Here is a 72,089-nt window from a genome sequence, read left to right as displayed (position 1 = left end):
GCATGTAGTTGTAAGGGATGACTCGTAATTTCTCCTAAACAAAGTAGCCTGAAGAGACTTTTAATGTCTCAAACACTCACAGTACCAGGCCTTCTGCTCAAGGAACTGATAAGGCTAACACCTGGTTCTCTCTTGTGTGAAAGAAAACTGGCACCTGAACAACCAGTTTTAAGGAAACAGAACATCTCTGTTTTTTCTCCCATGAAGGACAATCTGTTTCTCTGAAAAAGATGCTATGCCCAGTGTTGACTTTTGCCTCATTATCCATGAAATGCATATTAAAGTTGACACCCCTGCATATGCTAAAGAAGATTTTAGAGATCATGCTAAACATATATGACTATAGCTCTCGTCTTCCCACATAAATCATGCTACATATCACCTGGGGGGGGAGAAACCTGAAACAAAACTGCCCCTAGGAATGGGTGAATATAAAAGGAGGAAGACTTTCCCTGAAGAAAAGATTTTTGCCTGGTAAGATTTTTTCCCTGAAGAGACCCTGAAGAGTGCTTTTGTGACCCGTGCTGACCGGAGTAGCACTGGAACCGAGACTGGTGATCTCTTTACCTCTCCCTCTCGATCTCTTTTTTCTTCTTCTTTCTTTTCTTTTCCTTTTCTCTTTTTCCTTTCAAAGAAGTAATGCAAGGCATACCGTACTGCTTGCCATAATTCATTGTATATCTGTTATTAATACCTAACCAATTATTGTGGACCTAGTTAAGACCTGGTTACTAACCTAATAAATGTTTGTATACAGACCTTGAGATTTGTCTCACCTTAGTTCGCACTGCTGGGGATTTGCGAATCTGAGTCACTTACCCCCCCCCCTCTTTTCTGAGTGGGACGCGACAGTAGTCGTGATGGCTGCACTTTGTTCAATGTGGTTTTGGGGAGACAGATAACAATGCAATAGCCAAGGGCTAACTTGAGCAATACTGGTACTGTGGTCAATATGCAAATATGACTATAGGTCAATCATCTTACCTCCATAAATAGTGAACAGCCCAAGAGTCCTTTGAGCTCATCTGCATGGCAGCAGGCTGCACACCAGGATCTTCCCTTGAGTTGGGACACTGATCAAAGTTTACTTCTTGAGATTTAGAGATTCCTTGCTGCAACAGAGCCTTGGTAAGTGACTAAGAGCATGCTAAACTCTGAAATCTTAGCTAAGTGATATAAAGGACTGATTGCGCATATATAATCCTTTAGGCATAAACCGTTGACCAAATCTGGGACTAGGATTGCATCCAGACGCACCTAGATTCCTCTCTGAGAAGGAGTTTAGAAAGCAAGGGGGTCCTTTCTGAACCTCATGACCCAGTGGGAGGGTCTCCCTGACAGTTCTGTCTGACCCTGGCCTCTGTGCAGTAAATAACCAATTGTGCCTTGCCATCTCGAATCTTGTTAAAACACTGTTGCATTTACCATCAAACTTTGTTAAATCCCTGTTTTATATCAATAAATGTATTGCTGCTTCTCTCTACGAGTGAAGTGCATTGCTCCATCCACGACACAACCTCAACCATTCTGTCATTCTGTGAAAATACTTATGGACAAATAATGCAGCTGTGACTTTATTCACAAAAAATATTTACAAATCACTTTTTCTGATTTGGGCTATCACAACTGGGTGTGTCTCGCTGCCAAAAATGCAAATTATCTGAGCTCATTTGCCACCAATTATTTACAGATAAATATAGATCAGTACAACTGGGTTTAGGGTTATCATGATCCAAAGACAAGACTGCCATCAGGGACCAATATGTTTCGTAGAAGGCAACTTGTGTTTTCCTGTAAAAGGCAATATATGGAGCAGCTTTTTGAGCTTGTCTGAGGAAGACCCCATCAATAGCATGTAACATTAACATCACTGCACTATCTGGGACTGATAGCATCAGTGAAAATTCATAAGCATGGAGAAGCAAAACATGCCTTTCTGCTTTGTGCAAGAGTGGAAAGAGAAAGAAAGGTGGAGTCAGGGAGTTGCCAAAGCTCTGTGTTTGTGTTTGTAGGAGATCTGCCAAGTAAAACGGATCCTGGAGCAGGACAAGCACTGACAGGCATCAGGGTCCGTTTGAATCTCTCAAATTTACAGGACAACATACTATCCTGGTTTGAGGTAAAACAAAACCAATTTTCTTTTCAGTAATTTTCCTTTTCAGTTAAGCCTCTTCTGACTCTCTGAAATTAACGGCATATTCTTCAGACAGTGTCTGCTACCAGAGTGATAAGGCCTGATGTTTATAGTTAATGCCAAGGAATGGTGTGCAGAGAGGCTCCTGCTTATACTTATTGCTATAACAACCAAGGTCAGATAACTTTGTTGTGTACCACGTTGGAGGGTCGGAAGTGGAAAAGCGTATAGGGGGTCACACCTGTGGGGAGGAGTGTACAGGACAGGTGACCCAAAACTGACCAATGGGGTATTCCATCCCATCTGCCTCACGCTCCGTATAAAAGCTGAAGGACCAAAGGGGCCAGCCTCTTTCTTCAATGGCTGGCGTCTGAGGAGTATTCTGTCTGTTCATCTGTCTTTGATCTCGATCCATGTGTTCCTAGATCCAGATCCAGAATCCAGTTCCTGTCTGTCGCTGAGTCCAGTCTGGGACTTTTCCAGTGCCTGACAGTGATATGATCGATATGGATTGTATATATTGTATATATTTCATTATTTTCTTATTAATATTATCTTTTATTTTTATTATTTTATTATTAATATTTCATTAATGTACTTTAGTTTCTTTTCAACTCATAAGTCTCTCTCTCTCTTATTTTCTCTCTCTCCTTCTCTGAAGGGAGAGAGGTTAAAGAGAGCATCTGTCATTCATTCAGTGGCCAGTACAGCCCAAACCACGACACATACTCTGTGAATTAAACTTTATTTTATGAGCTCATTAAGAAATACAACAAACATGACAAACAAGGGCTCAATCTCCTTTGGCCAGACTAGTCTATCATGTGAATTCACTTATTCACCAATCAAGTCATGAGGTTTCATAACTTATAACCCATAACTCTTAATCCATGCACCTATAAGCAAAAATCAGTTACCTAGCTGATGGCTCATTTTTCCTCCTCCATCACGGTGCAGGCATCCCCTGTATCACACCAGGAAGCTTGAAAGCCTCAGCAGTCCAGCTGCTGTTGGATCCACTTCAAAAGCTTTTTGGGGTAAGCTGATGTTTTATACCCTCCAGCTTGGATGTTTTGTCTATATCATTTCCATGAGCTAGAAGATTCTGATGAAACTGACAGATAATCAATATGCAAAGATGATGCCTGCAGGAGACAGCAAACTGCAGGTGATAATGTCTTGTCATGGTTTTGGCTGGGATGGAGTTGACTTTCTTGCTAGCAGCTGGTGTGGGGCTGTGTTCTGGATTTGGGGTGGGAGTGGTGTCACTGTCACACTGATGGTTTGGGTTGTTGCTAAGCAGTCAAGACCTTTTCTGCTCCTCATACCGCCCTGCCAGCAAATAGGCTGGGAGTGCACAAAAAGTTGGGAGGAGACACAGCCGGGACAGCTGACCCCAACTGACCAAAGGAATATTCCATACCATGTGACATTATGCTCAGTATATAAAGCTGGAAGAAGAAGAAGGAAGGGGGAGGCGTTGGGAGTTATGGTGTTTTGTCTTCCCAAGTCACCATTATGTGTGATGGAGCCCTGCTTTCCTGGAGATGGCTGAACACCTGCCTGCCGATGGGAAGTAGGGAATGAATGCCTTGTTTTGCTTTGCTTGCCTGCATGGCTTTTGCTTTACTTATTAAACTGTCTTTATCTCAACCCACAAGTTTTCCTTATTTTTTCTGATTTTTCTCTCCATCTCACTGGCAGGGGAAGGGGGGGTGGGGGAAGAAGTGAGCAAGCGGCTGCATGGTCCTAGTTGCCAGCTGGGGTTAAACCACGATATGTCTGCATATCCCTTTAGCTCTTTCTGGCCACCTGTCCTGTCTACATGGTGCTCTTGCTTTGATCTAATGGTGCTGCTCCCAGCATACATCAGGCCTTAGCCTGAGCTGTGTTAGCCAAAATCTGAGTGGGAGTTGAGTGAACAGTCACAGCAGGAGCCAGCATCAGGGGAAAATGGCAAGACAGGGAAGAGAAAGCCCTGACCAAAACAGTGTCAAGTGAATATGGATTTCATGTGAAGTCAAGATGTCTTTAATCAGATAGGAATGTTCAGGGTGCAAAAGATTTTAGTTTTCCACTCAGTTTTAATGGCTTTTGCACAGACACTCTCACATGCTGTTTCCAGCAGGAGACAGGTATAAAGTGCTCTCCAATCAGTAATTGGACAAGAGTGGCAGATCCTGTATAATGGGCAGGAGAAGCATATCCTTCATAAGGGGAAGCTATTTCTATCACCAGGCTCATTATAGAAATTGAGGGCTGATTTCTGTTTCTCTGGCATTAAATCTGTCCTTATAAACCAGCCAGGAACTATGATGTGAAGATTCTTAGAATTAACTCAAGAGAGAATTAACTCGTGGCAACCCCAGGACATCAAGAAAGGAAAATGTTATTTAAAAACATTTTCCTCCTCTGTTCATTCTAAATGGCGGTCAGGCAGCTTAGTCTCCCTTGAAAATAAATGCCTAGTAATAAACATGGTGTGAGAGTATCTATAGAATAGAAAGGAATTGCAGGTTGGAAAAGATGGTTGGAAGTCATCCAGTCCACCCTCCTGCTCAAAACAAGGCTAAATTCAAGGTTAGACTAGGGCTGTGTCTAGTTGAGTTTTTAGTATCTCCAAGGATAGGGATTCCCAACATGCTCTAGTGTTTGACCACCCTCAGGGAAAAAAAGTTTTTTGTTATATCTAGTTGCAATTTCCCTTGCTGCAATTTGTGACAGTTGCCTCTTGTCCTTTGTGCAGTGCCAAGAAGAGTTTGGCTTCACCTTTCTTACAACTCCTATTTGGGAGTTGATAACACCAATAAATCAAGTGCTCCAACCCTCTCACTATCTGCACTCACTCCAGTTTATCAGTATATTTTTTACACTGGACACAGGACTCCAGCTGCAGCCTCACCAGTGCTGAGGAGAAAGAAATAATCTTGTCCCCTAATGTGCAGTCTGTCTTGCTAATGCAGCCCAGAGCACATTTTGCATCCTTGCTGCCAGGACACACTGCTGGCTACTGTAAATTTATAAAACAACTTGCTTTATAAATTGACTTCATATTCTCTGAGGATTTTTGCTGCACACAGAAAAAAGTCTTCCTTAAAAATTTCTCCCTAGTAAAATGCAAATTAATTGTTCACCATTCTTTTTTCCTTCAAGGCAGAGCATTCTGAGGGCATAAGTGGGTTTTTGTTGGCTTATTTTCTTCAGTGTTGCATAGCTAGTTTTACCATCTCTCATTTTTTAGCAATTTTTTTCTCTTTAGCTGTGCCCTCATAGAATCACAGAATCATAGAATTGCCTAGGTTGGAAGGGACCTTTCAGATCATCTAGTACAACCATCAACCTAACACTGACTAAAACCATCACTAACCCATGTACCTAACCACCATGTCTACTCATCTTTTAAATACCTTCAGGGATGATGATTCCACCACTTCCCTGGGCAGACTGTTCCAATGCTTGATAACCCTTTTGATGTAGAAATTTTTACTAATATCCAGTCTAAACCTCCCCTGTCACAACTTGAGGCCATTTCCTCTTGTCCTATCACCTGTTACTTGGGAGAAGAGACCGACCCCCACCTCCCTACAACCTCCTTTCAGGTAGATGTAGAGAGAGATAAGGTCTCCCCTCAGCCTCCTTTTCTCCAGGCTAAACAACCCCAGCTCCCTCAGCCACTCCTCATAAGACTTATTCTCCAGACCCCTCACCAGTTTTGTTGCCCTTCTCTGGACTCGCTCCAGAATCTCAATGTCTTTCCTGTAGTGAGAGGCCTCATGATTTTGATTTATTTTTACACTGATATTTGAAAGAATTTTTATAGATATTATGGGCCTGCAGTGTTAGGCACAGGCATTCTGGATCTAAATTTGGCTTTCTTTCTAAAGTGAAGTGTATCTGAAGACAAAATAAATCTCTACACCAAAGAGTTTTGTTTTATTGTTTCACAAACTAGTTTAAAAGCTCAAGGTCTCATGCACCTCAACATGTCAAAAGACAGAACGTGAAGAAGTTATTTTCCTCATTTCTTCTTCCGTTCGATGAAATATTGGATCAGGCCCATTCTTTAAGTAACTGCAGACCCTCCACTCTTCTTTAAGAGAAATGTTTTAATTCTTTTCAAAGATTTCCCACAGCTTAATTATTTAGGGGTATCAGGCTCTACAAGCTTGCTTTTGCTCTGAAATCTTGTCTCCAGTTTAGCTGATTCCAGGCTCCAGACTCAGAGATGAAAAAAGTACAATGAGCTCCAGACCTTGACCTGCAGGCAACATTCATTAAGCAGCTGGTTTTGTAAGAAAGGTCACCTTGCCTTTACTTTTAGTTTAGTCTGAAGAGAGTATTGCCTATGTTTTTGGCATACAAAACTCCATTTCTACAGAAAAGGTTGTAGTGACCCAGGGATTTGTCAGGAATGTTCACAAAACCAAAGTCAACCTGTGTGCAGGAGAGCTCTCATTGTATCTGATGTCTTTGGGCAAGCCGGATACAAGCATTGTTCACTACAGTTCTCTTGAGACACTATAGAAACACATCATATCCAGTCTTTTACAGGGAAAAAAATTACAAAAATATCCTCAGGAAAATCCAGCACTGTAATTAAAATTATCTACATTTTATTTATACTTGCCAAGTCATTGCTCCCTTGCCAGGTCCTGTAAAACTTCTGGAGAATGGAATCCTTTCTATGTGGGAAAAATATCCTTCTATACTAAGCTAATAAGTGAAACCAGGGCCAGATCCTGGGAAAAAAAGCAAATAATAATCAACTGTGAAAGCTCTTCCAGCTTGCCCCAATTGTGCCATCATCTGAAAATCCCCATTGCAGCTGTACTTCTATTAGTACTAAATTGTTTCTGACAGCACCACTTAAGTCTGCCTTGTATACATATGGATCCAGATTTGTGAGACTTAATTCTCAGAGTGACCAAGTAAAGTCAGTGTTATTTGCAGATTGTCTTTGCCTTCAGGAACCAGGCTCCAAGTCTAAATTCTGCTTCCTGTGTGTGCAGAGCTGGTAGTGAGGATAGGAGACAGTCTGAATTTGGAGAATTAATTTAAGAATGTCTAGGGGATAATCCAGTACATTTTTTCTAAAAGGAAATGACTGCAAAGTGCAGAATGCAAATGCAAAGTTTAGTTCTACTATGTTAATCAAGTTGTTTTCATTTCTTTTGCACATTAAGGATACTATCGCTATATATTACATGTTTTCCATTTGCCACAATTACACAGCATTCCCAGGAGAGAAAATAAGAAATACATGAGACTGACACTCTGGGTCATACTTTTGGAAATCTTTACTTGGTCTTGAATAGATAAAACAGATCCAGTAACTCAAAGAGCCATGTATACATGAGCTAAACATCCATGTGTCCTGGTTTGGGGTGGAGCTGTGGAATCTGGATAATAAGGTGAAGTCTCTGTGCTCAAAGAGCAATTAAGACTGGCTTTGCTATCTCTTGTGCAGCCCAGGGGAGTGAAGACTTGTCTGGCTATCGCAGGATACATAAATAACGGGGTAGTCTTGGGGAGCCAGGACAGCCCTGCTTTTCCTCAGCAGAGACAGTAAAATCAAGATAACAGAGACTTTGTGTAGCTCTTTGTTTCCTTGAGAGGCTCCCATGCCCGGTAATTGACCTTTGCCTCATTACCTGTGAAATGCATATTAAAGTTGACACCCCTGCATATGCTAAGGAAGATTTTAGAGATCATGCTAAACATATATGACTATAGCACTCGTCTCTCCACCCAAATCATACTACATGTCACCTAGGGGAGGGAAACCTCATAATTTTGGAGATAAAAGGATGGAGAAAATGACTGTTAAATTGGGAGAGAAGAAACTTGATACCTGATGGACCAGTCCATGGGCTGCGTTCTCTTCCTCCACCCCAGGCAGGGATGCCTTTCTGGGTAAGCGCTGCGCCTGTCACCCTCTGGGGAATGTTACCCCGGGTTGTTGTACTATCGTTATTTTTGCTAGCAATATTAGCCTTAATTAATTAGCGCAATTGTAGTTAGTGAATTTATCAATGACAATCTCGAATCTGCTTCTGTCGCTCTCAATAAAATAACCAATTTCGATTATTTGTGAATCTGATTCAGTGAAAGTCCTTTGGTGGGACTCTGACAGACAAATATCGGAACTGTTATTATTTGTGCTAGACTAATTTTGATTATTTGTGAATCTGACTCAGTGAAAGTCCTTTGCTGGGACTCTGGTAGTAAATCAGTGAAAGTCCTGGGACTCTGACAGACAAATATCGAAACTACAGTCCTTTTAACAGACGAGAGCAGAGCCAACTTTCTGTTCAGGGAGAGAGGCTCTTGCTTACACTTGTTGCTGTGGCAACCAGGGTCTGCTGACTGGGTTGTTTACCCTGTGGAGGGGTCGCACCTGTGGGGAGGAGTGGACAGATCAGGTGACCCAAACTGACCAATTGGGTATTCAATCCTATCTGCCATGCTCAGTATAAAAGCTGAGGGAGCAAAGGGGGATTAGGTTGGTTGTTTTTTTGAGGTTTTGGCTTCTTTAGTATCTCTTGCCAATGACTGTTATCTGGGGAGAACTCTGTCAGTTTGTCTATCTTTGATCCTGACCCCTGGGTTCCTTGTCCTAGGTGGAGTGATTAACTTCACTTGTAAGAGAGAAGTAGCGAAATGTTTATTAATATAAAACAGTGATTTAACAAAGCTGTTAGTGAATGCAGCAGTGTTTTACAAGATTTGATGCCAGGGTACACTTGATTATTTAACTGCACAGAGGCCAGGGTCAGACAAGCTCTCAGAGAGACCCTCCCATTGAGTCATGAGGTTCAGAAAGGACCCCTTGGCTTTCTAAACTCCTTCTCAGAGAGGAGTCAAGGTGCGGCTGGATCCAATCCTAGTCCCAGACTTGGTCAATGGTTTATGTCTAAAGGATTATATATGCGCAATCAATCCTTATATCACTTAGCTAAGATTTCAAAGTTTAGCATGCTCTCAGTCACTTACCAAGAATCTGTTGCAGCAAGGAATCTCTCAGCCTCGAGGAGCAGAACCTTAAGCGAGCGTCCCCACTCAAGGGGAGATCCTGGCGTGCAGCCCGCTGCCGTGCAGGAGAGCTCAAAGGGCTCTTGGGCTGTCCGCTATTTATGGAGTAAGATAATTGACCTATAGCCATATTCTCATGGGAACAAGATACCTAGGTTCCCGCTCCAGACAGTGTTTTGACTATGTTGCCAACCATCTCCCACAGTTCAAGTGCAACTCATAACAACTCCCACTGATGGCCATGGCATGAGCAGGAGCTGGGGGGAAAGGGGAGAGCACACTGCCACAGTTCCTGAAGCAAGTTACAGAATCTGGTTCCCATTTGTCACTGAGTCCAGCCTGGAGTTTCCCCAGTGCCTGCTGGTGACATCTCCCTGGGAGCTTGATATGGGTTTGTATATATTGTATCTATTTCATTATTTCCCTTTTTATTGTATTATTAATATTTTTTTAAAGTAGTTTAGTTTTTTTTTAAACTTATAACTGTCTTTATCTCTCTTCTTCCTTCCCTTAGAGTGGGAGATGGGGGAGACCATCTGTTGTCTTGCCATTGGCCAACCTGGCCCAAACTGCAACACTCTATCAATGTTGTTGTTGTTTGCCTGTTCCCTTTGCTGTTCTGTTAAACTGTCTTTGTCTCAACCCATGAGTTTTTCCTTTTTCTTCCGATTTTCCCCCATGGCTGGAGGGGGTGGCAAGAGAGCAGCCGTGTGGTTCTTTGTTGCCAGCTGAGGCTAAACCATGACAGATGTTTATCAACATCTTTTCTCTGACCTTCCCTAGAATGTCTGGAGAATTACTTTGTCAAATCCAAACAGGTTTCTCCATCCAGCTGTGGCTGTGCCACATCTGGGGAAAGAGCAGCTGTCAGCCAGTCAGCAGCTCTGTTTGCCACAATTGTTACTTCATAAGTTCTGAAGATCAGAATAATGACAAAATTGGAAGAATAAAATGTTATTTTCATCAACTTGGTTCATAAAAAAAATAATTGCTCTCTGCTTTCCAAAATTCAAGCTTTATTTTAGGTGGTGTTCTTGTCTAGGCTGCCCTCCTTTTCCCCAGGAAGAGACAAAGCTGAGGTGCAGCCTTTGTTAGAGGGCCAAAAGGCAGGGGTGGTCAGGGAGCAGCAGAGATCAGTTTGCTGGGGAGAGCTCATGCCATAGTGTTGGAGAAACAGTAGAAGTAAAGGGTACAATTGACCACTGTAAACAGTTAGCAAGATGTGGCCCTGGAGAAAGAACAGGAGGATACCATAAATTAGCTGAAATAAGGGAATACTAAGTAAAGCACAAAAGGAACAGAATTGCTAACAAGGCCAAAGAAGTTGTCACTTGAACTATGAGTGAACTATCCTAATTAACATAGTAAAAAACCTGCCCTCAGGTAGGGAAAGCCCCCTCCTCACAGAGCATGCTAGTAAAAAGAGAGGATGCTGTGCTTTTAAGTAGAGATGAGGCACAGCAAGAACCAATGGGAATGAGGATGGCTAAGCATAACTGGAAAGTACTGATAACTGTTGCTCAAAAACATATAAATGCTTAACCGTGTGCTAGCCTTGTGGGTGAACCACCTAGCACCCATCTCTGCACAGAAATGAAATAAATATCTCGCCTCTGTGTGTATATCGGCTTCTTGCACACCGGGTTAAAAGAACCCAGATTTGGGACAACAGCAGTGTTTGGAGCAGAGCGGCTCCAGCTGATGGCAAGGCTGTACTTTCACCTGTTTCTTTGTCATTCATCTCAGGCATGATGTATTTGCAAGTTTAAGCATATAAAGGAAAAAAAAAAAGCTGTTTGACATAAGGTAGATAATTTCCTTTGAAGCCTGTAAAGCTGGGCGCTTTTAAGAACCCAATGAGGCATAAGGTAGATAGATAGCTCAGGTACTTAACTGTGTTTAATAAGCTGACTCCAAAATACTCTCTCCTGCATAGCCACCAGGCTTCTGCAATTATTTGTCCCTGAGAAAGATGCAACAACTGTGTAGACGGACATGTCAAAGAATAGAAAAAGGGAGCAGGCTTTTCACACTGTCCTATCTCCCGCCCCTCATGACACGTTGGCTTTTTTGCTCAGCCATATTCAGGGGTGCCAGAGAAGCTGCAATTGAGAGGATGAGGTGAAGCATGCGCTCTGTGGGGCATCTGGGGGCCAAATAAGGAAACTTACTTTTGTTCTTAGGGGCAATTGTCTCAATTAACTTGTTATTTTTACTGCTTTCCTTGTGGACCAAAGGAACGCAGCACTGCCATAGGAGGAGATACATGGGCCTTTGCAGGGCTGGCAGTACCTGAGGAGCACCTGCCAGGCTGGACTCTGCCAGCAACCAGGCCACCCTCCATCTGCTGCCTCTCATATTGAGCAGAGCCCTTCTCTGGCCCAAGCCAACTTTCATTCTTCTATTCACCGGCATTCCCCTTTCAGCTTCCTATTGTTATTTGCTAATGGTCTTACAATAGGCCTGCCTGTTGCCTGTACAGTTGCAGTGAGGCTAACTGGGGAAAGCCTTAATCTCTGCTTCAAATTAAAGGGACTCCTCTGAATTAATAATGCTGCCAGAAATGCACTGCCTGATACATGCGGATGTATAACACTCTTCAGGCCTCAGCAGCTGTGATTACCTGAGGCTTGAAGTGTCCTGTCACAATATTTCATTCTGCTCCCCTGCCACCCCCTCTCCATCTGCAGGATTGACACATGGCCCATCTTGTGCTGCCTTTACAAGTCCTTGTGCCAATGATGTGGCAAAGATGCGGCAAAGATGCCCTAGATAGGGTGACAGATTGGACTGGGGTATTTTAAGACTAGACTGGGGCCTAGGGGTACTCACTAATAGCTCAATTCACCACGGATTACCATACTAAGGAGCAAGGGGAAAAAATGATGTCTCTCAGCTCTTAGTGGAGCTACCTTCTCACAGGGTAGAAGAATCAGCCTGTATCTGAACCCCACACAAGAAGGGATGCTGGCAGCTTCAAAGCTGTATATGTTTTATTTCCCACAACTTGAAAGGTTGGCAAAAAGCCATTCAAAGAGAATCTATTTTGTGGCATGAAAAGAACCCCCTGACAGCTAGCTGTCTTGAAACTTGCTTCAGCAGTGCTGTAAGCAAACAGCCTTTCTGATGCGACTGCACTTCAGTTCTGATGTGTTCATTATGTCTGCAGCTACATCAGGAAAAAACAGTCCATGTTATAGGATCATTGGAGTCCTCCAGGCCTAAGCAATCATAGGATCATTATAGCAAATAAGATAAAGGCACTGCCAGCTTGACAACCACCTTCCAGCCAAAGAATTTTTTTCTTTCTAATAACAGGAGAGAGAATGATAAATGAAAGAAGTGAATAACTTTATGTTTCACTTGGTAACATTCCCCTGTTTTGTTTTCACTGGTTGATGTATCTCTTGCTGAAAAGTCCCTTATAAATATCAACATGAGAACAGAAAAATAATTGCAAAATTTATCTTATATAAGTTATTCAGGACATACTATTGAGAGGAAGCATCATCAAAAAATGGAAAACTTTTAAATTGGGCAATTCCAAAATCAATGTCAGAATCTCTCTAAAAAGAGACTTTGCATTCTCCCTTTCTGTGGTGGTGGTATTGCACCTAGCGTTAACCCTGCACAAAATCCAGTTTTAGCTTTTGTAATAAGTAACTAAAGGTGATTTGCTGATCGAACAAGTTAAGCAAGAGGAACGAACCCATTGTGGCAGTCTTGAGAACTCCCTGTTTAACCAGAAGAGACATGTCCACAATGTTATCTTGCTACACCAACATGGGAACTCCTGTTTGACAAAAAGCTTAACCACAATGTTATCAGAATGTATTGTTTTGAGCTGATTCTGTGACCAACATTTTATCTAAACTACCTCAAGCAAGAAGCTACAGAGGGGCATACCGAAGATGTCGAAACCCGACCTCCGTGAAGATAAAAAGAGCTGCTCAGCTTGCTTGAATTTGCGAGCCTTTGGTGGAGCTGCGACTCCCCGGCCGCCCAGCGCTGCTTTTGCCTTCCTACCTCAATAAATATTTATTGAATCTAATTTGGACTCGATTTATTTTAAATTCAACTATAACAAATTTGGTGCCGTGACTCGGATCCAGACAGCCGACTCGGAATTCAACTCTGGGAGGGCGCCCCATCTTCGGATGGTCCCGGAGGAGATTCCGACTTAGCTCACCTGGATTTTCTGAACTGAGATAGGAAAGCAAAAAGAAAAGAGAAAGGAGATACTGCAGTTCCCCATAATTTTTGTGCACGAAGATCCGGACGAAGACTCGGGAGTGAGTAAGTATATTGCGGTTCCGTTCGGTCGGGGATTGGGTACCCGGGTGCGAGTGACTGAGACGTCCACTGGGCTTAGTAGCCCACCAGACGAAGTGAGTGTGGACCTCCTAATAGTGCGGTTCCCATTGTCCGCGAGGGCGTGGGCCACGAACGGAGGGAAGTGAGTGAATTTTGAGTGAAAGAAGGCACTTTCGGAAGATGGGACAGAAGAAAAGTAGGACTTCTGGTTCCATGCAGGAGATACGGGGTGGGGGTGGGCTCCCCGATATACCCCAAGATAGCCCGTTAGGCCTAATGATTAGATATTGGGATAGTTCCCCTTCTCGAAAAGGGAAGTCCAAGGAGAAATTGGTCTATTATTGTATGGAGGTATGGGGAAGAAAACAGATAAGAAAAGATTTATATTGGCCAATTCATGGATCCTTAGAGGATTGGATATGCCAACAATTAAACATATATGTTAACAACAAACGACCATTTAATAAGGAGGAGAGTGAATACGCCTTTTTATGGATCCTGGGCACGGCTCAGGCCGCTAATTTGTTTCCATTAAAAGAAAAGAAAAATGATAGAAAGAAAAGGTGGGATGTAGACGAACCTCCAGCGTCTCCCCCACCCTATGTCCCCCCTCCGCAAGGTCCTGAGCAAGATCTCCCTCCAACAGCCCCCACAGAAGCTGGGGAAGAGGCTCCTCCTTCTAATCGAAGAATAACTAGAAGTCAAACTAGAGAAAGGAGGGAGGAAAACTTGTTGTATCCCTTAAGGGAGACTGCTATGGGGGGACCACAACCCGGAGTTGGATTTGTATCTGTACCCCTCAGCTCCGGGGATGTGAGGGAATTTAAGAAAGAAATGGGACACTTGTTAGAGGACCCATCAGGGGTAGCAGAACGTTTTGATCAATTCCTCGGGCCTAACATTTATACTTGGGACGAGATGGAATCTATTTTAAAGATCTTGTTCACAAACGAAGAACGAGGAATGATCAGAATGGCAGGCATGAGGCATTGGGATCAGAGGCATCAGCATGGTCCCGCCGGAGATGTAAAATGGCCCTTACAGTGGCCCAATTGGGACAATCAAGACCCCGCACATAGAAATAACATGATTGATCTCCGGGATATAATAATTCAGGGGATTAGAGATTCTGTACCCAGAGGGCAAAATATTAATAAGGCCTTTAATGAACAACAAAAGAAAGATGAAACCCCCACCGAATGGCTGGAAAGATTGAGAAAAAGTTTACAGCTATATTCCGGGTTAGACCCCGATAGCCAAGTGGGTCAAGCCCTGCTGAAAACTCAATTTGTAGCTAAATCTTGGACAGATATAAGGGAAAAGTTAGAGAAAGTAGAAGACTGGCAGGGAAGGGGGTTAGATGAATTATTACGAGAAGCTCAGAAGGTGTATGTGAGAAGGGAGGAAGAAAATCAGAAGAAACAAGCCAGAATCCTGATGGCAGCTGTAAGGGAAGGACAAAATCAGGGCAGGAGAGGAGAAAGTCCCCGGAAGGGCCCAGTAGAACCGAGAAGAAGAAGATTTAGTTCGCAGGACATAGAATGTTTTTATTGTCGCAAGAAGGGACATCTACAGAGAAATTGTCGGAAAAGAAGGCAGGATGAGGAGATTTTTAAGGAAGATTAGGGGGGTCAGGGGCTCTATTTGCTGGGGACCCCTAAGGTTACCGAGCCCGTGATAAAATTGAAATTGGGTCCTCAGCACGAAGTGTTCGAGTTCCTTGTGGACTCGGGTGCCAAAAGATCAACAGTCCAAAAGTTACCATCTGGATGTGTTGAATCAAAGGATAAACTCCAAGTAATTGGTGCAAAGGGGGAACCTTTTAAGGTGCCCCTGATAAGGAATGTAACAATAGAAGCCCCAAATAAATATGGAGTGGGAACATTTTTATTGGTCCCAGAAGCTGAGTATAACCTCTTGGGACGAGACCTGATGGTGGAATTAGGAATCAATTTGGAAGTAGAGCAAGAGAAATTAAAAGTAAGATTATGCTTATTAACTGCGGAAGATGAAGCCAAGATTAATCCAGAAACTTGGTATAGCCCAGGGTCGGTGGGAAAATTAAATATCAAACCGATCACGGTCTCCATAAAAGACCCAGACCAGCCAATTAGGATAAAACAGTATCCCATCTCTAGGGAGGGGAGAGAAGGGTTGCAGCCAGTAATTGAGAGACTTTTGGCCCAAGGGCTTTTGGAACCCTGTATGTCTCCCCACAATACTCCCATATTGCCCGTAAAGAAGCCGGATGGGTCCTATCGTTTAGTACAAGATCTGAGAGCCGTAAATGAACGAACCATTACCCGGTTCCCTGTGGTGGCTAACCCGCACACTATACTTAATCAGTTAAATCCAGATTATAAATGGTATAGTGTTATAGATTTAAAAGATGCTTTTTGGGCTTGTCCCTTAGAAGGAAAATGTAGGGACTATTTTGCTTTCGAGTGGGAGAACCCCAAGACCCATAGAAAACAACAATTACGGTGGACCGTTTTGCCCCAGGGATTTACAGAGTCTCCGAACTTGTTTGGACAAGCTCTGGAACAGTTACTGGAATCTTATGAATTAAGTCAGGGACTAATTCTAATACAATACGTGGATGATTTATTGATCGCTGGAAGAACTCAAGAAGAAGTCAGAAATGAGAGCATCAAATTATTGAACTTTTTAGGCCTCAAGGGATTAAAGGTTTCTAAGTCCAAATTACAGTTTACTGAAGAAGAGGTAAAATATTTGGGGCATTGGCTCATAAAGGGACACAAGAAATTAGATCCCGAAAGAGTAAAAGGAATTTTGTCTCTAACAGCGCCCACTAATAAAAGACAGATAAGACAGTTATTGGGATTATTAGGGTATTGTCGACAGTGGATAGAAAATTACAGCAGTAAAGTAAAATTCTTGTACGAAAAATTAACTAAAAACGGGTTGGTAAAATGGTCCCCTGAAGATGACAATTGTTGGGAAAATATAAAAAGAGATCTGGTAGAAGCACCTGTCCTCAGTTTACCCGATATCCGTAAACCCTTTCAACTCTTTATCAATGTAGATAACGGGACAGCTTATGGGGTTCTGACCCAAGGATGGGCAGGGCAGAGAAAGCCTGTAGGATATTATTCTAAAATACTGGATCCTGTAAGCCGCGGGTGGCCCACCTGCTTGCAAGCAATAGTGGCCACTGCATTAGTAGTGGAAGAAGTTGGAAAAGTCACCTTGGGAGGTGAACTAAAAGTATACACCCCCCATAACATTCGAGGAGTATTGCAACAACGGGCTGATAAGTGGCTTACAGATAGTCGACTGCTAAAATATGAGGGAATTTTAATTAACTCCCCTCGACTAGAAATGGAAACCACTTCTATTCAGAATCCTGCCCAATTTTTATACGGAGAACCTAAAGAAGATTTGACACATGACTGCCTTCAACTAATAAATTTGCAGACTAAAATAAGGGAGGACTTAGAAGATGATGAATTAGACGAAGGAGAAAAATTATTTGTGGACGGCTCCTCACGAGTGGTTGAAGGACAACGGAAATCAGGTTATGCTATTGTGGATGGGTATACTTTTAAGATAAAAGAATCAGGACCATTAAGTAAAGCCTGGTCCGCACAAGCGTGTGAGTTATATGCTATGCTAAGGGCATTAAAGCTCTTAGAAAATAAAGTTGGAACTATTTATACAGATTCAAAGTATACCTTTGGGGTGGTACATACTTTTGGAAAAATTTGGGAAGAGAGAGGCTTAATTAACACCCAGGGAAAAGGATTAGTCCATGAAAAGCTAATCTTAGAAGTTTCAAAGGCATTAAGAGGTCCACTAAAGATAGCCATAGTCCATGTAAAAGGACATCAGAAGGGACTAACCCATACTGTAAGAGGAAACAATCTAGCCGACGCGGAGGCAAAACGGGCTGCATTATTAATGGTTCAGACCTTGAGAGAGGAACCTGAAAGGCTAAAATTAGATAAAACTTTCACTCTCCAAGAATTGGATAAGCTAAAACAAATTGGAGCAAAAAGAGATGGTGATAAATGGCTGCTACCAAACGGCAGGGAAATTCTTCCAAAAGGATTAGCTCGGGGAATACTGAATAAATTACACCATAAAACTCATTGGGGAATTCAAGCTTTAGTGGATCAGTTTGAGACAAACTATGCCTGTGTCGGAATATACGGTCTAGCTAAGAGGATTTTAGAGGGATGTTTAACCTGTCACAAAGTGAATAAACGACAACTTAGGGAAAAGGTTCAAGGAGGTCGTGAATTGGCTAAAGGACCCTTTGAGAAAATACAGGTGGATTTTACCGAATTGCCAAAGGTGGGGAGATATCAGTATTTATTGGTCTTGGTTGATCACCTTACGCACTTTGTAAAAGCCTTTCCAGTGGTAAGAGCTACTGCAAAGACAGTTATTAAGATTCTCTTGGAAGAAATTATTCCAAGATATGGGACTGTTGTGGTAATTGACTCAGACCGAGGTCCACATTTCACATCCAAAGTAATTAAAGAGACAACTGAATTGTTTGGTACAAAATGGGAATACCATACTCCCTGGCACCCACAGAGTTCTGGGAAAGTAGAAAGAATGAATGGGGAGATAAAGAAACACCTAACCAAACTTATGGTGGAAACAAAAATGAATTGGGTTAAATGTTTACCATTGGCTTTGCTTTACATTAGAACTCAGCCAAGAACAGATACTGGTATATCCCCCTTTGAAATGTTGTATGGAATGCCTTATGACTTTGGGTTATTAGTGGAACACCCAAAAGTCGAGGATAAACTTTTAACAGAATATATTTTAGAACTTACAAAAAGAAGACAGGAACTAAGAAAGAAGGGCTTGGTAGTACAAAGACCTCCCTTGGACATTTCCATACACCGAATCCAGCCCGGAGACCAGGTACTAATCAAAACCTGGAAAGAAACCTCCCTAACACCCCGTTGGGAAGGACCCTTTGTTGTTTTACTTACCACAGATACGGCTGTACGGACAGCAGAAAAAGGATGGACTCACGCTAGTAGGATTAAGGGACCTATCTTCCCAGAGAAGTGGACTGTGACGTCGGAACCAGGAGATCTTCGAGTAAAGATAAGGAAAAGCGAGACCGGTAAATGAACCACTCCAGAAGGGAACTAAGAGATAGTTTATATCGATGGTTCCAAATACCACCAGGAAATACTCTACGAAAGGTATATTTTGCACCTTGGAGTGAAGAAAGGATACCGGACCAAACAGGGGGGGGGTGGATTATACAAACTAACAGGAACTCCCCAGGTTTTTCCATTTTGTTGCGAAACAGAGACGGAGATACCCGAATCGCCCAGAATAGGAGATCTCTGGGGAATACCCTGCTTAAAACACCCTACTTCCGGACATTTATGTTGGGTTGTTTGCCGATGTCTAAATTGTAATAGAGATTGGTCCTGTGTTTCATTTAAGAGACAACCCTACTGTATGAAATGTCGCAATGATTTGATACGTGCCAGGGGACCAGAGGATCCAGTGGAAATTCGTAAATTATTTTGTGGGTGGGAACTGTCAGTACCTGAACTTTGGGAAGTACATGAAACAGACTGGTATAGAGTTTTAAGACAGTGTGCTATAAGATTCGCCTGGAAACGGGCACAACAACCACATAGGTGGAAATATATTTGAGAGATAACTAACTCTTTAGACCTTGGAAATTATTGACAGGATAACAGCAAAATTCCCCTGAAGACTATCTGCTGCTGCCGAGAAGATCTTGATATCCCGTTGCTCTCTGCAAAGGAGTAGACGAGGAAGGCAGAGAGGTACTAAACAGTGGGGAAATGAAAGCTGGTATCCTATTAATGGTATTGATTACCATGACTTTAGAAAATGAACATCAACCCTTCAATTGGACCTTAGGTCGATGGGAAGATTCAATGGAAGTTCGGTATAATGTGACAGCCGGACCCCCAGAATTCCAAGTTAAATTGGAAGATTTAGTCTTTTATGAACTAGACCCACCTGGCCGACGAGAAAGAGCAATAAAACCTTTTTATCTCTGCCCCAGTTCGAATCCAGGGAAAAGCTATTGCAATTTCCCTAATCACTATTACTGTGCATATTGGGGATGTGAAACCATAGCTTCAAACTGGGACGTAGCCATTAAAGATAGATTTTTAACTATAACATGGGGACCCAGAGGATGCAACCCGCCAGCTCCTAGCTGGGATGGACACATAGAGGGCCCCCACCTTGGCAACTGTAAGCATGTTATACTAGACATCCTGCAGCCTAATGACCACGGATGGTTATTGGGACGAACCTGGGGAATGCGATATTGGGAATCTGGAACTGATAGAGGAGGACTAATATTCATTCAAAAACGGGAAGTTAAAATGCCACAAGCAGTAGGGCCCAATCGAGTCATCACAAAGCAAAAAGGGAAAAAGAAGAAGCCAAAGGTAGGAAACTCCACAGCCTCAGTCACCCCAGGGACATACCTAACCTCTACAAATAAAGTGGAGAAAATACCCAAAGACAATGAACCCTTATGGGCTGTAATGCAGGCAGCCTATCAAGCTTTAAATACAACAAATCCAAATTTTACCATTTCCTGTTGGTTATGTTATGACATAAAGCCCCCTTTTTATGAGGGGATAGCTGTGTCATCTCCTTTTAATACCTCTACCGAGGACAATCCCTCCAGATGTAATTGGAAGGAACGGAAGGCGGAGATTACTCTCCAACAGGTCAGAGGGAGTGGTTGGTGTATAGGGAAGGTAACGAACGAGAGAAGAACTCTATGTACCAACCAGACTCAAAACTTTACATCTAATACTAAATGGGTTCTGCCCAGTCCTGGGGCATGGTGGGTCTGCTCCATAACCGGATTAACACCGTGTTTGTCCACTGCTGTTCTCAAGGAAAGTATCTCAGAATTTTGTGTACAGGTTACTGTGGTACCTAGAATCCTCTTACATGGGGAAGAAACTATGTATTTACACTGGAGCAATTTAGGACATAAAATCAACAAACAAGAGCCAATATCTACAATTACTATAGCTACTCTACTTGGTTTAGGGGTCGCTGGGACCGCCACTGGCATAACCTCCTTGGTGCAACAACAGCAGAGTCTAACATCTCTAAGAGCTGCAGTAGACGAAGATTTGGCCCGAATAGAAAAATCTATTTCCTATTTAGAGAAATCATTGACCTCATTGTCGGAAGTAGTTTTACAGAATCGAAGAGGATTGGACCTTTTGTTCTTGCAAAACGGAGGATTATGTGCTGCCCTAGGTGAAGAATGTTGCTTTTATGCTGACCATACAGGGGTAGTAAGAGATTCGTTAGCTAAACTGAGAGAGGGATTAGAGAAAAGAAAACGAGAGCGAGAGGCTCAGTCCTCCCGGTATGAATCTTGGTTTAATCAGTCACCATGGCTGAGTACCTTAATTTCTACTTTGGCGGGACCCCTCATGATGTTGCTATTGGCTCTGACTCTTGGACCCTGTGTCATTAACAAATTTGTAACCTTTGTTGAAAGCAGGTTAGAAAAAGTGCAGCTAATGGTGATGAAGCAATCAGAACTGGAAATGAAACTTATACCGAACGAAAATCCTGAATTAGATGCAGCTTGTGAGGTATTGTCTAGGTTTGATCAGCAAATCACTTATAAATAAAAGAAGGGGGGGATTGTAATAAGTAACCAAAGGTGATTTGCTGATCGAACAAGTTAAGCAAGAGGAACGAACCCATTGTGGCAGTCTTGAGAACTCCCTGTTTAACCAGAAGAGACATGTCCACAATGTTATCTTGCTACACCAACATGGGAACTCCTGTTTGACAAAAAGCTTAACCACAATGTTATCAGAATGTATTGTTTTGAGCTGATTCTGTGACCAACATTTTATCTAAACTACCTCAAGCAAGAAGCTACAGAGGGGCATACCGAAGATGTCGAAACCCGACCTCCGTGAAGATAAAAAGAGCTGCTCAGCTTGCTTGAATTTGCGAGCCTTTGGTGGAGCTGCGACTCCCCGGCCGCCCAGCGCTGCTTTTGCCTTCCTACCTCAATAAATATTTATTGAATCTAATTTGGACTCGATTTATTTTAAATTCAACTATAACACTTTGGTTCAAAACTGAGCTCCTTCACAGTTTGTCAGTTGTTGCTCAGGGCACAAAATAAGGCCATGCCACCCTGTCTGTCCTGAGCTTCCCTTTGCCAGTCACACACACCATAATTTTTCCTCTTTGAACAGCATGAGAGGCACAGATCCTTTAGGCTGCACTATTTTGGGCATTTGGGCTGCCAGCGTTAGAGACCATAGCTTCAACATGTGCTTCTAAGATTTTTCTTGCCTTTCCTGGATAGATGAACTATTTCAACTTCTGCTGATGCTGCTGCCAGTAAGAATAACAAATCACCTAATGATAGTATCTCTTAATACTTCTGATGTATTTCGTTTATGTGGCAAGGTTGTTTTTTTTGGGGGAGGGGGGGCAGCTGTGGGGTTGGCCTCTGTGAGAAGAGGCCAGGGTCTGCCTCGTGCCAGACACAACTAGTCCTGTCTCAGCAACAGACCCACCACAAGTCAAAGCTGAGCCAATCAGCAAAGCTGGTGGTGCCTCTGTGATAACATACTTAAGGAAGGGCAAAACGTTGCATGGAAGTGTGAGAAACAACCCTGCAGAAACCAAGGTCAGAGAGGAAGAAGGGGGAGGAAGTGCAGAGCAGAGATTCCTGTGGAAGGGTCTACTACCATGAAGTAGAGACCATGCCAGAGCAAGTGGATATTCCCTGAAGGAACTGTGGCCCATGGAAGGGGAATGAAAGAACAGCCAGCCAAAGTCAACACACTACAGTCTTTTTCAGTGCCCAACATGGGGCTCAAACCCACAACCCTGAGATTAAGGGTCTGATAGCTCTACTGTCTGAGCTAGCTAGGCTTCACTGTGACCCCTCCCACAGGCTACAGCCTAATACCTGCTTTAGGGTGGTCTCTTCCATGGGCTGCGGGGGAATATATGCTCCAGTGCCTGGAGCAGCTCCTTCCCCTCCTCCCTCCTTCTTCTCTGACTGACTTTGATGTTCACAGGATTGTTTCTCACACTTCTTTTTTTTTTTCTCACTCATCACTGCTGTGCAGTGTTTTTTTACCCCTTTCTTAAATATGTTTTCACAGAGGTGCCACCAGCTTTGATGATTGGCTCAGCTTTGGCCTGCGGTGAGTCTATTGCTGAGCTGGCTAGAAACATCTGCGTCCAGCACAGGGCAGCCTCTGGCCTCTTCTCACAGAGACCACCCCTTCAGCCCCTCCCTGCTACCAAACCTTGCCACATAAAGCAAATACATTTGGATACTACTCATCCTCCATAAATCTCACAGAACTTTACACCAAAAATTCAGGGTTACTGGCCCAATTTGGCAGACAGGGAAAGTGAGACATGGGACAGCAGAACCAGCGATGAAAGTCAGGTCTTGTGAGCCACTCTTAAGCAACATAGTTGTTAAAATCTGATGAATCTTAAGGTGTTATCCATTTTATTTTTATTTAATGTCTAGCATTTTTATTTTGAGTCACCTTTTTTTGACTGCATATTGCTTCCTGCCTGTGCTTTTGGTGGCTCTGCATGGGAGTAAGTCAAGATTGCATTTGTATTTGCTTAACTGAAAGCAAAATGCATCCCTTTGTGATTTCTCTGAGTACTATAGGAAAACTGATTGCACCCAGATGACTAATGCTGACCTTCCCCACCCAAAGCAACTTACTCTTTATTGAAGATTCTGGTTCATCCCTACAAGGTTATTAAAACCCCTGAGGTGTCTGTATGTGGGTAGGTCTCTGTGATGTGGCATCTCCTTTGTCAGTGTGTTGGTCTTGGCTGGGGTAGAGCTTATTTTCTTCACAGTCGCTAGTATGGGGCAATGTTTTGGATTTGTGCTGAAAACAGTGTTGATAATACAGGGATGTTTTAGTTATTGCTGAGCAGTGCTTACACGGCATCAAGGCCTTTTCTGCTTCTCAAACTGTCCTGCCAGTAAGTAGACTGAGGATGCACAAGAAGTCAGGAGGGGACACAGCTGGGACAACTGACCCCAACTAACCAAAGGGATATTCCATACCATATGACATCATGCTCAACAATAAAAAGCTGGGGGAAGAAGAAGGAAGGGGGGATGTTTGGAGTGATGATGTTTTTCTTCCCAAGTAACTGTTATGTGTGATGGAGCCCTGCTTTCCTGGAGATGGCTGAACACCTGCCTGCCAATGGGAAGTAGTGAATGAATTCCTTGTTTTGTTTTGCTTGAGCATGCAGCTTTTGCTTTACCCATTAAACTCTCTTTATCTCAACCCATGAGTTTTCTCACTTTTACCCTTCCAATTCTCTGCCCCATCCCAACTGGGGTAAGTGAGCGAGCGGCTGTGTGGTGCTTAGTTGCTGGCTGGGGTTAAACCACGACAGTCAGTTAAATCTTTCTACAGATTTGTTAATCTTGAAAGCACTGTGTCGCAGATGGAAATATTTGACACGGTTACGATTTAACAGCAATTCAAAATTTATTAGTGATTTAAGGTAGATCAAGAGGTTGAATTTTAGCAGCACTTAATCATTAACAGGTTTAGAGGTTTACAAAGTGATTTAACAAAATAATTGAACAGCGACTTAACTACAGATTTGAAGATGGCAAGATTCACACTAACTTACTATAAGGTATTCCAAATCAATACATACATATATGGGCAAAAGCACAGATCTCAAATTAATACATATACACATAAGCAAAACATATAAGCATGCTGTAACCGGATCTTTTTTAAAGATTCCAACGTACAAACTGGAGCCCACACAAAGGAATGTCGTGGTTTAGCCTCAGATGGCAACAAAGAACCACGTGCCGCTCGCACGTGCCTTCCTAATACAGGAAGGATCGTAAGAAAAGGCAAGACTCTTGGGTTGGGACAAAGGCAGTTTAACAGAACAGCAAAGGGAACAGGCAAACAACAACAACAACAACACGGATAGGGGAATATACAAACGCGATTACGGAACCGCCGCTCGCCAACCGGCCGGACCCGGGACGCCCCAGCCCGCTTTTAAGCAGCAACTTCCTGCCCCCTCCCCCGGCAGCTCAGGGTGGGCGTGGCTCACATGGCATGGAATACCAGGAAAAGTTAACCCTATCCCCACCGGAACCAGGACATTATCCACCCCTTATTCCATACCATCTATGCCATGCCCAGCAGGTTCCAATGAATTGCCACCACTTTCCCCTGTTTTATATATATATATACACACACATATAATGCCCTTAGTTTATGGGTCATCCCTCCAAAGTGTCCGTTGAGTTCTTTTAATCCACGGCTTTGGGCTCCATCTGTTAGAACAGTCTCTCAGGGCAGGTGAGATGCTGGGTGGTGCTGGTCTGTTGCATGCTGTATTTTTCGGAGCTTGTGACTGGTGCACCTGGTGTGGCTCATGCACGCAGTCCGTGGGCTGAAGATGTAGATCTTGAGGAAGTCGCTGGGCGCCAGCTGCTGAGATCAGTTCTTATCCCATCATCCCTGTGCCTTACTTGTAGTACAACTGATAGCAATTATAGCAATGAGGACATACAGTGACAGTGTTACTTATCAATTAACAGCACACAATCTGATTCATTGGCTATTCTCACCCAAAATCAGATCCCCATGAGGTACACATCGGACTTCCCCATCCTGCCGCATCACCCACCAAGTGCACCCAGGTCCTTGGGCAAAAGCAATCCCACGGATGGGTTTGCCTTTGCCTGAGGCAGGACTAACCCAGACTGTCTTCCCTAGCATATTCTTCATATGCACTACGGGGACTTTATCCCCTTCCACAGTACGTGGAAGTTTTGATTGGGCAGGGCCAGCCCGATTGGTAGATCCCCTGGTGTTAACTAGCCAGGTAGCTTTTGCTAAATGTGTATCCCAGTGTTTGAAAGTCCCACCACCCATTGCTCTCAGTGTAGTTTTTAACAGTCCATTGTATCGTTCTATCTTCCCAGAGGCTGGTGCGTGACAGGGGATGTGATACACCCACTCAATGCCATGCTCTTTGGCCCAGGTGTCTATGAGGCTGTTTCGGAAATGAGTCCCGTTGTCCGACTCAATTCTCTCTGGGGTACCATGTCGCCACAGGACTTGCTTTTCAAGGCCCAGGATAGTGTTCCGGGCAGTGGCATGGGGCACAGGGTATGTTTCCAGCCATCCAGTGGTTGCTTCCACCATTGTGAGCACATAGCGCTTGCCTTGACGGGTTTGTGGCAGTGTGATATAATCAATCTGCCAGGCCTCCCCATATTTGTATTTCAGCCATCGCCCTCCATACCAAAGAGGCTTCACACGCTTGGCTTGTTTGATCGCAGCGCATGTCTCACATTCATGGATGACCTGTGCAATAGTGTCCATGGTCAAGTCCACCCCTCGGTCACGAGCCCATCTATATGTCGCATCTCTCCCTTGATGGCCTGAGGAGTCATGGGCCCACCGAGCTATGAATAGTTCACCCTTACGTTGCCAGTCCAGATCCACCTGAGCCACTTCAATCCTAGCGGCCCGATCCACCTGCTGGTTGTTCTGATGTTCCTCCGTGGCCCGATTCTTCGGTACATGGGCATCTACATGGCGTACTTTCACAACCAGATTCTCTATCCGGGCAGCAATATCTTTCCACAGTTCAGCAGCCCAGATGGGTTTGCCTCTGCGCTGCCAGTTGCCCTGCTTCCACTGCTGTAACCACCCCCACAGAGCATTTGCCACCATCCATGAGTCAGTGTAGAGATCAAGTACTGGCCATTTTTCTCGCTCAGCAATGTCCAAAGCCAGCTGAATAGCCTTCACCTCTGCAAACTGGCTCGATTCACCTTGTCCTTCACTGGCTTCTGCAACCCGTCGTGTAGGACTCCACACAGCAGCCTTCCACTTTCGATGCTTTCCCACAATGCGGCAGGACCCATCAGTGAACAGGGCATATTTCTTCTCATTTTCTGGCAGTTTATTATATGGTGGGGCCTCTTCTGCACGCGTCACCTCCTCCTCTGGTGACATTCCGAAATCCTTGCCTTCTGGCCAGTCCATGATCACTTCCAGAATTCCTGGGCGACTGGGGTTTCCCATTCGAGTTCGCTGCGTGATCAGTGCAATCCACTTACTCCATGTAGCATCGGTTGCATGATGTGTGGTGGGGACCCTTTCTTTGAACATCCAACCCAGCACCGGCAGTCGAGGTGCTAAGAGGAGCTGTGCTTCTGTACCAACCACTTCCGAAGCAGCTCGAACCCCTTCATATGCTGCCAATATCTCTTTTTCTGCTGGAGTGTAGCGGGCTTCGGATCCTCTGTATCCACGACTCCAAAACCCTAGGGGTCGACCTCGAGTCTCCCCTGGTGCTTTCTGCCAGAGGCTCCAGGTAGGGCCGTTCTCCCCGGCTGCGGTATAGAGCACATTTTTAACATCTTGTCCTGCCCGGACTGGCCCCAGGGCCACTGCATGGACTATTTCCTGTTTGATTTGTTCAAAAGCTTGTCGTTGCTCAGGACCCCATTTAAAATCATTCTTCTTCCGGGTTACTTGATACAGAGGGCTTACAATTTGACTGTAATCTGGGATATGCATTCTCCAAAAACCCACAATACCTAAGAAAGCCTGTGTTTCCTTTTTACTAGTTGGTGGAGACATAGCTGCTATTTTGTTGATCACATCCATTGGAATCTGACGGCATCCATCTTGCCATTTTATTCCTAAAAACTGGATCTCCTGCGCAGGTCCCTTGACCTTACTTCGCTTTATAGCAAAACCAGCGTTCAGAAGGATTTGGACTATTTTACTCCCTTTCTCAAAAACTTCTTCTGCTGTGTTTCCCCATACAATGATGTCATCAATGTACTGCAGATGTTCTGGAGCTTCACCCTGTTCCAGTGCAGTCTGGATCAGTCCATGGCAAATGGTGGGGCTGTGTTTCCACCCCTGGGGCAGTCGACTCCAGGTGTATTGGACGCCCCTCCAAGTGAAAGCAAACTGTGGCCTGCACTCTGCTGCCAAAGGGATTGAGAAGAATGCATTCGCTATATCAATCGTGGCATACCACTTGGCTGCCTTGGACTCCAGTTCGTACTGGAGTTCTAGCATGTCCGGCACGGCAGCACTCAGCGGTGGCGTGACTTCATTCAGGCCACGATAGTCTACAGTTAGCCTCCACTCTCCATTAGATTTTCGCACCGGCCATATGGGACTGTTAAAGGGTGAGCAAGTCTTGCTGATCACTCCTTGAACCTCTAGTTGACGAATCAGCTCATGGATGGGAATCAGAGAGTCTCGGTTAGTGCGATACTGCCGCCGATGCACCGTTGTGGTAGCAATCGGCACCTGTTGTTCTTTGACCCTCAACAACCCCACAACAGAAGAATCCTCCGAGAGACCAGGCAAGGCAGACAACTGTTTAACTTCCTCTGTCTCCAAAGCAGCTATGCCAAAGGCCCAGCGGTACCCTTTTGGGTCCTTAAAATACCCTCTCCTGAGGTAATCTATACCAAGGATGCATGGAGCCTCTGGGCCAGTCACAATGGGATGCTTTTGCCACTCATTCCCAGTTAGGCTCACTTCCGCCTCCAGTACAGTCAACTCTTGGGATCCCCCTGTCACCCCAGAAATACAAATGGGTTCTGCCCCTCTATAGCTTGATGGTATTAGGGTGCACTGTGCACCCGTGTCCACTAGAGCCTTATACTCCTGTGGGTCTGATGTGCCAGGCCATCGAATCCACACCGTCCAATAAACCCGGTTGTCCCTTTCCTCCACCTGGCCGGAGGCAGGGCCCCCCTAATACTCGTCATAGTATCCATTACTCACTTCTTGCATAAATGACTTGGAAGTTCCTTCAAGAGGATCAGAAGCAAGATCAGGCCTTCTGCTTTGTCTGGGGAACGGCCCACTGGAAACTGGGGCGGCACTTTTCCTGGAGGGATCCCCTTTTGTGGTTGTCCTTCCTTGCAACTCCTGTACCCGTGTCCGCAGGATCGAAGTAGGTTGTCCATCCCACTTCCTCATGTCCTCTCCGTGGTCCCGCAGGTAGAACCACAGGGTGCCTCGTGGTGTGTACCCTCTGTACTCTCTCTCTTGAGTGGGGAAATGCCTGCTTCTAATAGCTGAGATGCTGGCCCGTGCAGGTGGGGAGTAGAACATATTCTCTTCAAGTTGCTGGAACTTCCGCGACAGTTTCTCCACAGCTGAGACAAGGGGGGAAGAGAGACTTTCTTCATATCGCCGGAGCCAGCCAGCTACCTCATCCACCGTTGGTCCCTCTTCACCTTTCCATTCCATTACTGCCAGGGAGTTGGCATATGACGATGGTGCGCTCCGTACAAACTTCCGCCACATGGGCCTTGTGCATCGCACCTCATCAGGGTCTGTGGGTAAGTCTGCATTGTCCAAGTCATAATAAATCATCTCCCGCACGGCTAATTCTCTCAGGTACTGGATACCTCTTTCCATGGTAGTCCACTTGCTTGGCTGACATACAACATCCTCACTGAAGGGGTACCTCTCCCTCACGCCTAACAGGAGTCGTTTCCAGAGGCTGAGGGCTTGGGTCTTTTTCCCAATCGCCTTGTCAATGCCGCCTTCCCTAGACAGGGATCCCAGCTGCCTGGCCTCCCTACCCTCTAATTCCAGGCTACTGGCCCCATTATCCCAGCACCGGAGCAGCCAGGTGACAATGTGCTCGCCTGAAAGTCGGCTGAAATCTTTTCGCATATCCCGCAGCTCACTCAAGGATAGGGATCGAGTAATTATCTCTGGTTCTGCCTCTTCCTCCTGCTCTCGTGATGGCCCTGGTTCATCATCACCTCTTACTAAGCGAACTGATTTCTTTGTGTACTTCTTCTTCTGTATGGGGGCAACTGATACCGGCACGGGTTGGTTCCCTGGTTCAGTGGCAGTGGCTACCACGGGGGTTGCAGTAGCCGCAGTGTCTGCCGCAGGGGCTGCAGCAGCCGCAGGGGCCGCCGGTCTGGTTTCCATCTCTTCCCCTTGAGGGTGCTGCATAATTCTGAGCAGTGCCTGGTAGATACTGGCCAGGGCCCAGCACAGCGCGGTGAGTTGTGCCTCTCTAGAATAGCCACAGCATTTTCCCTTCAAATATTCTACCACTTTATCAGGGTCCTGTAATTGTTCAGGGGTGAAGTCCCAGACCATTGGAGGTGAGTAGTTCTCTAGGTACCTGCCCATGCTCTCCCACATGCCATGCCACCCCTGACTATCCAGCCTCGGAGCAGATCTCCGGGTGGTAGTCTTAAATAGTCGCTTAACCCTAAACAAGACCTGGAACGTATTCAGGAGACATAGCACTAGGAACACACTAGTTTGAGTATCCCAAGGATATTCAAGATTCTCAAAAGCTGTCATACCTGACCCGAAGGAGAAAAGGGAGGCAAAAGGGCTGGGGAAACTATTAACAAATTCTGAGAGACGGTGTCCAATGTACGGACAGGACAACAAAACCACATAAACACCCCAAAATAACCGTCTGAACAGTGATGTTATCATATCATAAACAGATATCGCACAGGACAGCAGAATGATAATCCTCATCCCTCTTCCAGACATGGTAAACAGCATCGCAGGGAGCACATAAGCCATATAGGAATTTATGTAACACAGCCATGAGAACAAACCAAGCAACATGATGACCAGTGACTACTTACCTAATAAAATAAATGCATACAAGAAAAAAAAAAAAACCAAAACCGTTTTTTCCACGTTCTAGTTGGATTCTGTCGTTATCTCAACCCTTCAAGCCCCACGTTGGGCGCCAAAAAGGACTGTCGTGGTTTAGCCTCAGATGGCAACAAAGAACCACGTGCCGCTCGCACGTGCCTTCCTAATACAGGAAGGATCGTAAGAAAAGGCAAGACTCTTGGGTTGGGACAAAGGCAGTTTAACAGAACAGCAAAGGGAACAGGCAAACAGCAGCAACAGCAGCAACAGCAGCAACAGCAGCAACAGCAGCAACAGCAGCAACAGCAGCAACAGCAGCAACAGCAGCAACAGCAGCAACAGCAGCAACGATAGGGGAATATACAAACACGATTACAGAACCACTGCTCCCCGCCACTCACCAACCGGCCGGACCCGGGACGCCCCAGCCCGCTTTTAAGCAGCAACTTCCTGCCCCCTCCCCCGGCAGCTCAGGGTGGGCGTGGCTCACATGGCATGGAATACCAGGAAAAGTTAACCCTATCCCCACCAGGGACAGGGACAAGGAAAAAAAAGGTTAACTGCTTTATTGTGAAGCCTTGCAAAGCGGTTCCCAAATGTCCCAAAAGTTACTTCAGAGAGTCTTACCACCCCATAGATCGTAGCAGCACCGATGAGCAGCAGGATAATGAGGAGACACATCGGTACGGCAGAGGGAGGTAGGCACAGAGCTTGCTAAGCAGTTCCCAAATGTCCCAAAAGTTACTTCAGAGAGTCTTATCAACCCCATAGATTGTAGTAGTACCACTGAGCAGCAGGATATCGAGGAGCTACATCACTACGGCAGAGGAAGGCAAGGCACAGCACGTCCAGGGCGGCCCCTGTATCTTCAAAGTGCACTCATGTCTCTCTCCCTCTCTGGCCCGAGACAGCACCCTTATATCCTGCACCAGATTGAGTGGAAAAGTACAGGCCAGAGTCACTGCACATGTGGCCAGCGCATGCAGTGAGCCTCACCAGACTCATGATCCAGCTTTGCTAACAGTGGCTGTCTGATACGTGACTACATTGTTGTACTCCCTTGTTATCTTCTTCTTCGAAGGTCAGGTTCTCATGGATACACACATAGTTTTTGCAGCAACAGTACTGAGTTCCTTTTTCTCGGCATGTATACTGGGTTTGGTTCAACTAGTAATTTTCTGTTGTGTCTCACTCAGACCATCCTCTATTATCCCTTACACACATGCACACACACACACAGAGGTCTCTGATTGCTGGAATCAGGAATTTCTTAATAGCAGGCGACTCTAATGAGCTGACAGGTACTGCTTTTAACTCCTACGCATGCGTGGACAAATGGAACAACACCCACATCCATAAAGCTAATGTGTATATCACAAACATATAGGTGGAGAGGTGGATGGAAGACAAGCTAGCCTATAGCCAAAATTTCCCTTTTCTGAGTTTATGGTAAATACTCACGATGCATGATATATTAGTAATAAAAGGAGGACTAAAGAGAATCTCCATCCTTTCTAGATGGGTACAGTAACATGGTGACAAAGGATGAGAAGGCTGAGGTACTTAATGCCGCCTTTGCCTCAGTCTTTAGTAGTAGAAACGGTTGTTCCCTGAGTACCCAGACCCCTGAGCTAGTAGATAAGGGTGGGGAGCAGAATGAAGCCCCCATAATCCAAGGGAAAATGGTGAGGGACCTACATACACAAGTCTATGGGGCCAGATAGGATCCACCCGAGGGTACTGAGGGAGGTGGCAGAAGCACTCACCAAGCCACTTTCCATCATTTACCAGCAGTCCTGGCAAAACAGGGAGGTTCCAGTAGACTCGCAGCTAGCAAATGTGACACCCATCCACAAGAAGGGCCAGAAGGAGGTTCCGGGGAACTACAGGCCTGTCAGCCTGACCTCAGTGCCTGGGAAGGTCATGGAACAGATCATCCTGAGTGCCATTATGCTGCACACGAAGGACAACCAGGTGATCAGGCCCAGTCAGCATGGGTTCATGAAAGGCAGGTCCTGCTTGACAAACCTGATCTCCTTCCGTGACAAGGTGACCCACTTAGTGGATGAGGGAAAGGCTGTGGATGTTGTTTACCTGGACTTTAGTAAGGCCTTTGATACAGTTTCCCACAGCATTCTCCTGGAGAAACTGGCTGCCCATGGCTTGGACGGGAACACTCTTCACTTGGTAAAAAACTGGCTTGAGGGCTGGGCCTAGGGAGTGGTGGTGAATGGAATTGGTGGCCAGTCATGAATGGTGTTCAGACGGCAATTGTATTTGCAGAGGACACCAATTTAGGCGAGAGTGTCAACCTGCTTGAGGGTAGAAAAGGACCTGGGAGTGTTGGTTGACAGTCAGCTGAATAGAAGCCAGCAGTGTGCCCAGGTGGCCAAGAAGGCCAACAGCATCCTGGCCTGTATCAGGAACAGTGTGGTGACTAGGACTAGGGAGGTGATCGTCCCCCTGTACTCAGCACTGGTGAGGTCCCACCTGGGATACTGTGTCCAGTTTTGGGCCCCTCACTACAAGAAAGACATTTAGATTCTGGAGCAAGTCCAGAAAAGGGCAACAAAGCTGTTGAGCGGTCTAGAGCACAAGTCTTATGACTGGAGCTGTTTTGGGTGAGAAAAAAGAATGGAGGAGGGAGAGGAGGAGGAGAAGTGAAAAGCAGCTGCAGTGAGGTTCTGAAAAGGTTGCTTCAGTCCAGCAACAGCTGCTCTTGCACAAGAAATTTGAGATGGTCCTTTCACAAACACAATGACTAGCACAAGAATAGGGAGGCCGCACTTTGCCAAAATGAATCATTTGCACTTGAAAAGGGGATCTGAGATCTCCTAGTGATTTTAAAGGTTTGCAGCTAGAGGACTAAGAAATGATCAAAGTACATCACAGAACAGGAGAAAAGTGTGCCATAGACCACAGGGGGAGATAAATCCCTACACTGCTATTAAAAGTTTATGCAACAGCTATTTTCCACAATAACGGATACAGAAGAAAGCATGTATTTATCTATGTATCTAATATGGCATTTTGCCAGTCTGCTGTCCTTGAGCTGAAACGTAGTTTGTCAGTACAGTTGGAGCAGTTTTTTTGAAATTATGATGAGTTGTACCTGCTTGAGAAAAGACAAGGCTGCTCACATCAGAAGTCAGCAGAGCTGTGATAAGTGTGGTGACAATCTGCCCCCCAGTGAAATCACTGTCCCAGTTACTGCTTGTGAAAATCCCCATTAGGGAGGGCTACTTAAAGATTATATTAATATATCTGTCTTGGAAGAAGCAGGGAGCAGAGATGAGTTCATACAGGAAAGGCCTCTTAGAGCATCAACACTGTTCAGTCCCAAGATCAGGGTATAGACACTTCATGTTAGCCATTAACATCAATAAATGACAAATAGCTGCAAGTGTAGACCTTTTCCAGAAGGCCTCAGCTAGTTAATAAAAATTGACTGATGTACAGGCAGTGTGGTTAATCATCATCTCCCTCCTCCATGCTGCTTCTGAGTAAGATGATGTTTGAATGACACTTTGAAATTTACTAGCCTATGTTTTGATGGGACTGTGGTTCAGGTCTTTTAGGGGGTAAATCTCTGTAGCAACATTAAAGCCTTCTGCTACAGTCAGCAGGGATTGCACAATTTAGTGGCAAAACTGTTATTTGTTTGACTTCATGATGGATTGTGTTATAGTCAAACAAGGAAGTAATCAAAACAGATTAAGCTGCATATGAGAGAAATGTTTTGCACCAAGAGGTACTGGTTTGTTGTGATCTTGTTACTAAAGACAGGCCTCTGCTTTGTTTATAACCATATGCTAACTAAAATGTTGTTTGTTTCCTACTAACCTTCTTACTGTGCTGACATAGGTTGTAGAAAACAGTTAATCTCTAAGCAGATGTTACAAATAATGATAATGAGGAGACAGCCAGAAGTAGCTAATCACCAAGGATGGGATAACAAGAAGTAGTTAATCACTTCGAGGTTCTTTTATGCATCAAGTATGTCCTCCTATACCAATTAGGACAGAGCTGTGGCTACTTCAAGGAACATCCTTATTATCTTCAAGAAGTTGGCAAACTTACAGCAAACTTTTACTGTCCTGAGATGACTCAATACCTTAAAAGGATAATGTGAGGAAGGGTCTCCTTACCCAAACGACCACTGAGAAGCTCATGCTTGTGCAGAAGTGTCTTGCCAACGCAGCAAAATTTAATACGCATGTGCAAAAAGGCTATTCGGTCATCCTAATGAATATGTAACCCTAGGTGGAGTTATGTATTAGGTAGGCGGAATTATGAGAATCTTTTGTGTATGAATAATGGGGGAATATCCCTGGTAAGGTGTGCTTGATTTGTGGATTTCCACCTAGCACATGATGTCAAATAAAGCAATATCTCCTCTCTAAACTACTTTTGGTTTTGAGAGCTTTTATTTCAGGTAACAATCTCAGTGAGAAAAGTACTCAGACTCTGTAAGGTATTGTTATAGTTGAATTTAAAATAAATCAAGTCCGAAATAGATTCAATAAATATTTATTGAGGTAGGAAGGCAAAAGCAGCGCTGGGCGGCCGGGGAGTCGCAGCTCCACCAAAGGCTCGCAAATTCAAGCAAGCTGAGCAGCTCTTTTTATCTTCACGGAGGTCGGGTTTCGACATCTTCGGTATGCCCCTCTGTAGCTTCTTGCTTGAGGTAGTTTAGATAAAATGTTGGTCACAGAATCAGCTCAAAACAATACATTCTGATAACATTGTGGTTAAGCTTTTTGTCAAACAGGAGTTCCCATGTTGGTGTAGCAAGATAACATTGTGGACATGTCTCTTCTGGTTAAACAGGGAGTTCTCAAGACTGCCACAATGGGTTCGTTCCTCTTGCTTAACTTGTTCGATCAGCAAATCACCTTTGGTTACTTATTACAATCCCCCCCTTCTTTTATTTATAAGTGATTTGCTGATCAAACCTAGACAATACCTCACAAGCTGCATCTAATTCAGGATTTTCGTTCGGTATAAGTTTCATTTCCAGTTCTGATTGCTTCATCACCATTAGCTGCACTTTTTCTAACCTGCTTTCAACAAAGGTTACAAATTTGTTAATGACACAGGGTCCAAGAGTCAGAGCCAATAGCAACATCATGAGGGGTCCCGCCAAAGTAGAAATTAAGGTACTCAGCCATGGTGACTGATTAAACCAAGATTCATACCGGGAGGACTGAGCCTCTCGCTCTCGTTTTCTTTTCTCTAATCCCTCTCTCAGTTTAGCTAACGAATCTCTTACTACCCCTGTATGGTCAGCATAAAAGCAACATTCTTCACCTAGGGCAGCACATAATCCTCCGTTTTGCAAGAACAAAAGGTCCAATCCTCTTCGATTCTGTAAAACTACTTCCGACAATGAGGTCAATGATTTCTCTAAATAGGAAATAGATTTTTCTATTCGGGCCAAATCTTCGTCTACTGCAGCTCTTAGAGATGTTAGACTCTGCTGTTGTTGCACCAAGGAGGTTATGCCAGTGGCGGTCCCAGCGACCCCTAAACCAAGTAGAGTAGCTATAGTAATTGTAGATATTGGCTCTTGTTTGTTGATTTTATGTCCTAAATTGCTCCAGTGTAAATACATAGTTTCTTCCCCATGTAAGAGGATTCTAGGTACCACAGTAACCTGTACACAAAATTCTGAGATACTTTCCTTGAGAACAGCAGTGGACAAACACGGTGTTAATCCGGTTATGGAGCAGACCCACCATGCCCCAGGACTGGGCAGAACCCATTTAGTATTAGATGTAAAGTTTTGAGTCTGGTTGGTACATAGAGTTCTTCTCTCGTTCGTTACCTTCCCTATACACCAACCACTCCCTCTGACCTGTTGGAGAGTAATCTCCGCCTTCCGTTCCTTCCAATTACATCTGGAGGGATTGTCCTCGGTAGAGGTATTAAAAGGAGATGACACAGCTATCCCCTCATAAAAAGGGGGCTTTATGTCATAACATAACCAACAGGAAATGGTAAAATTTGGATTTGTTGTATTTAAAGCTTGATAGGCTGCCTGCATTACAGCCCATAAGGGTTCATTGTCTTTGGGTATTTTCTCCACTTTATTTGTAGAGGTTAGGTATGTCCCTGGGGTGACTGAGGCTGTGGAGTTTCCTACCTTTGGCTTCTTCTTTTTCCCTTTTTGCTTTGTGATGACTCGATTGGGCCCTACTGCTTGTGGCATTTTAACTTCCCGTTTTTGAATGAATATTAGTCCTCCTCTATCAGTTCCAGATTCCCAATATCGCATTCCCCAGGTTCGTCCCAATAACCATCCGTGGTCATTAGGCTGCAGGATGTCTAGTATAACATGCTTACAGTTGCCAAGGTGGGGGCCCTCTATGTGTCCATCCCAGCTAGGAGCTGGCGGGTTGCATCCTCTGGGTCCCCATGTTATAGTTAAAAATCTATCTTTAATGGCTACGTCCCAGTTTGAAGCTATGGTTTCACATCCCCAATATGCACAGTAATAGTGATTAGGGAAATTGCAATAGCTTTTCCCTGGATTCGAACTGGGGCAGAGATAAAAAGGTTTTATTGCTCTTTCTCGTCGGCCAGGTGGGTCTAGTTCATAAAAGACTAAATCTTCCAATTTAACTTGGAATTCTGGGGGTCCGGCTGTCACATTATACCGAACTTCCATTGAATCTTCCCATCGACCTAAGGTCCAATTGAAGGGTTGATGTTCATTTTCTAAAGTCATGGTAATCAATACCATTAATAGGATACCAGCTTTCATTTCCCCACTGTTTAGTACCTCTCTGCCTTCCTCGTCTACTCCTTTGCAGAGAGCAACGGGATATCAAGATCTTCTCGGCAGCAGCAGATAGTCTTCAGGGGAATTTTGCTGTTATCCTGTCAATAATTTCCAAGGTCTAAAGAGTTAGTTATCTCTCAAATATATTTCCACCTATGTGGTTGTTGTGCCCGTTTCCAGGCGAATCTTATAGCACACTGTCTTAAAACTCTATACCAGTCTGTTTCATGTACTTCCCAAAGTTCAGGTACTGACAGTTCCCACCCACAAAATAATTTACGAATTTCCACTGGATCCTCTGGTCCCCTGGCACGTATCAAATCATTGCGACATTTCATACAGTAGGGTTGTCTCTTAAATGAAACACAGGACCAATCTCTATTACAATTTAGACATCGGCAAACAACCCAACATAAATGTCCGGAAGTAGGGTGTTTTAAGCAGGGTATTCCCCAGAGATCTCCTATTCTGGGCGATTCGGGTATCTCCGTCTCTGTTTCGCAACAAAATGGAAAAACCTGGGGAGTTCCTGTTAGTTTGTATAATCCACCCCCCCCCTGTTTGGTCCGGTATCCTTTCTTCACTCCAAGGTGCAAAATATACCTTTCGTAGAGTATTTCCTGGTGGTATTTGGAACCATCGATATAAACTATCTCTTAGTTCCCTTCTGGAGTGGTTCATTTACCGGTCTCGCTTTTCCTTATCTTTACTCGAAGATCTCCTGGTTCCGACGTCACAGTCCACTTCTCTGGGAAGATAGGTCCCTTAATCCTACTAGCGTGAGTCCATCCTTTTTCTGCTGTCCGTACAGCCGTATCTGTGGTAAGTAAAACAACAAAGGGTCCTTCCCAACGGGGTGTTAGGGAGGTTTCTTTCCAGGTTTTGATTAGTACCTGGTCTCCGGGCTGGATTCGGTGTATGGAAATGTCCAAGGGAGGTCTTTGTACTACCAAGCCCTTCTTTCTTAGTTCCTGTCTTCTTTTTGTAAGTTCTAAAATATATTCTGTTAAAAGTTTATCCTCGACTTTTGGGTGTTCCACTAATAACCCAAAGTCATAAGGCATTCCATACAACATTTCAAAGGGGGATATACCAGTATCTGTTCTTGGCTGAGTTCTAATGTAAAGCAAAGCCAATGGTAAACATTTAACCCAATTCATTTTTGTTTCCACCATAAGTTTGGTTAGGTGTTTCTTTATCTCCCCATTCATTCTTTCTACTTTCCCAGAACTCTGTGGGTGCCAGGGAGTATGGTATTCCCATTTTGTACCAAACAATTCAGTTGTCTCTTTAATTACTTTGGATGTGAAATGTGGACCTCGGTCTGAGTCAATTACCACAACAGTCCCATATCTTGGAATAATTTCTTCCAAGAGAATCTTAATAACTGTCTTTGCAGTAGCTCTTACCACTGGAAAGGCTTTTACAAAGTGCGTAAGGTGATCAACCAAGACCAATAAATACTGATATCTCCCCACCTTTGGCAATTCGGTAAAATCCACCTGTATTTTCTCAAAGGGTCCTTTAGCCAATTCACGACCTCCTTGAACCTTTTCCCTAAGTTGTCGTTTATTCACTTTGTGACAGGTTAAACATCCCTCTAAAATCCTCTTAGCTAGACCGTATATTCCGACACAGGCATAGTTTGTCTCAAACTGATCCACTAAAGCTTGAATTCCCCAATGAGTTTTATGGTGTAATTTATTCAGTATTCCCCGAGCTAATCCTTTTGGAAGAATTTCCCTGCCGTTTGGTAGCAGCCATTTATCACCATCTCTTTTTGCTCCAATTTGTTTTAGCTTATCCAATTCTTGGAGAGTGAAAGTTTTATCTAATTTTAGCCTTTCAGGTTCCTCTCTCAAGGTCTGAACCATTAATAATGCAGCCCGTTTTGCCTCCGCGTCGGCTAGATTGTTTCCTCTTACAGTATGGGTTAGTCCCTTCTGATGTCCTTTTACATGGACTATGGCTATCTTTAGTGGACCTCTTAATGCCTTTGAAACTTCTAAGATTAGCTTTTCATGGACTAATCCTTTTCCCTGGGTGTTAATTAAGCCTCTCTCTTCCCAAATTTTTCCAAAAGTATGTACCACCCCAAAGGTATACTTTGAATCTGTATAAATAGTTCCAACTTTATTTTCTAAGAGCTTTAATGCCCTTAGCATAGCATATAACTCACACGCTTGTGCGGACCAGGCTTTACTTAATGGTCCTGATTCTTTTATCTTAAAAGTATACCCATCCACAATAGCATAACCTGATTTCCGTTGTCCTTCAACCACTCGTGAGGAGCCGTCCACAAATAATTTTTCTCCTTCGTCTAATTCATCATCTTCTAAGTCCTCCCTTATTTTAGTCTGCAAATTTATTAGTTGAAGGCAGTCATGTGTCAAATCTTCTTTAGGTTCTCCGTATAAAAATTGGGCAGGATTCTGAATAGAAGTGGTTTCCATTTCTAGTCGAGGGGAGTTAATTAAAATTCCCTCATATTTTAGCAGTCGACTATCTGTAAGCCACTTATCAGCCCGTTGTTGCAATACTCCTCGAATGTTATGGGGGGTGTATACTTTTAGTTCACCTCCCAAGGTGACTTTTCCAACTTCTTCCACTACTAATGCAGTGGCCACTATTGCTTGCAAGCAGGTGGGCCACCCGCGGCTTACAGGATCCAGTATTTTAGAATAATATCCTACAGGCTTTCTCTGCCCTGCCCATCCTTGGGTCAGAACCCCATAAGCTGTCCCGTTATCTACATTGATAAAGAGTTGAAAGGGTTTACGGATATCGGGTAAACTGAGGACAGGTGCTTCTACCAGATCTCTTTTTATATTTTCCCAACAATTGTCATCTTCAGGGGACCATTTTACCAACCCGTTTTTAGTTAATTTTTCGTACAAGAATTTTACTTTACTGCTGTAATTTTCTATCCACTGTCGACAATACCCTAATAATCCCAATAACTGTCTTATCTGTCTTTTATTAGTGGGCGCTGTTAGAGACAAAATTCCTTTTACTCTTTCGGGATCTAATTTCTTGTGTCCCTTTATGAGCCAATGCCCCAAATATTTTACCTCTTCTTCAGTAAACTGTAATTTGGACTTAGAAACCTTTAATCCCTTGAGGCCTAAAAAGTTCAATAATTTGATGCTCTCATTTCTGACTTCTTCTTGAGTTCTTCCAGCGATCAATAAATCATCCACGTATTGTATTAGAATTAGTCCCTGACTTAATTCATAAGATTCCAGTAACTGTTCCAGAGCTTGTCCAAACAAGTTCGGAGACTCTGTAAATCCCTGGGGCAAAACGGTCCACCGTAATTGTTGTTTTCTATGGGTCTTGGGGTTCTCCCACTCGAAAGCAAAATAGTCCCTACATTTTCCTTCTAAGGGACAAGCCCAAAAAGCATCTTTTAAATCTATAACACTATACCATTTATAATCTGGACTTAACTGATTAAGTATAGTGTGCGGGTTAGCCACCACAGGGAACCGGGTAATGGTTCGTTCATTTACGGCTCTCAGATCTTGTACTAAACGATAGGACCCATCCGGCTTCTTTACGGGCAATATGGGAGTATTGTGGGGAGACATACAGGGTTCCAAAAGCCCTTGGGCCAAAAGTCTCTCAATTACTGGCTGCAACCCTTCTCTCCCCTCCCTAGAGATGGGATACTGTTTTATCCTAATTGGCTGGTCTGGGTCTTTTATGGAGACCGTGATCGGTTTGATATTTAATTTTCCCACCGACCCTGGGCTATACCAAGTTTCTGGATTAATCTTGGCTTCATCTTCCGCAGTTAATAAGCATAATCTTACTTTTAATTTCTCTTGCTCTACTTCCAAATTGATTCCTAATTCCACCATCAGGTCTCGTCCCAAGAGGTTATACTCAGCTTCTGGGACCAATAAAAATGTTCCCACTCCATATTTATTTGGGGCTTCTATTGTTACATTCCTTATCAGGGGCACCTTAAAAGGTTCCCCCTTTGCACCAATTACTTGGAGTTTATCCTTTGATTCAACACATCCAGATGGTAACTTTTGGACTGTTGATCTTTTGGCACCCGAGTCCACAAGGAACTCGAACACTTCGTGCTGAGGACCCAATTTCAATTTTATCACGGGCTCGGTAACCTTAGGGGTCCCCAGCAAATAGAGCCCCTGACCCCCCTAATCTTCCTTAAAAATCTCCTCATCCTGCCTTCTTTTCCGACAATTTCTCTGTAGATGTCCCTTCTTGCGACAATAAAAACATTCTATGTCCTGCGAACTAAATCTTCTTCTTCTCGGTTCTACTGGGCCCTTCCGGGGACTTTCTCCTCTCCTGCCCTGATTTTGTCCTTCCCTTACAGCTGCCATCAGGATTCTGGCTTGTTTCTTCTGATTTTCTTCCTCCCTTCTCACATACACCTTCTGAGCTTCTCGTAATAATTCATCTAACCCCCTTCCCTGCCAGTCTTCTACTTTCTCTAACTTTTCCCTTATATCTGTCCAAGATTTAGCTACAAATTGAGTTTTCAGCAGGGCTTGACCCACTTGGCTATCGGGGTCTAACCCGGAATATAGCTGTAAACTTTTTCTCAATCTTTCCAGCCATTCGGTGGGGGTTTCATCTTTCTTTTGTTGTTCATTAAAGGCCTTATTAATATTTTGCCCTCTGGGTACAGAATCTCTAATCCCCTGAATTATTATATCCCGGAGATCAATCATGTTATTTCTATGTGCGGGGTCTTGATTGTCCCAATTGGGCCACTGTAAGGGCCATTTTACATCTCCGGCGGGACCATGCTGATGCCTCTGATCCCAATGCCTCATGCCTGCCATTCTGATCATTCCTCGCTCTTCGTTTGTGAACAAGATCTTTAAAATAGATTCCATCTCGTCCCAAGTATAAATGTTAGGCCCGAGGAATTGATCAAAACGTTCTGCTACCCCTGATGGGTCCTCTAACAAGTGTCCCATTTCTTTCTTAAATTCCCTCACATCTCCGGAGCTGAGGGGTACAGATACAAATCCAACTCCGGGTTGTGGTCCCCCCATAGCAGTCTCCCTTAAGGGATACAACAAGTTTTCCTCCCTCCTTTCTCTAGTTTGACTTCTAGTTATTCTTCGATTAGAAGGAGGAGCCTCTTCCCCAGCTTCTGTGGGGGCTGTTGGAGGGAGATCTTGCTCAGGACCTTGCGGAGGGGGGACATAGGGTGGGGGAGACGCTGGAGGTTCGTCTACATCCCACCTTTTCTTTCTATCATTTTTCTTTTCTTTTAATGGAAACAAATTAGCGGCCTGAGCCGTGCCCAGGATCCATAAAAAGGCGTATTCACTCTCCTCCTTATTAAATGGTCGTTTGTTGTTAACATATATGTTTAATTGTTGGCATATCCAATCCTCTAAGGATCCATGAATTGGCCAATATAAATCTTTTCTTATCTGTTTTCTTCCCCATACCTCCATACAATAATAGACCAATTTCTCCTTGGACTTCCCTTTTCGAGAAGGGGAACTATCCCAATATCTAATCATTAGGCCTAACGGGCTATCTTGGGGTATATCGGGGAGCCCACCCCCACCCCGTATCTCCTGCATGGAACCAGAAGTCCTACTTTTCTTCTGTCCCATCTTCCGAAAGTGCCTTCTTTCACTCAAAATTCACTCACTTCCCTCCGTTCGTGGCCCACGCCCTCGCGGACAATGGGAACCGCACTATTAGGAGGTCCACACTCACTTCGTCTGGTGGGCTACTAAGCCCAGTGGACGTCTCAGTCACTCGCACCCGGGTACCCAATCCCCGACCGAACGGAACCGCAATATACTTACTCACTCCCGAGTCTTCGTCCGGATCTTCGTGCACAAAAATTATGGGGAACTGCAGTATCTCCTTTCTCTTTTCTTTTTGCTTTCCTATCTCAGTTCAGAAAATCCAGGTGAGCTAAGTCGGAATCTCCTCCGGGACCATCCGAAGACGGGGCGCCCTCCCAGAGTTGAATTCCGAGTCGGCTGTCTGGATCCGAGTCACGGCACCAAATTTGTTATAGTTGAATTTAAAATAAATCGAGTCCGAAATAGATTCAATAAATATTTATTGAGGTAGGAAGGCAAAAGCAGCGCTGGGCGGCCGGGGAGTCACAGCTCCACCAAAGGCTCGCAAATTCAAGCAAGCTGAGCAGCTCTTTTTATCTTCACGGAGGTCGGGTTTCGACATCTTCGGTATGCCCCTCTGTAGCTTCTTGCTTGAAGTAGTTTAGATAAAATGTTGGTCACAGAATCAGCTCAAAACAATACATTCTGATAACATTGTGGTTAAGCTTTTTGTCAAACAGGAGTTCCCATGTTGGTGTAGCAAGATAACATTGTGGACATGTCTCTTCTGGTTAAACAGGGAGTTCTCAAGACTGCCACAATGGGTTCGTTCCTCTTGCTTAACTTGTTCGATCAGCAAATCACCTTTAGTTACTTATTACAGTATCATTTTAAATGCTGTTTATTAGATTTAACACTATAAGAAGAGAATAGCATAGATAATCTTATGCCCCTTTAGGTGCTTGGAGCCCTGAGTAGTATAGCATCGAACAGGACTCTGACCCATATGCAGTGTGCCATGCAGACTTCATCCATAGCAGAGATTCTCCCCTTTTGGTCTTTCAAGTTATTATAGGATTTTCTTAAAAGGAAACAAGTCTATTATTTCTACAGTCAAAACAGAAATTATGAACTTCCTGACACACTTTTAGATAAAGGCAAGGCCGTGAAGGGGGCATAATCACCTGTATCATGTGGGAGCTGCCTGAAGGCTCCTCTGTTACAATGAGCTGGCTGCATTTATGCTGCAGCAAAGAGCTTTGTGCAGCACAACACAGGCCTGAAGGCCATGCTCTATGTGCAAAACAGCACAGCACAGCAGAGGCATCAGCCTAGTCAGGTTAACTGTACTGTGGATCACTAACTCCTCAATGTGCAATCGTCTTCCAGTCAGGATCATTACAATAGAGGAATTTAAAGATTGTAGGACAAACAACAAAAGGGCAAAAAATGGTAGGGAATATATTAATGTTTTATACTTTTAAAATGACTTTGCAAATTGAAAAGAGCAGTAGAGAAAAAAATGCATAGAAGTGGCTGACAGTGCCCCTTTAATCATTGATACAAATTCAGATAATGGAGATAATTTAATTGAAGAAATCTGTGATGCTTTGTGTATTAAAGAGTGGCTGAACAGGGACAAGATCCCAGTTCATGGCCTGTTTTCATGGGCTGGTTGTTGACAGGGGCAGCTCGTTGGCTCTGAGTTGTGCCATGCACAGAGGAAGGTTTTGGCTGCTTGGATTGCTCACGCTGCCCAAACAGTCATTTTCTGGAATTTTCTGTCCTCTTTGGGGAGGAAGACATTGGGCTAAACAGAGGTGTATTGTGAAAAATAGTGAAGGTATTGTTGGCTTTCGCCATAATAACAAGGCTATAAATCTTTGACTTATAAGGATAACTAACCTTCAGTAAATTAGGAAACATGAGAAACCTCAAAGATAACAACTAACAGCAGCTATGAAGAAAAACATCCGAGAGAAACAAAAGAGAACTTCTCCAAAAGACCCCACAAATGATTAACAGAAGGAAACAGATGCATAGGAGAAGGGAGTTGATGATAATCGATCCTACCAGAAGGAAACACATGCATGGGAAAAGGGAGCTGATCCTACCAGAAGGAAACAGATGCATGGGAAAAGGGAACCAAAGATCATCGATCCTCAGAAACAATTGTCAGAAGGAAACACACAAATAGAAGAGAAAAGGGGCTAATGATAATCAATCATCATAAACAATTACTCTGTCTAAAATAGTGAATACGTATGCAATATTGAATGTATATAAGATGTGGGTGAAGTGTTAGCTGGTGTGCCTCTGACTTGAGTCATGCACCCAGCGCTGTGCTTTTGCTTTATTGGCTTTATCCCTATAATAAAATAAGTGCCATTTCTGTTTAAGGGATCTGTCTGTTTATTACATGTATATAGACCAGTTTTAGCTGGTTGGATCACACTGATATAAGATGCCACTTTTCATGGCAGAAGTCAGAGTATCATCAGCGTGATATGGTGTTTGCCTTCAGGGCAGGCGTTTTTGCTGTTATTTAGAATAGAATTACAGTCTTGAGTAGCATGTATAGAAATATTGGCATATGAATAAGAATCCTATGTATCAAGATGAAAGATGTCTTTTTATTTCATGGGGCATCTATTTTTTTCTTTTTAAATTGAACCATTAGTTTTATTTACAGCATGCATTAATCCAGTATAGTTGCATTTTAGATTTTTCTACAGTTTTCAGTGACAAGATTCAATAGAGATGAACTCAATAAAACTGTATATTTGTTTTCAACTACAATTTTGTCAGTTTGTTTTGAGTGATTGTCCTGGGCTGAGGTAAAACAGAACCAATTTTCTGTTCAGTAATTTCACTTTTTAACTAAGCCTCTTCTAACTAACTAAACTCTGAAAATTAACAGCATATTGTGCAGAAACTGTTCGCTCTCAGAGTGATAAGATTTGATTATACCAAGGAATGGTATGCAGAGAGGCTCTTGCTTAGACTTATTGCTATAACAATCAAGGTCAGCTAACTTTGTTATTTGCCCTGTTGGAAGGTCGGAAATGGAAAAGCATAGAGGGGTCCCACCTGTGGGGAGGAGCGGACAGGACAGGTGACCCAAAAGTGACCAACAGGGTATTCCATCCCATCTGCCTCATGCTCAGTATAAAAGCTGAGGGATCAAAGGGTCAACCCTCTTTCTTCAATGGCCAGCATCCAAGGAGGACTCTTTCTGGTTTTCTACCTTTGATCCTGATCCGAGCATTCCTGAATCCAGATCCGTAATCTATCTTCCATCCATCACTGAGTCCAGTCTGGGACTTTCCCTGTGCCTGCTGGTGACACGATAGTCATCCTGGGAGCTTGATATGGTTTTGTATATATTGTATATATATTATTACTATTATAATTTTATTATTATAATATTAATTTATTAATATTTTCATTAAAGTAGTTTAGTTTTTACTAACAAAAGTTTTTACTAAACTCATAAATCTCCTTATCTCTTTCTCTCCTCTCTTTGGAGAGAGAGGTGGGGGGAGCATCTCTCTATGATTGGCCAATGCGGCCCAAACCACAACAATGATGTTGAACTCTCTCATATGTAAAAAATTGGCTTGGTTTAAAATATCAGAGGGTCTGTATGTATGCTGTCCTCCCAGAAAACAAGGACAGAAAGTTTGGATGATAAAACCACATGGGAGAATGACTGAAAAATGGAATATAGAGCATGGACAAGATATATTAAGGATGAAAAAATGGAGCACTCGGAAACACTATTAGTTTCAGGATGTGCATTTTGGTCTTGCCTGAACTAGAGATGTAAGAATGTCCTTTGATAATTATATAGCACAACCTTCTATTTGTCTAAAAAATTATGGGTACATACAGCCAGTGTGACACCACTGATGTTAATAGAAGCAATCCAATGTAAAATAGATGGAAAATTAGAATCTGGGCTGTAGTCACTGTATAGGAAAACCTGAATCACTCTTGAGAATACAACACAGGTGTCAAATTAATCCTTGATAGTTTTCTCAATCACAAGTATGTCAGATTGTTATTACATGTATAAAGGGGTATAATCTATAGTTTTAAACAAAAAATTCAAGAACTTTCAGTAGTACAAGAAATTAACCTAGGAAAATACTGAGATTACTAGTTGTCTTAGTGCCCCGTTCAGTCAGTATGGGCTGAGGCTGTACTGTGCTCTCTGGTGTTTATGCAGTGTTCATGTGTTAGCCTATTCCAAAGTACAGACAGGGAACTTCTCAAAAGCTTGAAGTCATTTCCAGTCTTCTGCAAAGCATTAGAAAGAGCAAAAAGGCATGCATAAATACTGAAAATTGCAGAAAGGGCAGAAGGATTTAAACAGATATGGTGCCTTGTGGAAACAATGTGATTTAGCAGTGAATGTGAAAAGTGCAATTTACCTAATGGCTTGTTTTGATCTGAAGTGTGAATACTGTCTGGTATCTTGTCTCCCCGCCTCATCAGCTCTATTTGGTCAAAGAAAAAGAAATAAGTGAAGAATTTTCTGAGAATAGCATGAAGAATAGGAAAGATTCCTGTCATTTCTAAAACATAGTGCTTAGAGATATAGTTTAGATTAGTGAAGGTTTTTGTCAGAGTTAGGTTGGACTAGATGATCTGAAAGGTCCCTTCCAACCTAGGCAATTCTATGATTTATGAGGTTTGTCTCTTGCTGTTTGGAGGGGAAAAATGGTAATGTGACTTTCTAAACAAGGAGAATAAGTTATGTTATCAGTTCATAAAGCAGCACTCTTTTCACTGCTCACTTACTGGATTTTCTGACACAACATCATTCATAGAATCATAGAATGGTTTAGGTTGGAAGGGACCTTAAAGATCATCTAGTTGATGATCTAGTTGATGCCTATCAATCAAACTGTCGTGGTTTAGCCTCAGATGGCAACAAAGAACCACGTGCCGCTCGCACGTGCCTTCCTAACACAGGAAGGATCGTAAGAAAAGGCAAGACTCTTAGGTTGGGACAAAGGCAGTTTAACAAAACAGCAAAGGGAACAGGCAAACAACAACAACACGGATAGAGGAATATACAAACGCGATTACGGGACCGCCGCTTGCCAACCGGCCGGACCCGGGACGCCCCAGCCCGCTTTTAAGCAGCAACTTCCTGCCCCCTCCCCCGGCAGCTCAGGGTGGGCGTGGCTCACATGGCATGGAATACCAGGAAAAGTTAACCCTATCCCCACCGGAACCAGGACATTATCCACCCCTTATTCCATACCATCTATGCCATGCCCAGCAGGTTCCAATGAATTGCCACCACTTTCCCCTGTTATATATATATATATACACACATATAATGCCCTTAGTTTATGGGTCATCCCTCCAAAGTGTCCGTTGAGTTCTTTCAATCCACGGCTTTGGGCTCCATTTGTTAGAACAGTCTCTCAGGGCAGGTGAGATGCTGGGTGGTGCTGGTCTGTTGCATGCTGTATTTTTCGGAGCTTGTGACTGGTGCACCTGGTGTGGCTCATGCACGCAGTCCGTGGGCTGAAGATGTAGATCTTGAGGAAACTGCTGGGCGCCAGCTGCTGAGATCAGTTCTTATCCCATCATCCCTGTGCCTTACTTGTAGTACAACTGATAGCAATTATAGCAATGAGGACATACAGTGACAGTGTTACTTATCAATTAACAGCACACAATCTGATTCATTGGCTATTCTCGCCCAAAATCAGATCCCCATGAGGTACACATCGGACTTCCCCATCCTGCCGCATCACCCACCAAGTGCACCCAGGTCCTTGGGCAAAAGCAATCCCACGGATGGGTTTGCCTTTGCCTGAGGCAGGACTAACCCAGACTGTCTTCCCTAGCATATTCTTCATGTGCACTACGGGGACTTTATCCCCTTCTATGGTACGTGGAAGTTTTGATTGGGCAGGGCCAGCCCGATTGTTAGATCCCCTGGTGTTAACTAGCCAGGTAGCTTTTGCTAAATGTGTATCCCAGTGTTTGAAAGTCCCACCACCCATTGCTCTCAGTGTAGTTTTTAACAGTCCATTGTATCGTTCTATCTTCCCAGAGGCTGGTGCGTGATAGGGGATGTGATACACCCACTCGATACCATGCTCTTTGGCCCAGGTGTCTATGAGGCTGTTTCGGAAATGAGTCCCGTTGTCCGACTCAATTCTCTCTGGGGTACCATGTCGCCACAGGACTTGCTTTTCAAGGCCCAGGATAGTGTTCCGGGCAGTGGCATGGGGCACAGGGTATGTTTCCAGCCATCCAGTGGTTGCTTCCACCATTGTGAGCACATAGCGCTTGCCTTGACGGGTTTGTGGCAGTGTGATATAATCAATCTGCCAGGCCTCCCCATATTTGTATTTCAGCCATCGCCCTCCATACCAAAGAGGCTTCACACGCTTGGCTTGTTTGATCGCAGCGCATGTCTCACATTCATGGATGACCTGTGCAATAGTGTCCATGGTCAAGTCCACCCCTCGGTCACGAGCCCATCTATATGTCGCATCTCTCCCTTGATGGCCTGAGGAGTCATGGGCCCACCGAGCTATGAATAGTTCACCCTTACGTTGCCAGTCCAGATCCACCTGAGCCACTTCAATCCTAGCGGCCCGATCCACCTGCTGGTTGTTCTGATGTTCCTCCGTGGCCCGATTCTTCGGTACATGGGCATCTACATGGCGTACTTTCACAACCAGATTCTCTATCCGGGCAGCAATATCTTTCCACAGTTCAGCAGCCCAGATGGGTTTGCCTCTGCGCTGCCAGTTGCCCTGCTTCCACTGCTGTAACCACCCCCAGAGAGCATTTGCCACCATCCATGAGTCAGTGTAGAGATCAAGTACTGGCCATTTTTCTCGCTCAGCAATGTCCAAAGCCAGCTGAATAGCCTTCACCTCTGCAAACTGGCTCGATTCACCCTGTCCCTCACTGGCTTCTGCAACCCGTCGTGTAGGACTCCACACAGCAGCCTTCCACTTTCGATGCTTTCCCACAATGCGGCAGGACCCATCAGTGAACAGGGCATATTTCTTCTCATTTTCTGGCAGTTTATTATATGGTGGGGCCTCTTCTGCACGCGTCACCTCCTCCTCTGGTGACATTCCGAAATCCTTGCCTTCTGGCCAGTCCATGATCACTTCCAGAATTCCTGGGCGACTGGGGTTTCCCATTCGAGTTCGCTGCGTGATCAGTGCAATCCACTTACTCCATGTAGCATCGGTTGCATGATGTGTGGTGGGGACCCTTTCTTTGAACATCCAACCCAGCACCGGCAGTCGAGGTGCTAAGAGGAGCTGTGCTTCTGTACCAACTACTTCCGAAGCAGCTCGAACCCCTTCATATGCTGCCAATATCTCTTTTTCTGTTGGAGTGTAGCGGGCTTCGGATCCTCTGTATCCACGACTCCAAAACCCTAGGGGTCGACCTCGAGTCTCCCCTGGTGCTTTCTGCCAGAGGCTCCAGGTAGAGCCGTTCTCCCCGGCTGCGGTATAGAGCACATTTTTAACATCTTGTCCTGCCTGGACTGGCCCCAGGGCCACTGCATGGACTATTTCCTGTTTGATTTGTTCAAAAGCTTGTCGTTGCTCAGGACCCCATTTAAAATCATTCTTCTTCCGGGTTACTTGATACAGAGGGCTTACAATTTGACTGTAATCTGGGATATGCATTCTCCAAAAACCCACAATACCTAAGAAAGCCTGTGTTTCCTTTTTACTAGTTGGTGGAGACATAGCTGCTATTTTGTTGATCACATCCATTGGAATCTGACGGCGTCCATCTTGCCATTTTATTCCTAAAAACTGGATCTCCTGCGCAGGTCCCTTGACCTTACTTCGCTTTATAGCAAAACCAGCGTTCAGAAGGATTTGGACTATTTTACTCCCTTTCTCAAAAACTTCTTCTGCTGTGTTTCCCCATACAATGATGTCATCAATGTACTGCAGATGTTCTGGAGCTTCACCCTGTTCCAGTGCAGTCTGGATCAGTCCATGGCAAATGGTGGGGCTGTGTTTCCACCCCTGGGGCAGTCGATTCCAGGTGTATTGGACGCCCCTCCAAGTGAAAGCAAACTGTGGCCTGCACTCTGCTGCCAAAGGGATTGAGAAGAATGCATTCGCTATATCAATCGTGGCATACCACTTGGCTGCCTTGGACTCCAGTTCGTACTGGAGTTCTAGCATGTCCGGCACGGCAGCACTCAGCGGTGGCGTGACTTCATTCAGACCACGATAGTCTACAGTTAGCCTCCACTCTCCATTAGATTTTCGCACCGGCCATATGGGACTGTTAAAGGGTGAGCGAGTCTTGCTGATCACTCCTTGAACCTCTAGTTGACGAATCAGCTCATGGATGGGAATCAGAGAGTCTCGGTTAGTGCGATACTGCCGCCGATGCACCGTTGTGGTAGCAATCGGCACCTGTTGTTCTTTGACCCTCAACAACCCCACAACAGAAGAATCCTCCGAGAGACCAGGCAAGGCAGACAACTGTTTAACTTCCTCTGTCTCCAAAGCAGCTATGCCAAAGGCCCAGCGGTACCCTTTTGGGTCCTTAAAATACCCTCTCCTGAGGTAATCTATACCAAGGATGCATGGAGCCTCTGGGCCAGTCACAATGGGATGCTATTGCCACTCATTCCCAGTTAGGCTCACTTCTGCCTCCAGTACAGTCAACTCTTGGGATCCCCCTGTCACCCCAGAAATACAAATGGGTTCTGCCCCTCTATAGCTTGATGGTATTAAAGTACACTGCGCACCCGTGTCCACTAGAGTCTTATACTCCTGTGGGTCTGATGTGCCAGGCCATCGAATCCACACCGTCCAATAAACCCGGTTGTCCCTTTCCTCCACCTGTCCGGAGGCAGGGCCCCCCTAATACTCGTCATAGTATCCATTACTCACTTCTTGCATAAATGACTTGGAAGTTCCTTCAAGAGGATCAGAAGCAAGATCAGGCCTTCTGCTTTGTCTGGGGAACGGCCCACTGGAAACTGGGGCGGCACTTTTCCTGGAGGGATCCCCTTTTGTGGTTGTCCTTCCTTGCAACTCCTGTACCCGTGTCCGCAGGATCCAAGTAGGTCGTCCATCCCACTTCCTCATGTCCTCTCCGTGGTCCCGCAGGTAGAACCACAGGGTGCCTCGTGGTGTGTACCCTCTGTACTCTCTCTCTTGAGTGGGGAAATGCCTGCTTCTAATAGCTGAGATGCTGGCCCGTGCAGGTGGGGAGTAGAACATATTCTCTTCAAGTTGCTGGACCTTCCGCGACAGTTTCTCCACAGCTGAGACAAGGGGGGAAGAGAGACTTTCTTCATATCGCCGGAGCCGGCCAGCTACCTCATCCACCGTTGGTCCCTCTTCACCTTTCCATTCCATTACTGCCAGGGAGTTGGCATATGATGATGGTGCGCTCCGTACAAACTTCCGCCACATGGGCCTTGTGCATCGCACCTCATCAGGGTCTGTGGGTAAGTCTGCATTGTCCAGGTCATAATAAATCATCTCCCGCACGGCTAATTCTCTCAGGTACTGGATACCTCTTTCCATGGTAGTCCACTTGCTTGGGTGGCATACAACATCCTCACTGAAGGGGTACCTCTCCCTCACGCCTAACAGGAGTCGTTTCCAGAGGCTGAGGGCTTGGGTCTTTTTCCCAATCGCCTTGTCAATGCCGCCTTCCCTAGACAGGGATCCCAGCTGCCTGGCCTCCCTACCCTCTAATTCCAGGCTACTGGCCCCATTATCCCAGCACCGGAGCAGCCAGGTGACAATGTGCTCGCCTGAAAGTCGGCTGAAATCTTTTCGCATATCCCGCAGCTCACTCAAGGATAGGGATCGAGTAATTATCTCTGGTTCTGCCTCTTCCTCCTGCTCTCGTGATGGCCCTGGTTCATCATCATCTCTTACTAAGCGAACTGATTTCTTTGTGTACTTCTTCTTCTGTATGGGGGCAACTGATACCGGCACGGGTTGGTTCTCTGGTTCAGTGGCAGTGTCTGCCGCAGGGGTTGCAGCAGCCGCAGGGGCCGCCGCGGGGGCCGCAGCAGCCGCAGGGGCCGCCGGTCTGGTTTCCATCTCTTCCCCTTGAGGGTGCTGCATAATTCTGAGCAGTGCCTGGTAGATACTGGCCAGGGCCCAGCACAGTGCCGTGAGTTGTGCCTCTCTAGAATAGCCACAACATTTTCCCTTCAAATATTCTACCACTTTATCAGGGTCCTGTAATTGTTCAGGGGTGAAGTCCCAGACCATTGGAGGTGAGTAGTTCTCTAGGTACCTGCCCATGCTCTCCCACATGCCATGCCACCCCTGACTATCCAGCCTCGGAGCAGATCTCCGGGTGGTAGTCTTAAATAGTCGCTTAACCCTAAACAAGACCTGGAACGTATTCAGGAGACATAGCACTAGGAACACACTAGTTTGAGTATCCCAAGGATATTCAAGATTCTCAAAAGCTGTCATACCTGACCCGAAGGAGAAAAGGGAGGCAAAAGGGCTGGGGAAACCATTAACAAATTCTGAGAGACGGTGTCCAATGTACGGACAGGACAACAAAACCACATAAACACCCCAAAATAACCGTCTGAACAGTGATGTTATCATATCATAAACAGATATCGCACAGGACAGCAGAATGATAATCCTCATCCCTCTTCCAGACATGGTAAACAGCATTGCAGGGAGCACATAAGCCATATAGGAATTTATGTAACACAGCCATGAGAACAAACCAAGCAACATGATGACCAGTGACTACTTACCTAATAAAATAAATGCATACAAGAAAAAAAAAAAAAAAACCAAAACCGTTTTTTCCACGTTCTAGTTGGATTCTGTCGTTATCTCAACCCTTCAAGCCCCACGTTGGGCGCCAAAAAGGACTGTCGTGGTTTAGCCTCAGATGGCAACAAAGAACCACGTGCCGCTCGCACGTGCCTTCCTAACACAGGAAGGATCGTAAGAAAAGGCAAGACTCTTAGGTTGGGACAAAGGCAGTTTAACAAAACAGCAAAGGGAACAGGCAAACAACAACAACACGGATAGAGGAATATACAAACGCGATTACGGGACCGCCGCTCCCCGCCGCTCGCCGACTGGCCGGACCCGGGACGCCCCAGCCCGCTTTTAAGCAGCAACTTCCTGCCCCCTCCCCCGGCAGCTCAGGGTGGGCGTGGCTCACATGGCATGGAATACCAGGAAAAGTTAACCCTATCCCCACCGGAACCAGGACACAAACCTAATATCCTTCTATGATAAGGTGACCCACTTAGTGGATGAGGGAAAAGCTGTGGATGTTATCTACTTGGATTTTTGCAAAGCTTTTGACACTGTTTCCCACAGCATTCTCCTGGAGAAACTGGCTGCTTATGGCCTGGACAGGTGTACTCTTCGCTGGGTAAAAAACTGGCTGGATGGCCCGTGCCCAGAGAGTGGTGGTAAATGGAGTTAAATCCAGATGGTGTCCGGTCACAAGTGGTGTCCCCCAGGGCTCGGTACTGGGGCCGGTTCTCTTTAATATCTTTATCAATGATCTGGATGAAGGGATCGAATGCACCCTCAGTAAGTTTGCAGATGACACTAAACTGGGCGGGCGTGTTGATCTGCTTGAGGGTAGGTTGGCTCTGCAGAGGGATCTGGACAGGCTGGACCGATGGGCTGAGACCAATGGTATGAGGTTCAACAAGGCCAAGTGCTGGGTCCTGCACTTGGGTCACAACAACCCCATGCAGCGCTACAGGCTTGGGGCAGAGTGGCTCGAAAGCGGCCCGGCAGAAAAGGACCTGGGGGTGTTGGTTGACAGCTGGCTGAATATGAGCCAGCAGTGTGCCCAGGGGGCCAAGAAGGCCAACAGCATCCTAGCCTGTATCAGGAATAGTGTGGTGAGCGGGACTAGGGAAGTGATCATCCCCCTGTACTCGGCACTGGTGAGGCCCCACCTCGAGTACTGCGTTCAGTTTTGGGCCCCTCGCTACAAGAGGGACATTGAGGTGTTGGAGCGTGTCCAGAGAAGGGCTACAAAGCTGGTGAGGGGTCTGGAGGACAAACCTTATGAGGAACGACTGAGGGAGCTGGGGTTGTTTAGCCTGGAGAAGAGGAGGCTGAGGGGAGACCTTATCACTCTCTACAACTACCTGAAAGGAGGTTGCAGAGAGATGGGGGCTGACCTCTTCTCCCTGGTGACAAGTGATAGGACGAGGGGAAACGGGTTCAAGTTACGTCAGGGGAGGTTTAGATTGGATATTAGGAAACATTTTTTCACTGAAAGGGTTATTAAACATTGGAATAGGCTGCCCAGGGAGGTGGTGGATTCACCATCCCTGGAGGTGTTTAAAAAAAGGGTAGATGGGGCACTTAGGGACATGGTTTAGAAGTGGCTTTTGTCAGGGTAGGTTAAAGGTTGGACTCGATGATCTTAAAGGTCCCTTCCAACCTCAGCAATTCTATGATTCTATGATTCTAGTTCCAACCCCCTGCCACGGGCAGGGACACCTCCCACTAGACCAGGTTGCTCAAAGCCTCATCCAACCTGGCCTTGAACACTTCCAGGGATGGGGCATCCACAGCTTCTCTGGGCAACCTGTTCCAGTGCCTCACCACCCTCACAGTAAAGAATTTCTTCCTAATGTCTAATCTAAATCTCCCCTCTTTCAGTTTAAAACCATTACCCCTTATCCTATCACTACATGCCCTTGTAAGAAGTTCCTCTCCAGCTTTCCTGTAGGCCCCCTCCAGGTACTGGAAGGCTGCTGTAAGGTCTCCCTGGAGCCTTTCTCTTCTCCAGGTTGAACAACCCCATCTCTCTCAGCTTGTCCTCATAGCATTCTATGATTCTATGATTCTATGCATTGTGCATTTTGGTTTTGTGGCTCAGCTTCAGAAATGTGTTTAGCTACTTAACTCTCTTTGAAATACATGAGTCTTACATCCCTGTGTCCCATTTTTGGTTTGTTCCTATAGCTTCCCATCATCCTATGATGATCTGAAACAGAACTTTTGTTCTAATATCTTGAAATGTACTGTTGAATCTGGAATTTATGTTTTTCCATCTCTGACAATATTCACATATTCCATGTGTATTAGCTTCAGATTTAAGAAATATGAGATGAACACTGAAATCAACATGCAATTTTTCCTCCTTATGCTAGTATGTGAAAAAGGAAACACTGTTTAATGTGAAGTTAAATGTCCTGGGGAACAGGTTTACTCATGACAAGATGACATTACTGTATTACTGCTACAGAAAGTCAAAATTAAGAGCAGGCTGTTCTTTACAATGCACTGCAGATACAGCAGCAATTAATCAGTGACATTTGCAGATAACATCAGTTCAGCAGCAGTAGGGTCCCATTTGTTTTCTCTCTGTCTCTCTATGTCTCATTTGGGGAGCAGGTGAGTATCAGCTGACTCAGTCCCCTTGACCTATGGGGCTGGTCTGGGAGGCTGTTGTGGTTTAACCCTGGTAGGAAGCTAAGCACCACGCAGCCACTCACTCACTTACCCCAGTTGGGATGGGGCAGAGAATTGGAAGGGTAAAAGTGAGATAAAGAGAGTTTAATGGGTAAAGCAAAAGCTGCATGCTCAAGCAAAACAAAACAAGGAATTCATTCACTACTTCCCATTGGCAGGCAGGTGTTCAGCCATCTCCAGGAAAGCAGGGCTCCATCACACATAACAGTTACTTGGGAAGAAAAACATCATCACTCCAAACATCCCCCCTTCCTTCTTCTTCCCCCAGCTTTTTATTGTTGAGCATGATGTCATATGGTATGGAATATCCCTTTGGTTAGTTGGGGTCAGTTGTCCCAGCTGTGTCCCCTCCCGACTTCTTGTGCATCCTCAGTCTACTTACTGGCAGGACAGTTTGAGAAGCAGAAAAGGCCTTGATGCCGTGTAAGCACTGCTCAGCAATAACTAAAACATCCCTGTATTATCAACACTGTTTTCAGCACAAATCCAAAACATTGCCCCATACTAGCGACTGTGAAGAAAATAAACTCTATCCCAGTCAGAACCAGAACAGAGGCACATCTCCTGGGGCTGAGCAGCAATGCATTTGTTTGCCTTGCTGATTCGTGTGAGATTAGCCTAACGGGTACTGCTCCTCACCTACATTTTAGCTACAAAGCTTCTGGAGTGAAAAGTAGTCTCGTTCTTCCTCACTCTCGGTAGTTCAAAGCAAGTTAGACAAATGACCGGAGTCTTAGAGGCCTGTGCACACTTGTTCCCCACTCCCCTCATAAATTTATTGTTAAGGGATGTTATAAGCAGCAGCCACTTGTAACATCCCTTAACATCTGGTGTAGCCAGCAGGATTCAGTCAAGTTGTGAGTATTTCTGAGATTTTTGTGTATATAATCCATATGTGATAAGGGGACTGATCTTTTGCAAATGTGCCTATAGTGTTAAATTTGTAACCAAACTTCTAGAGCATTATGGGAACACCTGAACAGGACCTGTCCCAGTAAATTTTGGGGGTAATTGGAGCAATTGGATTGGAAGCATGGTAACAGAACAATAGAAGAACAATAAGAGGTATGAAATGGCTTCAACTGCAGGGACTAGTGGCTGAAATTTGTACCTTGTGGGATGAAAATAGACATGCGAGTATGTACAAGACCTTTTGTAAGTAGTAGATCACCTCAAACTATCAAATCAACAAATGATAGAGCATGAGGAAACTTGAGAGAATCAGACTAAGGCTGAGCTCTGTACAAATCAAACCTTCAAATTTGTGGAAAAAAAATCAGGTAGAAAAGGGAAATTCAGAATTGTAAAGGACTAGCCTCAATTTACAGAGAGATTTAAACCTGATGGAGCCAAGTAGTAGAACTGAGTGTTACAGAGAAAAGCTGTGAACTATGGGGGAACAAACAGTACAAATTTCAACCTTACCTTGCTCTGCTTAGTTTTATTATTTTGAATCCTTCCTATTCTTCCCTATGCCTCCTTTAATTCCTTCTCTCAAGCATCACTTAAGTCTATAAATAATGGAAATAATGTACCTAGTGGAAATATAAATCTCTTGTGGCTCCTGTTATTAGACGAATGCATGTCAACCTGCTAGTAAACAAGAAGTGTCTGGACAGGACAACCCAGGGTCAGCCAGTATGATTATTAGTGGTACAAGTCTGTGCTTCTGAGGATGCTCAGATAAGTCCTGATCCAAGGGAATATAAACAATTTTAAGGATCTGGGGCCCTTCTAGGGATCCTTAAAGTTTCTGTCAGCAATGCAGACACATGGTATGGGTCAGATTACAGTTTCAGTGCCGTCCTGCATGACACACCCCCAAGTGAGCACTAAAAGTGATGGCAGCAGCGGTGATTTGTCGAAGTGGGGAAACCATGGGGGAAGGGGGCTGAAATAACATTCAGATGCCCCATGACCTGGTGCCTGGGTGAGATGCTGCTATCAAAGCCAGATAACTGGACTGTTACTCTTCAGAGGCATTATTGATCTTAAATGCCTCACTATGTACATGTCGTATTTCCTCAAAGGGGCCATGGTTGTCCAGCAACTGCAGCCCTGGCACCCTGCAGAGGTAACACCCAGTGGAGTTGGCTGCCCCAATGTGCGCAGCCCACAGATGGGGTGCCATGGGAAATGCATTCAGGCTCTATGGGGGAGACAAGGAGTGGTGCAGCTTCCCCGTTAAGTGAGGCAGTGTAAGGGTATGTGGAAGGAGAGAGCATCTGTTCATGTAAGATTATATGATCAAGGACCTTGTCAAAATGGGTTGATAAGGAAAAGGGGGAGGCAATAAACAAAGCATACAGAGACACAAACCTGACAGACAAGCAATAATGGAGACAATAAGAAGAAATCAAACTCCTCAGTGACACTAATTGATGGACCATCAAGGAACTACAGGCAAACCTGGACTTTGCAACTGATAAAGATGCAAATCTCCGGGTGCCAGACTGGGGGGGGAGGTGGAACTATGCAAACCAATGAAGGAATGTGCAGGGGAAGGGGACTGGGGAGGAACAAAGTGGTTTGTAGACAGGAAAGAGTATAAATGGGGCCTGTGGTGTGTAAACTCTGACTGGTCAGTACATTTGCCTGACCAAGCTCTGCAAGTGATCACTGCAGTCCGTCCTATCTTCTTATCAAATCCTTTCTTGCTGCGATTGAGAGACGGGACGCTGCTTGATGCAAGCAAGATGTCGGTTTATTAGAGGCGTCGGAAAGCTTTTATACAGCTACTTAACAGTTACATAAATTACACAAATTCTATCATTTCTAATTGGCTTAGTTCTAAATGTTTTATTACAATAATCCCTCCTACCTGCGGTTTCGCTACATGCTAGAAGCTACAGTTTTGGAATGTGCTAAAAGCTACAGTGATAACTTGTTGCCTACTCCCTACTTCTTCAAGGTTATTTATCTCAGACCTGCAAGGCCAGTTGTTCCCTGGCTCCTCAGATTTATTTGTCTCAGGTCTGCAAGGTCGGCATACCCTCGAATTTCTTGCATACTTGTACTTTTCTGCTAGCTGCCCCCAACATCTCCCCCTTTTTTGTTTCTTTAAAGGCAGAACTGAGGCGCGGGTTTAAAGGTCATCATACTCAGTGAGCTGGACAGAACTAACACTATCGTAAATCTTCGGAATATCGCCGTTTTGAATAAACCATGTATGTCGAACAACTTTAGTCACCATAGACCTAACACAGGAAAGAACGCAGCTTAGAATCAAGAGGCCTACCAATATAATAACTAATATGAGTACAGCAGATTGTACCAGGCTCCTAAGCCAGCCCTTTAGCCCAAACCAATCACCAAAAGTACCCAATCCGAAGAAGTCCGTATCAGATTGCACCTTTTGTGAATGCGCAAGGAGTTGTGTAATTTGCTTATGTATCGAAGAAGAGTGGTCCTCTAAGTCCATGCAGCACATTCCGTCAAAATCCTCACAGCCATGTCCATGGGCTAGTAGCAAGAAGTCAATAGCGGCTCTGTTTTGCAGGACTGCGTGTTGTACCGTGGACAAGTCTTCAGCCATCTCAGATAGTATGCGGCTGGTAGCATTTGCTTGCTTAACAACCCAACAGGCAATTGCATCTAAGTTTCTGTGGGCTCTCGCTGCTGCCACCCCAGGGGTAAATAGCGAGGCGAAAAAAACCTCCCAGCGATTCCATAGCTTAACATTATCGTCACAGGTATTATCTAATGCTTGTATTGTGTCACGAGTAAAACGTAACCGCTGTTTTGGGCTTGGATGATAGTGAGGAGTGCCAAGACTAAGCTGTCCAATAGTACACGGGCCTCCTCTAGGGTTAGAAGGGATCCCAGACCAAGCTCTATTTCCACAAATAAAAAAGAACCCCAAGGGGAGCCGCCTAGGGAGCATGGTACCGGGGGCTGAGTGAGTGGCGTCTCGAGCAATGCTCAAACACCATTGTTGTTGCCAGAGGGTAGCATTACCAATAGGTGAGATGATGGTCGGTGGAGAATCCTTTACTAAGCGCCCCTCTTTTCGGGCCCCTGACCATGACCTAAGGCCAATAAACAAACAGTGAGAAGCATTAAGAGAATCTACTAAGTCAATTTCCTGCGGCTCGGGCCCTATTGGTAATTTATCATCCCAATTATCGTAATTTTCAAAAAGGTCCTTAAGATTTTTCCATGAAAAAGGAAGCCTTCCAGAAATATTGTACTGCTTCCGTAAGGTTGTCATAGAGTTATTAAACAGTAAAAGGTCGAGTTATTCAGTGGTACCCCTACTAAGCAGGTGGTGAAGGGCGAGCTGGGCGTAGCAAGACTGGCACAAAAGCTAGTTGTATTGAGCGACCTGGCCAGAGTAACCCAGACATTTTGACGGGGGTCAAAAAGGTGAGGATGGTACCCTGGCAAAGGATTGGCATGTGTCCAGGCTGCACATATACAAAAAAGTGTTAACAGGATCATAATGTTTGACGGACTCTTCCCCCCACCCCCTTTTTTTTTTTTTTTTTTTTTTTTTTTTTTGCAATGCTAAATTCTTACAATGCTAACTTCATATATTAGGCAACTGTCACACCATCTATTGGCCAATGTTAACCATCGCTACCATCTCTTACCACAGCGATAGCAGTCACATACATAAAACCCAAGGGTCACAATTACCACAGGCGACGCAATGAATATGTTCTACTGGAGTCTCTGCTCTATTGTCCATAAGAGCACTGCATCAATCCTCCGAATGTTTTTCGGTATGCCATTCAGGGGAATGATCTAGCTGTGGATTGGTGTTGTGGCCATCCGATTGTGGTAGGGGTTCACGGAAAGGTCGCACGCTCTTCGCTGGGATCCACCTGGGGCCTCGTTCTGTGGAAACACAAGCATAGCCTCTGCCCCATGTGACAAGGGGGTATGGCCCCAAGACCTTACCTGTCTCAGGGTCGCGGATCAGGACTGGAGCTTTTACGCTGGCTTCGAAAGAAGTGTTTGTGTTAAAGTGGCGAACGATCGGAGGGTTGTTATCTATTAAAGAACAATTTAAAAAGTTAAAAACATACAGGGCTTTCTGTAGACGTTCTTCAGGGGTGGCTGTCCCTACTCCCCCTTTCTGTTGTTGTAACAAGCGCTTTAAAGACTGATGAGAGCGTTCAATCAGGGACTGGCCCGTAGGGGAATGCGGGATCCCAGTGATGTGAGTGATCCCCCAAGAGATAAAAAAGGTTTTAAGTGCAGCCGAGATATAAGCAGGGCCATTGTCTGTTTTGATTTGTGCAGGGATGCCTAAGGTAGCAAAAGCACGCAGCAGATGCCTGCGAACATCTTTCGCCGCCTCCCCCACATGGCAGGAGGCAAATAGAGTGCCTGAAAAGGTGTCAATAGAGGAATGGACGTATTTTAATCTCCCAAATTCTGGATAGTGTGTGACATCCGTCTGCCATAATTGCAGGCTTTGTAAGCCTCTGGGATTAACCCCACCTGGTGCCGTAGGAAAAGAATGTTTTTGACAATCAGGGCAGACAGCGATAATGTTCGCCGCTTGCTGAGAAGTGAGGCCAAACTGACGTTTGAGGCCCCCTGCATTCTGATGGAAAAAGGAATGACTAAGCTTAGCTTGTGCAATACGGTCAGGTAAAACTTGTACCGGCAGAGTGAGCATATCGGCCCGTTGATTGCCTTCTGCAATAAACCCAGGTAAAGAGGTGTGCGATCTAACATGTAAAACAAAATAGGGATGCGTTCGAGAGGTTAAAAGGAAAACAAGTTCCTGCAACAAAGCAAACAAATCAGCATGCGAAGTATGACGCAGCACCGAGGCCTCTGCCCGTTCGACGACGCCTGCAACATAAGCAGAATCAGTAATAAGATTCAGTGGTTTAGACCACTTACGAAAAGCTCGAACAACAGCGGCAAGCTCTACGATTTGAGGGGACCCGGAGACTGTCTCAACGTCCGACTCCCATTGTTGAGAGCGGTCATCCCACCAGACAATCACCGACTTGTGTGTTTTTCCAGACCCATCGGTGAACACAGTAAGGCCTTGGAGGGGCTGGTGACATCTCTTTGGTATGGATATTAAGTTAAAATGAGCATGTAGAAGCTTGTGGGACGGAGGATGTGAGGTTAGTTGACCCGTATAATCTGTTAAGGCAAACACGAAAGCATCAGACTGTTGGAATAACCATTGTAGGTACATATTAGTTACAGGTAAACAGATAGAAGCAAAGTCCATCCCTGACAGGGCAAGCAAGCGCTGCCATGCTTTAATTATCAAGGAAGCAAACATTTCATGCTGTGTCCAAATTGTTTTAGTGGGCTGGTTGGGTAAAAAGACCCACTCAATGATTAATAAGGGATCAGGATTGTTAGGGTCCCATTGAAAAATCAAAGCATATGGCTGACGTGCAGGGTTCAAAATAATTAAATTGAAGGGCAATTCAGGCGCACAGCGGTGTGCTTGCCGTAAGGCGATGGCTTCCGCTACTTTTTGTAATGAGGCAGCGGCTTCAGGACCAAGTCGACGAGGGGAGCGTAAATCGGAATCTCCCATGAGGAGTTCAAACAAAGGGCTTAAGTCTGAATTGGAGATTCCTAGCAAGGGTCGGACCCAAGTAATGGTCCCTAATAATTTTTGAACATCGTGCAAATTTTTAATGTCGGCCTGTATATGCACAGGTTGGGGAACTATCGTCTGGGTCCTGATGCGCCAACCCAAGTAGGTCCAAGGGGGCATTTTCTGGACTTTTTCAGGCGCAATACAGAGGCCTGCCGAATTGACAGCGGCCGTGACAAGGGCTACGGCCTTTTCCATGAGCTCAAGGTGAGGCGCAGCCATCAAGATATCATCCATATAATGATATAACAGAACTTGAGGCAACGCAACCCTGACAGGGCTAAGTACCTTAGCGACATACCATTGACAAATTGTCGGGCTATTTTTCATTCCCTGTGGCAGTACAACCCACTGATATCGTTGCACAGGGGCTTGCATATTGACACTTGGGACTGAAAAAGCAAATTTGGCAGCGTCATCAGGGTGTAGTGGAATGTTAAAAAAGCAATCCTTAAGGTCAATAACGGTGAGATGCCAATTGCGGGGGATCATAGTTGGAGAAGGGAGCCCTGGCTGCAGAGCTCCCATATCTACCATAGCATCATTGATTTTTCTGAGATCATGGAGCAGGCGCCACTTGCCAGATTGCTTCTTAATAACAAAGACAGGTGAATTCCAAGGACTAGTAGTAGGTACTATATGTCCTTTTGCTAATTGTTCCGTAACCAGTTCTTGGAGAGCGCGAAGCTTTTCGAGTGGTAGGGGCCATTGATCTACCCAAATGGGTGTCTGAGTTTTCCAAGTCAGTTTCAGGGTGTCGCGCACCTCAATGGCCCCCCCTAAAAATGCGACTGAATGGAAGTTCCCCATTGTGATAGCACATCACGTCCCCATAAGACCATAGGAACAGGCAGCACAAAAGGCTTGACGGAAGCCACTCGTCCTTCTGGGCCTTTGATTTGGATCAATTCCGAGGATTGGTGGCTTCTACCAACTCCTCCGATTCCAGCTAGTGCCTGAGGCACAGCTGCCAAAGGCCATTGTGGAGGCCACTTCGCCTGTGAAATTACGGTAACATCGGCCCCGGTGTCAATAATCCCATTTAGGATTACTTGCTGAGTGCCGTGAATAAGAGTACATTGACAAAGTGGTCGCTTCTGGGAAATGGACTGTACCCAGAGAATCTGTGGATCCCCAGTAGATCCAAAACCTCCTTGTCTTTACTGCAGAGGTGGGTGAGGCGAAAGAGAGCTTGCGTTCTGCGGGATCAGTAGTAATTGTGCAATGCGGCTTCCTTTGGGTACTGTGCAAGGGGGAAATGGGGTCCAGGCCATGATTTTAATTTCCCCAACGGTATCCGCATCAATTACTCCAGGCAATACAAAAAGTCCGTCTAAGGTAACCGATGATCTCCCTAATAGTAGCCCTTGTGTTTTCGGGGATAAAGGACCTGAAACATTAGTTGCTAATAAATGAACAGAGGAATCAAGTAACGTTACTGCGTGTGAGGTTGCCAGGTCCAATCCGGCGCTACCGGCTGTTGCTGGGCGAAGACTTGTGGCGAGGTCACACCCATCTGCATGGCTCGATCCACCGGCGACGATACTTGTGTCTGTGCGCGTCGCTGCCCCGCGCTCCGCAAGCGGTTTCCCTGTATCGGCTGCCCTTGAAAATTATACTTAGAACGACATTGATTAGCATAATGACGCCCCTTCCTGCATCGGGGACAGATCTCAGGGGCTTGGGCTTTAGCCCCCCCATTAGAAGCAAGATAATTTCGTTTGATATGGCCTGGTTTACCACAACCGTAACAATTTCCTCCCCCAGACATGCCTCTCATAGCTGCGAAAGCAGCTGCCATCGCTTCAAATTTATGGTCCACAGTACCGATACGATTACAAGCCTCTACCATTTCAACCAAAGTCAGAGCTGGGTTAGGGAGAGATTTAAGTAATTTTTTACAGTCGGCGTTAGCATTTTCAACTGCTAATTTTAATAGCAAAATTTCTCGAGCTTCGGTATTATCTATTTGGCGTTCTAAAGCTTGCTTAAGTCTATCAATGAATTGCATGTACGGCTCCCAAGGTTCCTGCGTAATAGAGGTGAATGCCTTTTGAGGTTTACTGGAATCGGGTATTTTAAGTAAAGCCTTTTTTGCTTCTTCGCGGATCGCTTCCAGGGCCTCTCGTGGACAATCTCGAGCCTGTGCCGCTGGATTAGAGTGCTGACCCGTACCCATAAGGTGCTCCATGGTCAGTGCGGCAAGAGCAGCATTATTATGACCCACGTAGCTGTTGAGGAGAGTTTGAAGGCCCCCCCTCCAATGCGACTCCCACAGGGAATACTGGGAAGGGGTTAATAACAATTGCGCTAGCGATTTTAAATCATGGGGAGTCATAACATACGTATCAAAGACAGAAGACAGCAGGCTCGCAAAATATGGGGAAGAGAGCCCGTGTTCTGTGACGGTACGGCGCAGCTCTTTAATCACCGGGAAGGACAAAGCCTCCCACTGCACTCCCCGGCCTTGATAAATAACAGGGGCGACTATCGTTCGCGCTATTTCCAAGTCACCTTCTTTTAAAGCTTGACGTCTAATATTCGCCCACGTATCATGAGGGTCAGGGGGGTACAAGTCAGGCTCTTTATCAGGATCAACGGGCCCCGGGTCAAGCGGATCTTCCTCAGGAGGGTAGCCTGCGGCACAGACCTTTAAGGGTCCGGGCGACTTAGCGCGTCGCGGAGGTAGCGGAGGGGGAAGCAAAGGCGGAGCTGATGAAGGTTCCCCCTTAGTATCTGGAGAGTCTTTATGGCCCTTTTTCTGTGCCTTAATAGCCTCAAAGATATTTCTCCACCACGGAAGCAAACGCTGAGCCTCGGCATTCCCTGACGTCGCTAAGTCCCACAACTTTACCCCCACATTGTCCCAAAGTTCCCGGGTAAAAATACTGGAGGCCGTAACAGTGGGGATCTTCATTTGTACCCACTTAAGCATAATCTTTAAGTCCTGCCCGGAAATATCTTTTTTATGTTTCCGGAGGAGCGTTTTCATAACTTCATATACGTCTCTCTCTGCGGGGGACATCTGATTCCCCATGTTTCCCACAGCTCACCTCTTAAATCCAGAGGGATTCCTGGCCAGTTCCTGCTTCCTTTCAGCAGCTCATTCAAAGTTCCGTGGGACTCGCAGCAAGCCGCTCAGCTAGGCGGTTCACCACCCCATCACGTCGGGGTCACCAATTTGCCGCGATTGAGAGACGGGACGCTGCTTGATGCAAGCAAGATGTCGGTTTATTAGAGGCGTCGGAAAGCTTTTATACAGCTACTTAACAGTTACATAAATTACACAAATTCTATCATTTCTAATTGGCTTAGTTCTAAATGTTTCATTACAATAATCCCTCCTACCTGCGGTTTCGCTACATGCTAGAAGCTACAGTTTTGGAATGTGCTAAAAGCTACAGTGATAACTTGTTGCCTACTCCCTACTTCTTCAAGGTTATTTATCTCAGACCTGCAAGGCCAGTTGTTCCCTGGCTCCTCAGATTTATTTGTCTCAGGTCTGCAAGGTCGGCATACCCTCGAATTTCTTGCATACTTGTACTTTTCTGCTAGCCGCCCCCAACACTTTCTTAGCTATCTCTCTGTGTAATATCACTCTGTATCTCACATGTGAGTACTGTAAGGATTAGGTGCCAGCTACTGGTGAAACCTGTGTGAGTGGATGCTGGGCCAGCAACTGGAATCAGATGGAGGGTATAGGCACCCTGTGGCTTGTGGTGCCAACAACTGGAGTCAGTGAGGGTGCTAGCGACAGTAGATGGAGGGGCCATAGCTCTCTGGATCTAGGGAGGGTCCTAGAGATTTCATGCCAGGAGTACCAGTTAGCAGGGGAACTGGTGTGAGTGGACTTGGGGTCAGCTTGTAAGAAAGGCAGGTATTGCTTTTGCAATATGTGGAAACAGAAGTGAAGTACTTGGGACATCTAGTCAGTGAAGGGAGTCGAAAATAAATAAATCCTATAAATCCTCAGAGGATCAAAGGAATAGCAGACTTACCTCTGCCAAAGACCAAGAGGGAACTGAGAAAATTTTGGGGGCTGACTGGGTACTGTAGACTGTGAATAGAGGGGTATGCTCAAAAGACTAAAGGACTATATTCCAAACTGTTAGCTGAAGAACCAAATGTATTGGTTTAGACAGAAGAAGAGGAGGATTTAGTGGAAGATTTAAAACAGAGCCTAATCAGAGCTCCAGTTTTAGCCTTATGTTCTTTGGAGAAATCTTTTCAACTATTTGTTAACTGTAGACAAAAGGGGCTGCCTGCGGCAGCCAGTGGCCTATTTATCTAAACTCTTAGATCTGGTCTCCCGAGGGTGGCCAGGGGAATGATAGAAGTTAGCATCCCTTACCAAGTAAAAACCATTTTAGCCCAAACCACGGGAAAACAGCTAACCGATTCAAGAATACTGAAGTATGAAGGAATTTTAATTGAAAAGGATGATTTGATTTTAACTACCAGCCCTTGCCTTAACCCAGCGAGCTTTTTGTGAAAAAAAAAAAAAAAAAAAAAAAATAGAGGCAAAGGATGAAGAACTTACACACGAATCCTTAGATGTAAATTGAGTACCAGACTAAGATACAACCTGACTTAAGGGAAGAAGCCCTATCTGGGGGTCTTCATTTGTTCATAGACGGTTCTTCAAGAGTGATAGAAGGAAAGAGGTGTAATGGCTATGCGGTGGTGCATGGAGTGAGTCAACTGTGGAATTTGGATAATGAGGTGAAGTCTCTGTGCTCAAAGAGCAATTAAGACTCGCTTTGCTATCTCTTGTGCAGACCAGGGGAGTGAAGGCTGGCTATCGCAGGATACATAAATGACGGGGTAGTCTTGGGGAGCCAGGACAGCCCTGCTTTTCCTCAGCAGAGACAGTAAAATCTGTAGGAATGTGTCTGAGAGAAAATGGTCATGTGAGCCAGCCTCACTACTGTGAGAGATTAGATTAAGGGCAAAACAGGTGGTAGAAGATGGAATTAGTACATGGGAAAAACGGGAACTGAGAAGGTAGAAAACATGTTGTGCTAATGACTAAGCAATTTACTATGTGAATTCTTGTAACCAATCTGATGTGTGAATAAACTGCATGGACAGCGCGTGGACAGTGTAACTAGCTAATTGGAAATAAGCGAGTGGAGTGTACGGCTACAACACAAGGTTTAAAAGATGATGATCTGTGCTTAATAAACGGCTTCTGTTGATTCACATTGGATCGTCTGGAGTCCAGTTATTTCTCCTCAGATGGTGACCCCGACGTGATACCGATCGGCGCTTGGCTTGAGCAATGGAATGCGAGGGGCGGAAGACCCAGAAGGAGATCCACCGGCTGGAGGACGGCTCAGCTGGACTGAGACCGGGCGGATTGGGCGGCAATCCGGAATAGAGGAAACAGACGACGTGGCCACAGACACCCAGAGAGAGGTGAGCAGCCGGGGCAGGAGATGGGGCAACAAGTAACAAAAGAAGAAGGGGCTGTATTAAGACTTCTCCTGCATATCCTCTCTAAGAGAGGGGTGAAATACGATGAGCGTATGCTCCGAAGGTTGTTAACCTGGTGCAGAGAGAACGGATTCGCACCAGAGCCCCAGACAGCTTTTAAACCAGAAATATGGGAGGCTGTTGGGAAAAAACTGTGGGAAGTGATAAGTAAAGGAGACAAAGAGGCATCACCATTAGCGACGACATGGTGGTTGGTGTTATCGACCTTACAAGATATGAAGGCGGAGCGAGCCACGGCAGCCGGGGCTTTTGCAGCATTACAACCCACGGGAGGGGGATCGAACAGGCCAGGTCCGAAGGTCTGGGACTATCCCCTGCTGATCCCCTCTGCTCCACCTGAGGCCGAGGGAGGAGGCAGAATGTCAGCAGAGAAGGACAGAGCCGGAGCTGTTTGCTCCTGACATTGCCCTCCTCGCCCCCTCCCCTCCCCAGTTGTCTCCCTGAGATAGAAGTGCTGTTTTCGCATGTCTGCTGTGTAAGTGTGTGTGGGTGCCACCTTATACCTGCTGATCAGCATGTGTGCTACTGTTTGCTTTTTGTTGTGTGCAGTGTTGTTAGGTGACTCCCCTTGAGCAGGTGTTCTGCCCGGTGTGGTACTGTTCTCGTATGCAACTAGGGCTGACACTCCGTCAAGTGAAGAAGTTTGTATATACACAATGTTTAGACGTAAGGCGAGCGCGCCCCAGGCAGATACACCAGGATGGGCTGTAGAACCGATGGAAGTCCTGAAATATTGGGGGAGTTTTCACCAGCCGACACGTTTACGCTCTTGGGAATGGCTCGCCCGTGCAGAGTGTATGGCTGGTTGTTTGTTGTTTGTCTATAAGATCGTGGTTGATTGGGAAAAGGAGTTGAGCCAAAATCTATCGGATGCTCTGTAGGAAAATGAGAAACTTAAGGAAAAATGAGAAGCTGAGCTCTTGTTGCAAAGGCAGACTTTTATGTCAGCTGTGATTGGAAAAAAAAAAAAGAAAAAAAGAGAAAGAAAAAAAGAAAAAAATAAAAAAGAGAAAAAAGAGAAAAAAATGAGAAAAAAGAGAAAAAAAAAGAAAAAAAAAGAAAAAAAAAAGAAACCAAACAGGAACAATTAGATGGGAAATGTGCCATGTTAGCACAAAAGTATGCCATAAGCATTACGAGAAAGCATCAGAAAAAGAGAAATAGGACACCTGATTCAAAGCAGTACCAGAGAGATATGTTTTTGGTTTTTTTCCTATATGTGTCTATGTTATTGCATGCCTTAGTAGATTGCTCTGTGTTATACCCTGCAAGACTAAAATGAACCCCAGCAGAAGCGGTCTCTTGAGCAAGGGGGTGGAATATGGGAAAGCAACGGAAGATCGGCGAGGAGGATTGTACATACACTCAAGGGACTCGCACCTGGGTGCTGGAAAACACATATATCACACCAAGTGTTATTCAGTCTCGGGTGCTGGCAAGAAAAACATTTGGATGACATAAGCCTGTAATGGACTCACAGACACCTTATCCAGCTGCTTGGGAATCTTGGCCTGTTGTGGAAGAAGATCAAAGCACAGTACCAGCAAGAACAGGGAGTCCGCATGCGCTCTAGCTAACAAGGACTCTTTTGCTGCCAAGGATTCGTGATAACAAGGACTCTCTTGCTGCCAAGGATAAGTTTAACAATGCTACTAGTACCGCTATTTCTGAGTTATTGCTAGATGTAGATAGTATTCGATATGTGATGTTGCAAAACAGAACTGCTACTGATTTTTTGCTTTCAGCTCACAGACATGGTTGTCAAGATTTGAAAGGACTGTATTGTATGAATCTAAGTGACCACTCCAAATCCATCCATGCCCAGTTGCAGGAACTGCACCAACCGAACCAGCAACTTGTGGAGACCACTGGGTGAAATCTCTTTGCTGGAAGGACTTGGGGGTGGGGTTGGTTGAAGCAAATTATACTCATTGCCTGTGTGGAAGGAATTTGTCTGTTATGTTTAGTATGCTGTTTGCCGTGTTTAATAAGCCTTATACAATCAGCTGTAAATGCTGCTTTGCATCGTACCCTTGTACGAGTTGTAGAATATGTTGCTCTAAAAACTATGTGTGTATCCATGAGAACCCGACCTTCACAGAAGAAGATAACAAGAAGGGATTACAACAATGTAGTCACGTATCAGACAGCCGCTGTTAGCAAAGCTGGATCATGAGTTTGGTGAGACTCGCTGCATACGCTGGCCACGCGTGCAGCGACTCTGGCCTGTACTTTTCTACTCGATCCAGTGCAGGAGAGTCTGGTGGGACTCGCTGCATGCACTGGCCATGCATGCAGTGACTCTAGCCTGTACTTCTCCACTCAATCCAATGCAGGATATAAGGGGGCTGTCTCGGGTCAGAGAGTGGGAGAGAGACATGAGCGCACTTTGAAGATACAGGGGATGCCCTGAAGCACTGTGTCTGCCCCCGCCCCCCCGCCCCCCCATAAGTTCTATGCTCATTAACCCCAACACTTCAGAAGGCATTACAGCATGTTACAGATAAGATATAGTCTACTACTGCTGCAAGACACATTGAACACCTTCCTACAAGAATTTCAACTTTATGCCCTGTTAGGACAGTGGGATGATGCACTCGGCAAAGAGCCTGACTGCATTAGAGTGGGTATTTTTGCCACATACCTTTTCAAAACCAGTAACTATGATGATTGAAATGTTACCAAGATTGTTTTTCCAGGGTCGTTTGTGCTCTCACCAGCTTTCTGGAATGGATCCAAGTCACATACATGTCCCCATCAAAAAGGATGACCTTGACCCTTGGTTATCACAAAGTCTTAACCTCCTTAGTACATTATATTGGGCAAATAAATTACTCTTTCCCCTAGCACAGACTATTACAGTCACTTTCACAAATTCCTTTACAGCCGCGCATCCTGCTAGCGCCAAAGCCTCTTGATGGCACCTGTACAGTGTTTGTAGATGGTTCAGGGACACAGTAAAGGCTTTTGACTTATTTCAACAGGAACTGTTAAATGTAGGCAGAATCTCAATATGTTACTGGTATTGTTCAAAGACCTGAAGCAGCATTTATAAAACAAGTAGAGAACCAATTGTTATTCAGTCTCTTACTGCAATTAATGTTGCTTTTATGAAAAAGACAGTTTCATTATTTTATTGTCCACATACGCTCTCATAGCTGTTTACTTGGTCCTTTAACTGAGGGAAACACAGTTGCGGATTATCACACTGTTGGTAACAACTCCGAACATTATGCAGCAAGCTGAAATGTCACATGATTTTTTTTTCATCAAAATGCGAAGGCATTGAGGAAGCTTTTCTTTAACACAACAACAAGCACATGATATTGTGTGAACTTGTGCTGATTGTCAACCATTTATACCTAACTTCAACCCAGGTGTCAGTCCCCGAGGGCATGGACCTTTGGAGTTCTGGCAGACTGATGTAACCCATGTGTCAGAGTTTGGAAAACTGAAATTTATACACCTGAGTGTAGACTGTTATTCAACTGCAATTTGGGCAACTGCGCAGACTGGTGAATCTAGTAAACATGTACAAAACCATTTGCGATCCGCGTTTGCAGCCTTAGGTGTACCGCGTGTGATAAAGACTGATAATGGCCCAGGGTACGTAGCCCGTTCAACAGAGGTATGTCTACAGCTGTGGGGCATTACACATGTGACTGGCACACCACATTCTCCGACGGGTCAAGCCGTAGTGGAACGCATGAACCAGTCTTTAAAAAATTTGCTTCAAAAACAAAAAGGGGGAGAGCAAGGGCTGAGTCCAGTAGATCAACTGAACAAAGCCGTTTACGTCCTGAACTTCCTACGCCTTCCTCAACACTGCCTTGTACCTCCAATCGTGCGGCACGGCGCAGGCCTGCAGAGAGACCTGGGAGATTTTAGGCAGGAAAATGGCATGGTAGCAGTTAAAAACAGTGTGACGGGGAAGTGGGAAGGACCGTGTAGACTATTAACCTGGGGTCGAGGAT

General features: G+C 45.0%; 1 protein-coding gene across 1 annotated transcript; it reads right to left on the bottom strand.

The window, feature by feature from the left end:
* Positions 1 to 58,757: 58,757 nt before the first annotated feature.
* On the bottom strand, positions 58,758 to 65,884 carry LOC141735601 (endogenous retrovirus group K member 7 Gag polyprotein-like). Its single transcript, XM_074568645.1, has 2 exons — positions 64,059 to 65,884; positions 58,758 to 61,031 (listed from the first exon to the last, which is right to left on the bottom strand). The coding sequence occupies exons 1-2, from the start codon at positions 65,654 to 65,656 to the stop codon at positions 61,028 to 61,030; spliced, it is 1,602 nt and encodes a 533-aa protein (XP_074424746.1). The 5' UTR covers positions 65,657 to 65,884; the 3' UTR covers positions 58,758 to 61,027.
* Positions 65,885 to 72,089: the final 6,205 nt, after the last annotated feature.

The sequence above is a fragment of the Larus michahellis genome, chromosome W, assembly GCF_964199755.1.
Source record: "Larus michahellis chromosome W, bLarMic1.1, whole genome shotgun sequence".
Lineage (NCBI taxonomy): Eukaryota > Metazoa > Chordata > Aves > Charadriiformes > Laridae > Larus > Larus michahellis.
The sequence above is the reverse complement of the archived record's forward strand: the minus strand, read 5'-3'. Positions and strand labels throughout refer to the sequence as shown.

Coding starts and splice junctions, on each gene's coding strand:
- LOC141735601 (XM_074568645.1), bottom strand. CDS start 65,656: ATGGGGAATCAGATGTCCCCCGCAGAGAGAGACGTATATGAAGTTATG.